The sequence below is a fragment of the Vanellus vanellus genome, assembly GCF_965231255.1.
Source record: "Vanellus vanellus genome assembly, chromosome: 4".
Taxonomy (NCBI): Eukaryota; Metazoa; Chordata; class Aves; order Charadriiformes; family Charadriidae; genus Vanellus; species Vanellus vanellus.
The window spans coordinates 35,813,107-35,885,195 of NC_138909.1; positions in this window are offsets into that span (position 1 = coordinate 35,813,107).

Consider the following 72,089-nt stretch of genomic DNA (forward strand, 5'->3'; position numbering starts at 1 on the left):
TTTTACCTGCGTGACCACGGAGAGGACATGAGGAGGTGGGATAGACAACCTACCTCAACCCTACGGACACGGGTACGTGAGCTGCAAGGAAGAACAATCACAAAAGGGGATCCCTCCAGGAAAAGTGCAGCTCCTGTTTCCAGCAGACAGTTCCCCAGACAGAATGGAAGGCCTGATCTCGCTTCCGATCCTCTTGAAGGGACTTCCAAATCATTTTTGCAACAAGTGAGTAACGTATACTATGATCAGGATTAGAGGGGCCCTGCCTCCAGCCAGGTGGGGGAAAGGGACAACCGGGTTTATTGGACTGTGTGGATTCGATGGCCTGGCACATCTGAGCCACAGGAGTATAAGGCTCTGGTGGACACTGGTGCTCAATGCACCTTAATACCATCAAATTACAGAGGAGCAGAACCCATTTGTATTTCTGGAGTGACAGGGGGATCCCAAGAGTTGACTGTACTGGAAGCTGAAGTAAGCCTAACTGGAAATGAGTGGCAAAAACATCCCATTGTGACTGGCCCAGAGGCTCCATGCATCCTTGGCATAGACTATCTCAGGAGAGGATACTTCAAGGACCCAAAAGGATACCGGTGCGCTTTTGGCATAGCTGCCTTGGAGACAGAAGAAATTGAACAGTTATCCACCTTGCCTGGTCTCTCAGAGGACCCCTCTGTGGTAGGGTTGTTGAGGGTCAAAGAACAACAGGTGCCGATTGCTACCACAACGGTGCATCGACGGCAATATCGTACTAACCGAGACTCTGTGATTCCCATCCATAAGTTGATTCATCAACTAGAGACTCAAGGAGTGATTAGCGAGACTCACTCACCCTTTAATAGTCCCATATGGCTAGTGCGAAAATCTAATGGAGAGTGAAGGCTAACAGTGGATTATCGTGGCCTGAATGAAGTCACACCACTGCTGAGCACTGCCGTGCCAGACATGCTAGAGCTTCAATACAAACTGGAGTCGAAGGCAGCCAAGTGGTATGCAACGATTGATATCGCCAATGCATTCTTCTCAATCCCTTTGGCGGCAGAGTGCAGGCCACAGTTTGCTTTCACTTGGAAGGGCATCCAGTACACCTGGAATCGACTGCCCCAGGGATGGAAACACAGCCCCACCATTTGTCATGGACTGATCCAGACCACACTGGAACAGGGCGAAGCTCCAGAACATTTGCAGTACATTGATGACATCATTGTATGGGGCGACACAGCAGAAGAAGATTTTGAGAAAGGGAATAAAATAGTTCAAATCCTTCTGAAAGCTGGCTTTGCCGTAAAACGAAGTAAGGTTAAGGGACCTGCACAGGAGATCCAATTTTTAGGAATAAAATGGCAAGATGGATGCTGTCAGATCCCAATGGATGTGATCAACAAAATAGCAGCTATGTCCCTACCAACTAGTAAAAAGGAAACACAAGCTTTCTTAGGTGTTGTGAGTTTTTGGAGGATGCATATTCCAAATTACAGTTTGATTGTGAGCCCTCTATATCAAGTGACACGGAAAAAGAATGATTTTAAGTGGGGTCCTGAGCAACGACAAGCTTTCTAACAAATTAAGCAGGAAATAGTGCATGCAGTAGCCCTGGGGCCAGTCAGGGCAGGACAAGAGGTTAAAAATGTGCTCTACACTGCAGGCGCTACCTGGAGCCTCTGGCAAAAAGCACCAGGGGAGACTCGAGGTTGACCCCTGGGGTTCTGGAGTCGGGGATACAGAGGATCCGAAGCCCGCTATACCCCAACGGAAAAGGAGATATTGGCAGCATATGAGGGCGTTCGAGCTGCTTCGGAGGTGGTTGGCACTGAAGCACAGCTCCTCTTAGCACCTCGACTGCCAGTGCTGGGCTGGATGTTCGAAGAAAGGGTCCCTGCCACACATCATGCAACTGATGCTACATGGAGTAAGTGGATTGCACTGATCACACAGCAAACTCGAATGGGAAACCCCAGTCGTCCAGGAATACTGGAAGTGATCGTGGACTGGCCAGAAGGCAAAGATTTCGGAATATCACTAGAGGAACAGGTGACATGTTCAGAAGAAGCCCCACCATATAATGAACTGCCAGAAAATGAGAAGAAACATGCCCTGTTCACTGATGGGTCCTGCCGTATTGTGGGAAAGCATCGAAAGTGGAAGGCTGCTGTGTGGAGTCCAACACGACGAGTTGCAGAAGCCACTGAAGGACAAGGTGAGTCGAGTCAGTTTGCAGAGGTGAAAGCCATTCAGCTGGCTTTGGACATTGCTGAGCGAGAGAAATGGCCGGTACTTTACCTCTATACTGATTCATGGATGGTGGCAAATGCTCTGTGGGGGTGGTTACAGCAGTGGAAGCAGAACAACTGGCAGCGCAGAGGTAAGCCCATCTGGGCTGCTGAACTGTGGCAAGATATTGCTGCCAGGATTGAGAATCTGGTTGTGAAAGTACGTCATGTAGATGCCCACGTCCCCAAGAATTGGGCCACTGAGGAACATCAAAACAACCAGCAGGTAGATAAGGCTGCTAAAATTGAAGTGGCTGAGGTGGATCTGGACTGTCAAGGTAAGGGTGAACTACTCATAACTCGGTGGGCCAACAATGCCTCAGGCCATCAAGGAAGAGATGCGACATATAGGTGGGCTCATGACCGAGGGGTGGACTTGACCATGGACACTATTGCACAGGTTATCCACGAATGTGAAACGTGTGCTGCCATTAAGCAAGCCAAGCGGTTAAAGCCTCTTTGGTACGGAGGACGATGGCTAAAATATAAATATGGGGAGGCCTGGCAGATTGATTATATCACACTCCCACAAACTCGCCAAGGCAAGCGCCACGTGCTCACAATGGTGGAAGCAACCACTGGATGGCTGGAGACATACCCTGTGCCCCATGCCACTGCCCGTAACACTATCCTGGGCCTTGAAAAGCAAATCTTACGGCGACATGGCACCCCAGAAAGAATTGAGTCGGACAACGGGACTCACTTCCGAAACAGCCTCATAGACACCTGGGCCAAAGAGCATGGCATTGAGTGGGTATATCACATTCCTTATCACGCACCAGCCTCGGGTAAGATAGAACAATATAATGGACCGCTAACACCTCATCAATCTCCATGTGTTTGGGAAGCATGAGTAGCTAGTGCCTCCTAAGCCCCCTTTCCTCACTTTATAACTTAATAGTTATCTGTCTTCTGAGTTTTGGATTCTGTTTGGGCACCTGACACAGAGTAGGTGATACAGATACCATTCACTAGATACTAGTAAATGCTTAGGAAAACCAAGATAATCTCTAGCATCTTCCCCCAGAGGTGAGAGAGAGTATGCTTCCAGAGGTAGCCACAAACTAATGAAGTTGGTAGAAGAAAAAGTAAAGTAGGTCTGTATGACGTGGGAGGTGACCATCTGAGGTGATGTGGAATCAAAAGAGCCTTCATGCTGACAGACCTTTGTCAAGCAGGTTTTGGGATTAGAGGACTTGGGAAAGCTGTGGGTTAAGAGCTGACATTTGGTTCTTTCACAAGAGGTCCTTTCAGTCTTAAGAAATGTAGAGAAAAATCAATTAGGGCAGATCTTTAGAGGAAGAAAAAGTAATTGGAGACAATGGGACTAAATCTATCAATGACCAAATGGGGGTGTTTTCCCAAGGCTGTAACTCTGTGTGGAGCTTCAGTTTCCCAGCACCTGTCCAGTATCTTACAGTCTTTTCACGTAATACAACTATTCCTTTCTTTGAATCAAGCATTCAGCCTGTAGCCTGACTGCTGTATAAGAGATCTGTGACAAAATTACAGAACATGTGTAACTAGTTTTATGAATCAAGGTCTAAGCTCTCCTATGGCTCCATGTACACCCTAACAAGCAATAACAGAAAATGTCTTAGACGTGAAAACAATTTGCCAAAAGCTGGGATAACAGAATAAGCAGACATTAACAAAATGGAGTCCTGCTCTGCTAAATACATGGTACATTACATTTTGAAAATGAGACTCTCGGGATCAGATTCTCCTCATCTGATTTAGACCAGCTCAGCCTCATTAACTGACGTGAATTTATACAAATTCTGTAAAAATCTGAATCTAAAGTTATGGATTTCTTCCCTCCTTAGGGATAATAGCAAACCATGTTTCTTTTATTCCGTATGGTATTTTGGGATTATAGCGCAGAGTTCAGGCTTGGCCTTGAGAAAAGCAAGGAATCTGGTCCACAGTCAGGGAAAGCTTTGCTGCAACAATGTGATGAATCGGGAAAAGGTAGCTAGCTGATAAATAGCTAGGAGATCCTCGGGCTGTCTTTTGAACGCTGTTTTTGAATAGATACATCATAAATGCAGGTTTTTCCTGTAGGCAGTGAAGGTTCTTACCTGAAATCAGAGACAATAACATTCTAAATTGTTCTGACTCTGCAGAGATTAAGTATTAGTAAGGCTCATATGATCGCTATTAGATGTAGTTATGGATTATTCTGTAGCTTCTCCAAAAATCTCAAGAATATTCTTTGTATGTTGTGGTTTTTTGCTAGCTGCCAACTATAGAGTACCTGGCAAGGCTCTCGGGACACAAAAGCATCACAGGGAATAAAACTAGTGTACGTGTGAAGGCACCTCTAGTCATCCAGCAGCATCCAGGCTTGCACATGTACTTAATGGAGGTTTGTGCATTAGGCAATATATATCATAGAAACATTCAGATTGGGAGGCACCTCTGGAGGTCAGCCTACTCAGCACAGGGCCAATGCAAAGGCTAGATCAGGTTGTGAAGAGCCTTGTTCAATAAAGTTTTGAGTATCTCCAAGAATAGAGGTTCCTCACATCCCTGTGCAACATGACCTAGGGCTTAAGTACTTTCTGCGACTATCCCTTCTTGAGCTGGGGATAGTAATCGTCTTCCATTTAAACCTAAATATTGTAGGACGTTTTGCTGCTTCTGTCTGCACCGACATTAATTGACCTCTGGCATCAGAGGCTTTGTAGGTCTGCTCTTACAACAATTTATTGTGAGATTCAGTAAGGAATTTGCAAGACTCAAGTTTGTTTGTTTGTTTGTTTGTTTGTTTTTAGTTGGCATGGAGAGATTGAGGAAAAAAATAATTTGGCAGAAATTTCAAACTATACAAATCAGAGGTTACTTCAGGACAGATATCCTTGTTCTGAGTCCTCTTGAACTCAGCTGAGGAGCAAGACTTTGAAACTTAACTTTGCTCAAGCCTACATCTACAAGAAATAAGGGAGGGGAGAGGAAAATCTAGTATGGTATATGTTATTCAGCTTGTCAGTGTTACATCAGCTTGTGGGCGGTTAAACAGTTTTGTGCTGCAAATATGTTGTGCAGTATATTGTGTACTGCAATACACTGAGATCTTAAAAGTAGGTGACATACAGCTGAGAGAAAAGACCCAATTGTGGTCCTCATGCTTTTGTCCTTGCATCCAATTTAGAAGAAACAGACCTATGATTTAATCAGCTGCTGATCTGAACAGTTGGAAAGGATAAATTCATACAGAAATAATGATCTCTTGCTAAAAGAGTGCTTCCCTGTTATAATGTGTTTTACGTGCTATGGATATAACTCAATATCTTGAATATTTCTCTCCAAGAAAAGTGGAGAAGTACTTCTGTTGCACCATTATTTTTTTTTTTTAATTTTTATTTTTTCCCAGGGTTGTTGAGGCTGCCAGTTTCATACTGCAGTGTAATTCAGAGGCTCTTCTTCATTTCATTAACTGACCGCAGGCTCCTGGGCATATTCTGCAGGTTCATCTTGCTTTTGATCCTGGAAATTCCTTTGGGATATTTAAATGGCGATGTGCTCTGAACTGTTCTTGTTTGGAACTTTGTATACTACCAACTGCCACCATACTTTCTTATAGTAGCTAACAGTTGCCTTTTGTGCAAATAAGTCTTCCTTATATTGGCTATAGTTCAGCGCAAATCCAGATTCTGACAGGATTTTCCATGCTTGCTATTTGTCCTGGTTTCAGCTAGGATAGAGTTAATTTTCTTTCTAGTAGCTGCTGTGTTTTGATTCTGGTATGAGAGGAATGTTTAACAAATATTGTTTTAGTTCTTGCTAGGTAATGTTTATAGTGGTCAAGGACTTTTTCAGCTTCCCATGGAAGCTGAGAGGGAGCATAGACAGGACAAGCTGGCCAGGGGAATATTCCATACCATAGACATCATAGTATATAAATGGGGCTGGCGAGAGGGCAGGGATCAACAATCACTGCTTAGGATGGGCTTGGCAACCGATCATCAGGTGCTGAGCACAACTTGTATTGCATTTTTTTATTTTGTATATCCTTTTACTATCATTATTATTATTTTTCTCTTCTGTTACTGTTCTATTAAACTGTCTTTATCTCAGCCCACAAGTTGTTGTTTTGGTTTTTTTTCTACTCCTTTTCTCCTTCTTCTCCTTACCCTGCTGGGGGCGGGGCGGGGAGTGAGCAAGCAGCTGTGTGGCCCTAGTTGCTGGCTGGGGTTAAACCATGACACTGTTGAAGGACATCATTATCTCCTATGCAAAAGTAGAAAATACTTTACTGGTTGTCTTTAGCAGAATTGCATACCAATAGTTACGACACAGAAGCCTTTTACCACTTTCCTCCTTCCTCTAGAAAGATCGAGAAATGTGCTGAGAGTGATCTGAGGTCTATATGAATCTGAGGAATTTAAATGAAAGACGACAACGTTGGAGGAAGTACTACAGTAGCTACGTCTCTTTGTCTGTCCTTCTATCTAGTTCTCTGGACAGTACATCCTATTGAAGCTAAGGTGATAGAAAAACTCAGGTCTCTGTACTGCAGTTGATCTAGTGGAAGCTGGTACGTCCTCAGCTGAATTCTCCTTCCTTCTGGTAATCTTTGGAAATTCCCCAAAATGCAACTTTTGAACATAACACAAGTTGCTGATTTTTGTTTCTAGATCCCTGTTATGAATTCTCTGGTATTTTTAAAGCATTTACAGTTGTTTGTTTGTTTGTTTGTTTAATTTTAGAATCGCATATACTGAATTTGGAGTTCAACTCTAACTTCAAAAGAAAAATCAGCTTAGTTTTTAACAAAGCATAGATTCTCTCACAATTGGTTTAAAAAAAAATTTGTCAACCCAGGCTGAGATTCAAGGTTATTGTAAAATCTGAAACTGTGCAAGTTTTTACAAGGTTTGATGGTTTGATAAGAACATTCTAAGCATTTCTGAAGATACCCACACTTCATATATTTGACACAAAGGATTTTCTCTATAAGCAGTATTTTCCAAGTCTCAGCTATGTGTTGAGAGATTAATGAGAACTTTCACCTTTGTTGCTGGCATATTTGTTTGCCAGAAGCAAATTGATTTTCCTTATTAGCAGAACATTACTGATATCCTTAATACAACCAAACAAAACAAAAAAACCCCACTAGGTGAAAATTCCAAAGAATATTTACTGCTGGTAACAGTATGTTGGTGCTGCCCTTTCAACTTCATCCTAATTGCATATGGAAGGCAGATACCCTGTTATTTAGCTTGACAGAGCTTCCTTTCTCTGCAGTCTTCTCCTGATATCTGTGGGGAAACAAGAGTATTTGTTAATACAGTAGAAGCCACATAGCACATACACATTCTGTGCAGTGGAGATGTTTCGGGGATGCCGCATGTGACCAAAAACCAAGCAACTGTCCCAGCCTCGTCAGTTCTTTCTGTGCCAGCCTTCTGGTTTCCAAGCAGGAGAGACTATGAACAATTTCACTTCTGAGACCCAAACTTCAGTTAAGATTTTAAGTATTAACTTACCAATTCATTGAAGAGTATTGTAGTTTCAAGCCCTCACTCAGCAAACCATCTGTGGGACGCTGCTGGTTCCTGAGCAGGCTTGGATTGTTTGGAAGTCGTGGCGATAACATTAGCCTTTGGCTAACAGTGCTGGATCAAGAGGTCCAGCCTTGAGGGTTGCCATGTGTGAAACCTGGTTATTAGGAGGGTGTGGAACTGGGCACTGTGGCCGGATTATTTGAGTGGCTCGCTTTTGTCACTGTAGAAACGAGGCCAGGCTCTAGCTCCAGTGTAAGGAGTGCATGTAGAACCCACTGGCACTGAATCTGGAGCAGGTTTCTTATGTGATGTGGTGGACTTCCTTGTCCCTTTGTTTCTGGTGTGGCAACATCAGGTCAGCTAAGAGTGTGTATTTGGAGAGGGGTGCCACGTATGAGAGTGGGGGGAAAGTGATGTGCAAGGATAATGGGAAGTGCATGTTAAGGCGTCCCGGTTGATTGAGGATACGTACTGGAGGGTCCTGAGTTTCTTTTTCTCCTCTGCAATGTTCCAACAAGACAACTGTTATGATGCTCTGAGTGAGGTTCAAGGCCAGCACAGCATGGGCAAGCAGCAGATTTGGGCTTTGAAAGACGTACCTGGGCACTGTAACAGGACAGCATAGATGCAACTTGTTAAAATCCTCCAAGGTTCCTGTGTGTGCAGGAGAAAGAGGGAAGGAAGAGTACCTAACAGAAGAGAAATTTGAGTCTGGAAGCTTTTGAGAAATCAACTTAAGCCCCGTAGAGTAGTCATAGTGTAATTTACCTGCCAATAAAACTTCTGAAGTATGTCTTTCCCAGTCTTGCAGTTAGTCCTGATCTCTACAACATTGTTAAATCTTTTAAGAAAACTTTACTTGGAGTTTGACAGAGAGGTCATTTTTGAGATAAGATGACAAATTCTTGTTTGAGCAAACCTTGATAGAAGAAGTTTTTCCTCCCAAGCTTCCTAGTTAAAAAAAAACAAACTCATATCAGAATCATCTACAGTTTGGATAGAAAACAGTCTCCAGGATGGCCATGTTACTGCTGTTATAGCATCCAAACTTATTACAGCAAGTGGAGATAGACTACAGAAAATAGTCTTAGTTTTCCAGTTTGATTGTTCTGTATAGCTTGTTTGACTACTTTTGGTAATTTTTCTATTAGTCCGTTCATGTTTTACTGTCAGGACCTTTCAGACCGATAGCATTACAAGAAGGAAATTATTTTGAGGAAAAACTAAGGTGAGTAGTACCCACTGAGATTGAAAGGGAAAAGATTCTGACTGCAAAAGTCATATAAATTAGCTGAAGGACTCTGAGAGCTGTCATGGTACTTTCAAGGCATGGTTTGACTAGATATGAAATTTGATTGTTTTCCTTTCTAACTCTGGAGGCATTAGAAGTTCCCTGTAATGAGCCCTAAGGGAAGTTTGCCTTGGAGTGTATTTTTCCCCACTGTAACACTTCTGTGGTGTAAATTATGGATGCATGATTGCAATCTCCAGTTGTGACAGGATTCTATGTTTTAGCTTTAATGAAGCTACATGATAGTTATTTGGCAATATTAGGGCTCATTTAAAAGACTGTATTGATGATTAAGTGGCAAATACCACTATATCATTGGGAAATCTGTCAGCAATAGTTACTGTTTCCATTGCCTTTAGCACATTCATCAAAGGGATAACAAACAGATACTTTTTTGAATTTTAATAGAAAATTGTAGTGCAGTCATGTGGCTTTAAAATTCAAAGGTCTATAAATAATGAATTATTTCAGTGATGGGTACTGTTTCCCTATCTTTAGGAAAAATAGCATCTATATGTTGTAGTTTGTTGCTAACAGCATACTTTAATATTTATGAACCGCCAGTTTTCTATAAACATAGAAATCCGGTAGTTGTCACTGTAATGGTTTGTTATTTATATGCTTCTAAATTTTACAGAAGCAGAATAATATTAGTATATTAAATCTGAACTAACCAGAAACATTCTCTTTTACTGTTACATTGAACACAGGAACTTGAGAGCTACAGAAGTGCTGTCATATGGCCTGTCATAAGAAAATGGTCCGTGAGCCTTGGCTCAAGAGGGGTCAGTGGGACTCTGTGTGTGTGCAGGACCTCAGCCTGCAGGCAGGAAACATTAAAGAAGCAAGGCTTTCTGTTTCAGTATGATTTCTTATCTCAGGATGAATGGAGTCATTGTGGCAATAACTAGATTACTTGATTAGCAGATGGATCTTGCTGCAGTTGTATAGACCCATTTTCTAAGAGGAGTTAATGTAATTTGAATTTTATGTATACTGCTGGCGTTTTGAGAGGCCTCTGAACATGTTATAAAAAGACTGTGATTTACTTCCTCTCAAGCTCAGTTTGCTTGGTCATTGCAACTTTGATACGTACAAGCATTTGTGATTTTCTAAATCACTTTAAAACCTTTCAAATCTAAGAATGTCACAGGCACGTGCACTTGTTCTGAAATTTCAGTTCACCTCTGAGTCTTTTTATTTGATTCAACAAAATGGCACGTCGGAGGTGTAAAGTGAACCTTCAGCATTCATTGAGAGAGTATTTTAGCTGTCCTAAGGTGTTCTTGTTTTGTTTTATTGAATTACCAAAGGACTTGTAGAAGTTCATCATTGTTTGACAATGGTAGCTGTGTATGTATTACTACATGCCCTTTTTGGAACTTGTCTGAATCATAATAAATATATATGCTGTCTACATGAACTGTTCCATCACTTTACTCAAGAAGTGTCTAGTTCAACGTTTTAATCATTTTTGTCTCTGGACAAACAGCTAAATTATTGACTGCGTTCTTTTCTTAGATGAAGAAAGATGTAGTGTTGCTTCTAATGTACAAACCATTGAGATGTACTGTTTGTTTTGTTACTGAATAGCTTTCTTCTCTTGCTCTCCATCTTTCTAAATGTAGCTCCTCTGCTGCCGCTTAAAAGGGTGTTCTTACAAAATATGAAATGTTTGAATAAGAGCTTCTGAATTATGTTCTGTAGGCCCTAACTTTTAGACATCTGGCATGAGGAACAGAATCCAGAATTTAGGAGGTGCTTAAGTCACCTAAAAGGGGTGCAGGGAACAGGGAGGAAGAAGGCATCTCTGAAAGGCAATGCAATGAAACTCACATGCTGCCTAAGGAGCCATCTGGAGCAAAGAATAGAAACCACTGCGGTGGCTTCTGTCTTTATCTTCACTCTAGCTTAATCTCCACTCTCCTCGAGAGTCTAGCTGCCTGCTAGCAGCTCTAAGAAAGGTGCTTTGCTGTCTGTTATCTGCAAACTTTCCTGTATCCTGTCAGTCATTTGTTTTTGTTTTATTCCAAAGAGTTGAGAAGAACTGACACCTTTTGGTTTTAAAATAGGAATTGAAAAATCTACACGTAGATGCCTGATTCTATTTTCAGATGCCTAAAAAGCTTTGTAATTCTGGCACTGAGCACTGCATTAAAAAAAAAAAGGCATTTCTGAATATTATGCTATTGGCTTAACTATAGCAGGTAAATAAGGGTTCATAAGGTCTGAAAAGTAGATATTAAAAAAGAAAACCTTTTAAAGCTGATAAGACAATAGGTTTGATTTTTTTTTTTTACTGTATTTACCTGTTTGATAAAAATATATTTACCTTAAAAATCTCTGAAGAACAGTTCACGCTGTGTAAACAGTTTTGTTCTCTTTGAGAATGAACGAAATGTCCATTCGTCTCTATTTTCTCCATAGTTGCATGACCTTTATCTGTTCTCTAAATTAGTTTTCATACTAGTTCACAATGCATTAGAATATGAATAATTTGGATTATGATTCACAAAGTCCACTCCAATGTACTTGAGTATTCTCTAATTCATGCCAAAATTTGATTTCCAGGGCTTTGGCCATAAAGAGAATGTCTGGCTCCATTGCAGATCTTGCAGAGCACAGGTTTTTTTAAATGTAGGTTCCCATACATGTTCAGTGATTCTGCTTCAGAATCGCTACTACCTAGACTAGAGGTAAAAATAAAACCAAGAATGGGGCAGATGGGGGGGAAAAAAAAAAGCCACCACAAAACAGAAACAAGGAAATCCAGGCAAATGCAGAGCCTCTCCATAAGAAATATATATGCAGTGAAAATTCAGATCAGCACTAGCTGAACCAGTGAAGATTGCATCTGTATAAAGCATAATGTTGGTGTGTAGTTTGTACTGCTACTTGATTTTGCTGCAGTTCCGCTCTTTATTTGTATGCAGGCTCCTACTCAGATGTGGGTACCTAATCCACAGTTCTCCATGCATTCAGTCTGAAACTGTCAATCAGTGGCTTTTAGGAAATTTTGAATGAGCTTCAATGAATCAAAGGCAGAGACAATAGTTGTTCAGAAGTTTCTTGCAGTATATAGCCATTCCTATGATACATTTCCAAAAAACAAACTTTGGTGAATGACAAGCATTCAGTGTATTAGAGAGACAATTCCTACTAGAGATGCTAAAACAGAGGGAAGCGAGAGGCAGTGGTAGACTTTTTGGTAATATTAGCAGTAAACACTACAATCAGATTTAATGTAACTCATTAATGGAATTAAATTTTCTCCCCCATAATTCCTAGCATGGAATAACCAGGTTTGTGCACTGCGTTGCTGTGCTGAGGACCGCTGCTGGTCACGACTTTGATACAGGCTAGTTAACTGAGTGATTCTTAATTCTTTTGTTAAGCAACAATGACTATAATGCTTTCAAATGAAGGTGACTTTCATGTATTGGGATGAAGAATTGTCCAAATGTAGTTATGTGGAGATCTTCTGTATTTGGCTCTGTATAAAGAAGTTAGGTCTGGCTGAAATTGCACTCCAGATTTTTCAGTAAAGTAAAAATGAAGTAAGATATCTCACAAAAATGTCTGGATACTGATGGATATTTTTTTTTTTTCCACTTAAAAATGTGCACTGAAGTATTGGAATCTTAGATCTAAGGTGCATTCTTTGGGGTCTTGTCAGGATTGGAAGTTCTCGTGCTTCCACCCTCTTCAGTGGATCACAGCTACGTCTCTTAAGAGGCAGCGAATCCTGGAGTTCCCACAAGCATCTCCTAAGAGATGAGGAACAGGCAAGGATACTGCGTTAGTTTATGGGAGATGTAATCACATGGGAAGAAATGAGGTTTTTCCTCATAATCAAAACATGTTTTTTATATCCTGTAAAGGAATTTTTTAAAAAATTAAACATCTTTCTGGTGAATGCAATTCTTAAATGACCTTTTAGAGTTCATAAAAATGTTTTATTCTTAAATATTTCAGGTATTAATCTCGTTTTCTATGTTAAAACAAAGCCTGAAACTAGTTTTCCCTGCTTGCTGTTTGTTGTTTTTTTTTTTTTTCTTAGACAATTACAACCGATTTCACTTTTCACTAATCATATTTTCTGACAGCAAAATGCTCAGCTGGATAACTTCTAATCAGTCTGGCATTGTCATCTGTTAAAACATCCCAGACTATAATGGAGAGTCCCCAGACTGCAGTCTCTAGAGATGTTTCTGTAGTGTTTCTTTTCTGGTGTAATCCAAATGTTCAGTAAAATTTAAGTGGATGGGCTTGTTTGTTTGTTTGTTTCCTTGTGATCAAGTCCTTTCTTTATGATCAGCTTTTACTTATCCATATCCTAGAGCTGGATTCCTACATCAGGTCTTAAACATCTTCAAACTATGAATCTGAGTTTTGATCAGGCTGCAAACATAAGCAGGCAGAAGTATAAACTATTTCATTCAGTTGTTTTTGGCTTTTTGTTGTTTTGTGGTTTTTTGTTTTTTGTTTTTTTTTTTTTAATAACAGGAACACAACATTTCAGAGAAGCAGTATTGATATTAATGTCAGCTAATAGCTTAGTACTTGACAGCCATTACAGACGTTTTAATTCAAATATTACAGAAGATCAGAGAAAGGAAATAACAGAAGTTACCATAGGCAGGAAGAACAAGTACTGAACTTCATGGATCTTAAATTCAAACTTTCAAAAAATTCTGCTTTGTAATAGCAGTAAGGGCCTCTGTATCAATCCTTTTTAAAGCTGGATAGGGACAGACTGCACCATCACCTCTGCCAGAGGCCCTTAACTATCCTTGATCTTTATTTGCCAGAGAATCTTAATCATCCTTGATCTTTATTTGACAGATAAATGGCTCATACCTTGGTTCTTAATGCTTTGATCTGGTGAAAATATATAGTGTCAAACAAATCTCTGGAAGGACCTTAATAAAGAGAGCTGACACAACTATATGCATTGTCCTAAATTTCAGAGCTCCAATAAAAAAGGCCTCTGTAATGGCACCGAGCAACGCTGTCAGCTGGGCTGAGCCCAGCCTCCCTGCAGCGGCAGCACTCTGAACCTGTGGAAAATGGCTCTTCTCTATTTATTTCTGCATCTGCAGGATGCCTGAATTTTGGCTAGATCTAATCAGCTGACTTTTTATGTGATTTACGTCAAGCAAGTAGTTAGAATTACTGGTTGTCTTATCTCTACTTGGGCGATGGGACTGAAGATGGGCGCTTTTCTTTTCTAGGCAGGTTCTTAAAGTGCCTTTCCCTGTTCAGCTTCTGCTGGGAAAGGTGTAGCTGGCATGCATCCTGACACCTGCTCCTTTCTGCATATGTGTAATCTGTTCTTTTGTACATGTGTGTTTGTTGTTTAAAGGGCAAATAAATACTATAGCTCATTTTGCATGCTTAGGTCTTTTAAAATAGGGAAATCCCTTTCAGCTCACTATGAGGGATCTGGCAGTGCCTTGCTGAGAAGGCTGGAGCTGGCTGTGAGGCTCCCACAATGAACAATGACTTCTGTGAGTTTACTGGAACTGTAATTCTTGCAGGTTCCTTGTTACTCTCCTTTGTATAGCTGTAACAGTTTAAATATTAGTCACAGAAACAATGCTGTCGAGCTTGTGGTTTGTTTTCTGCCAGCTCCTGTTTCTTTTTCTTCCCCTCTTTTTTTTTTTTTTTTTTCCTTACTGTGTGTTTCAGTTGATCTTTTCCTTAAAGGCCCAGCTCCATCTGAAAGGTGCTGCTGTGGCTGATAGGAGAACATTATATTATTTTTCCACTTTAAAGCACAGGGAAATGCAGGGGGTAGGGGAAAGAAAACTTACTGCTTGATGACTGCAGGGCTTCCAAATGCCAAAGCTTAAGATCTGTTTGGAGGAAGCAAGTCTTAGTCACGGCTGGCATTCTTCAGTAGACCATCTATTAGCGTTAGTAAAAGACTGCAGCATTTGCTTTGAGTGGGAGACAGTTTTCTTCCTTTAGGTTGGTACCTAACCTAGTAAATTCTGTATTTAATGATCACTTTTGACCAAAAGTTAGACATTGCACTATTCTAATGCACAATGTCATTGTTGCCTTAGAAGAGATGATGCCTTACTTAAGGGTATTGTGAAGAAACCTTGTCACTGTTCATGAAGTAGCATCTGTTTCTGTAAAGTTAGTTTGTTGTAAAAATTCCATTGAATAAGTTTTGTTTTAATTGTGGGATAGCAGTGCAGAAGGGGTATTGTATTTTAGGGATTTGTGTATTTTTAACGTTACTTTAAGGAGCCATATAGTGTGAGCTTCTGCTAATGTAGTGGTAGAGCATGAAAATACCTGAGTTTGTGTATTTTGCACAGTGTTAAGAGGCTACTCTTCTCAGTGTGCTGGAGTCAGCCATGGACCAGGAATACCAAGATGTGTAAGATTCAGACTATCCAAAATCCTTCCTCAGGACTTGGTTAGAACATTTCACTTGCCTCCCTTTACACTGTTGAGTAATTGTCCTTTTCATTTTAAGTCTTCGCTCTGTTGGCATCTCCTTATCTGAGCAACATTGTCATTATTTCTGTTTGGGAGAGACAGACCCTTTTTTTTTTTTTTTTTTTTTTTTTTTTTTTTCCTGAGAAAGAAACTATGAAATCTCTGATCTGAAGACCAAGGATTTTGTTTTCAAATAAGTGTTCTTGTAGATGGTATCTAGGAACTGAATAAGAAAGTCAAAGTTCCATGTCATGTCTTCAACATATACGTAGCAGCTGTGTGTAGGTGAGAGTGGTTGCAGGTCTGCTGTGATTTATGGCAAGAGCTGCACAAAGCCTGGATGGATCTGGGAACTTTATCCCACACATTTGGAAGGAGATTTCTGGAACTGCTTGTGCAAACTGAGTTAAACGTTATTAGTTTTTTGCCTACCATTATGACACATTGATCAGATAAGGAAACACTTTTTCTGGAGAGACGTGTTATGGGAGATTCTTGTGTGTGCTCTCAGTATTTCTTGCTGCAAATCCCAATGGCAAAGCCTTCAGTTCCTCTGTGGTAAGTTAGAGCAGAGTTCATCTGTGGCTTTTGGAACAAGTTTATATAAACTGAAATCTGCCACTTATGACCGGTCTATCTGATATTCTCCATGATACAGTGGAAAATATAAAAGCATTTACGAACTCTTTGGGGTTTTAGTCTGCTGTGCCAATTTTATTTTTTGTGAGTGTTTTTTTGTACACTATATGGTTAAGTTATGTGAAATATAGGACTAGGTTATATATTAAAATTTCTTTGTCTTTGCTGAGAAGATGCTTAGCCTCTGGTTTGATTATGTAACCAAACTTGTATTTTTTGAAATTGTAAATGTAGTGGTATTAAAAAGTATTCCTGAATGAGTGTGTTATGCTTGAAGTGAAATCTGAATCTCTAGGAAAATACAAATGAATTTCCAAGAACTGGTTCTCTCCTCTGAAGTCCGTTCACCTTTTCCCTGTAAAACTAAGTGTCAAACCTTTGCAAATCAGGTCTTAAAAGATCCCTAGATGCGATATAAGTAGGAATGCCTCAAAAGCCTTTGATTAACAGAGAAAACATATTTCAGTTGAAGTTTAGGTGTACATCTTGAACATCACTTTACTTGGGCTTTGGTGTTTGGTATAGTTGTACTAATACAAAGCCATCGGCAATAGCTATGCTAATGCAAACCTTTAAGGTAGGCAGGGAGAGCTTCTGATTGCTCTAGTTATGATTATTTCAGCCTTACAGTGGAGTAGATTCAACTAATTTCATCCAAAGTTATCAACAATGAATTTATGCAAACTTGCTATTGCTATCTTCTCGCTAATTCACACACAACAAAGGCTTTTAGAATGAAGAGGTAATTGCAGACTAAGCAGTTGAATATTTTGTTCAAGCATCACTGCTCCAAACCTCTTTAATCTGCAGGTTTCAAATGTCTTGAGAATAATTCTGTTTTGTTTTTGTTTTGTTTTTTAAAGTGGGTGGGTTTTGGTGGTGGTGGTTTGTGGTGTTTTTTTGTGGTTTTTTTTTTTTTTGTTTGTTTGTTTTGTGTGTGTTTGTGTGTGGTTTTTTTTTTTATTTTAAAGGATCCTGCAGTTAGGGCAATTCTTGATTCTTGGCTCCTCATACCCTAAAAGTTGACATAAACTGGCACTGCTTTTGAAGGAGCCATATACAGCCCCTTCTCTGTACATAAACAAATATTTGTGGGGCCATGCAACAGGCGAGATCTGGGAGTTGATCTGGACTTTAAAAACTAACCTGAAAAATATCCAAAGTTGTTTACATTACTTCAGGACAGCTCCCAGATCCTGCTCACTGAATACATGCGCCAAAGAGAGGCAATTGTACAGGGAAGGGAAGCAAAAGTTTGTGGGTGGTCCTTTTGCTGATGGTGTTGACTTAGGCTCATGTAAGCTTTAACGTGCCTGAAGGATGCATCTAACTGGACATTACCTTCCTGGAAGAAAGTGGAAGAATTATAGTTATTCTAAAATCAGAAGGGTCTAGAATCAGGGAAGATCAAATCATTCAGACTAAAGGTTTTCTCCAGCCAAGAAAGCTGAAAACGTCATAAGGGAGAGGCAAGTTGAGATTTAAAAGCCCGCTTTTTGTAAATCTTGGCTGTTTAGAAAGTTATAGTTACCTTTAGATCAGTCTCTGGGTTTTTCTGAGTGCTTATCCTAGTAGAAAATGTTTCCTTTTGAGATGGATTTGGTGTCAACATTTTGAGAACAGCACTGTCTGTGACAGGCCTGCTGCTAAGCATATAATCGGCAATCCATTTCCTCTCCCTCATCATAAGTAGCTCTCTTTTTATGGAATGTAGAAACAATATTCTTAGAAATCTTATAAAAAAAGCTTTCCGAAACTTCCTGTGTAACAATGCTTATAAGGCTTCATGCACAGAGAATTATAAAAAGACTTGTGTATGTAGAGTAGTTAATTTTTTTAACTTTTGTTGAATACTGTTTCTAAAAATATGGTTTGAAATTATTGCAACATAGTGAATTTGACCTAGATTTGTCAAATTTTGCAAGTATTTTCTGTAAGAGAGCAAAAGGTGAGATGTTTCCATGCTGATGTTAGGTAGAGTGCTCCAAGTATTCCCTCACTGATGCTGGGGAAATATGCTGTTTGCTTGTGAGTGCAAGTAAGTCAGAGGCAGGCATGAAGGAAGCAGCGATTTTTATTGACCTGTGCAAACTGTGGTGATCAAGCACATGACTGCTTGACAGGTACTCTGGTCAATTCTGACTGAATGATTTTCTTATCTTTTATAGCATTTTTTCCCCCTTTCTCCCCTGCAAATTCTTTCTCTCTACCACTTTCATCCCCTCCAAAATAAACATTTATTCTTGCCTCATTGGTTCCCATTTTGCTAATTTTTACACCTTTGTTTGGTATTTGGGATATGATTGTCCAGGTAATTTCTGCCATGGTTAACAATTCCATTAAGCTGGTACCCCTGTTCTGTTATTTTATCATGTTGCTCATTTCTGCCATTTCTCATGTTGTTATCATGTTAGTGTATCCTCAGGTCAGGGTTACCTTTGTATGCACATGACTTTGTCTTTGATATGAGGAAGCTATGTCAGTTTCTCATGTTTCTAACTTGTTAGTGTAGCCGTGCATTCAGGGTGGACTATTTATTCGCATCCCTCAACAGTTTCAGTGGACAGTCTTTGGAGAAAGTGCCCGATGACAATGCTGCCCTTTGCGCATGCAGTCGATAAAACATGCAGCAAGAAAACAAGTTCAGTTCTTTCATCCATCTTGAGGGAGTTTTTATTTGTATGTCTTACTGCTGTGGAAAATGCCCTATCCTGATGCAGTATGTTATTTGGAGTCAGTGGAAGCACCCACATTGTTCTGCTTTGCAGAAACAAATGCTCAGTGGGATCCAGCTGAAATCTAGAAGAATGAAATACGTAGTTATCTTCTACATGTATTTTTCCACACTGGCAGTGAAAAGGAAGATCTGTTATATGCGCAATCCTAGGTGTCTCCTGCCAATATTAATTTTCTACCACTGAAAGATTCTCGCAACAAAAGAGGAAATTCCAGGGGGCCAGATACCAGGAGTTGCGTTACAAAAATGCAGAGCAGCTGGAATGTGTCCAGGAATCTGGACCCAAAGTATTCGGTGGTTATGTAGTATTTAGTAATTCATGTATTCCTAACTGCCAAGATTTGAAAATGGGTACAGCAAAGAGATTTGAAACTCATAGTGTGCATTTCAGAACAGTGCAGAAGTGGCAAAAAACTGCAAAGAAACAAAAAGATGAACATGCATTTATCTTCATCTTGAGTGATAAAAGAAAGAGTGTCAACAAAAGTGTAAATTAATCTCTCTGTGTTTAGTTCTGCCTTATTATGTGTGTTTGAAGATAATCAGTTCCAGCATAGATAGAAGGTGAATTTAGACTTTCTCATTAAATCCAAATTATTTTATTCATAGAAGCGTATCATCAGTATAGAAATAGGGAAAAGTGAATGTCAATCTCAAAATGCCTATGGCTCAGGAATTACATATGTAAGAATAGGTACAGTTGGGATAATTCACCTATCCCACTCTATAAGCACCCATAATAAGTATTAAGGGAAGGAGGCTGTTCCAGAGGGTGGCTTAGTACTATCTCTGTTGATTGGGATTATTCCCTAAACTTTTAACTAGCTATGGACCCTGGAGGATAAATACCTTCCAAGACTCATTTCTCCCTTTTGGTCTTTTCACTTCCTAGTGTCCTAGTTATGCTGTTAAAATGGTTAGTGATTTAGCACAGCAAAACCCTGAATAGACATTTGTTTTGTGGGTTAATAATTGCACATTTGCTTGAACCTATATTTTCCAAAGTTTCAAAATGTTGTTGGTGGGGTTTTCAGTTTTTTTGATCCTCTTCTGAAGTTTGGAGTAAAATGAAGCATCATGAAAGTAAAATGAAAATAATAATAAAAAAAAAAATCCACACCAAACCGTAAAGATGTTCAAGAGTTTGGAACTCCAGTAAAGAGAGGTTACGTTTAGAATTAATTGTAAAATGAAATGAGACCCTTTTTTATTCAGCAGTAATGATGATTCATCAGTCATGTCTTGTCCAGCCCGTCTGTGCCAAAGAAATTCTGGCAAAACTTTAGGAACATTAAGCTTCCAGATCTTTTGTCAGCTTTGAAGCAAGGCAATTAAGACTCCAGCATAGGTACTTTCACATCGGTTATATAAAGAAACGGTGGAAACTAGAAGCTATCAATACATAAGAAAAAGGTTATTGCTGTGGGTGCTTCCTTGAGAGTTGATAAACAAGAGAGAATATTGCGACAGTTGGTTTTCACCAGGCTGGCAGTACTGAAACTCTTGGTACCTCTTAACTTCCTCTGTATACTTAAGGGATAATTAATTCCTTGTAAATATATTTTGTGCTGAAATCTTCTGGCATTAATATAAGATGTGTATTAATTAGTGTTATTCCCAACTTGAGGCATGGCTGCTAGACCATTTTCTAAGGTTAGTAGTGTAAAATATGGTTGTTAAGGAAAAATAAGACCAGGACAAAATAGATTATCTCTACCAATCCTTTGAAAGTTCTGAAGTAATTTGTGTCCATAATTTCTTGGCAGGAAAACCCGGAGGTAATGTCAGCAATGCATATCTTTGCAGCTGTGTGATGTGGCGGGGTTTTTAGCTTTTAAATGTTCTTCCTCAGACATTAATTTCTTGGGAAGTAGGCACAAACTGCCATGTCCCGTGATGTGTTTGCAGATGTATTCCATGCCCTTTGCCCTTTTGTATGGATAAGGATTGCGTCTGCTGTTGTTAACTCCAGTATTTCTTGAATCAGTTCCACTGATCTCAGGGAAAACAAAATATAAGAATAGTAATATAAACTAATTAAAATAGTATTTTCAATTAATTTAAATGATTTAAAGAAAAAAACCCAACAACAACAACAAACACCTCCCACCCCCCTATCCCCTGAAAAAATCCCCAGAACAACAACAACAAAAAAAGTCCCAAACTTTCCTAAAGACCTAAATAAGCTAATTGATTACTTAAGTGTAATTACTTGGTGTATTGGAAGGTTTGGAGTGCTAGATACTATCCCACTGTAGGCTTAGCCTGTAACTTAGTTGGAATGTGGGTAAGATATTAATGGCTAAGGTCTCATCTTACAGCATTTCTTTTGTAAGGAGGTCTTTGCCACATGTGTTTACCTTAGGTGCCTTATTCATGTAGATCACACTGCAACTCAACACATTTTGTGCTGTAATATGTTGTTCTTGTTGCAACAGAAGTGCTACAAGTGTGAAAGCAATGGCTACTGCTGTTGTCTTGGCTTTCAGCCACTACAGAACTTTAGAGGATTTAATGTCTCACTAAGTTTTCTCACTTTAAAAAAAAAAAAAAAAAAACAAAAACAAAAAAAAACACAAAACACAACAATTTTTTTTACTTTTTTTTTTTTCTTTTAAAAAAAAGTACCCTCTCAAGCCAGAAGAGTGTGGAAGTGCATTTTGGAGGCTGCAGCACCTTGAACTGTTCAAGGGTCCTAACTGCTGTCGTCAGAGGCAGGAAGAGAATTCTTTACTTTCTGCCTTCCTCCACTTATCTCTCTTTCAGATCATAAAGATTTGAGCCCAATAAAGAAAGTGAGTGACTCATGACTATCTCCTTTTTCTAAGCCTCTTAAAGAGAGAGATGTGTGGAGGGAAAAAACTACATGACACTGTTATGGAATTTTGTACAGCTGAAATAGTAATTCCTTGAAAAGTGATACTTTATTTTCTTGGTAGAACCAACTTCTCAAATCCTTTTCCTGATTCCCTCCCCCAACTAAATTCCATTACATACAAGTTAGTTGTCGCTTTCAAGAGCTTCAGGGCTATCCACTTCCGTATCCACAGTATTTAATTTGGTTTTGAGGCATCTGTTGGCTGATGCTGCTTGTCTGTCTTGTTGCTTGTTCAGTTCTATGCAAGCATCTTCCTGCTTTCTTCCAGAGCGTCTCTTATGCTTGAAAGATACTTCCTGTAATTATCCACAAAGCTACCTTATCATCACACTTCAAATCCTGTCTTAAGTTCTCTGTCAGGATGCCTACAATGTTACTTGCTCTGGCTTGTGTGCCAAATGCACAAGTCCATTGGAAGCTTGGATGTATTGTGATTCCAAACTCCTCCCATAGCAAGTGCCAAGCCATATAGCTAGCTAGTTACGAAAGGGACTTGGTTCACTATAGATCTTTGTTCTTTATGAAAGCATCAGACTAAAAGTAATTTATTATATCATTTGTAGAATAACTAAGGTTTGAATTCAATAGGTGTTGCATTCACAGTTGCTTTGTGGGCAACAGTATGGATGCTGTGTCTTTACATCCCTGACTATTTCTGATTTTCTTGCCATTTCTGATTTGAGTGCGTATATTGCAAATTCTTTATACTGATGAATTCTGACCTCTTGCTCAGACCTGCTTTTAGAAATTATGATTAAAAATATGCCATTGTTAGTTTTCAAAACCAATGTATAAGGTATATTCACAGCTAAGACTTGTTTCCTTCTATGTAGGACTTCTTATTTTAGAATTAGGTAACTATGTATGAAATTATAGAACATAGGCAATTTAAATTTATTTAAACTGCTGTTTTGCTGACTCTGCACATTGTAGATTGGCTTGACACGCAGGGTGAAGTATGCATCCAGTTTGCATTTCTTTGTTGCTGGCCTCAATATTAATACCCACATAGTTCCTTAAAAAAGTGAGGTATGCCACATGTGTGAAATACTTCTGAAAGATCACAGACCACAGCTGATACATAATAAAAGCATGTGAGGCAGAAAAATGTTATAGAAGTGCTATCTTCTTCCATTCCTGCTAATCTGATTAATACTAATCTGTCTGAAGTGTCTCAACATGCTTTTATCTCTGCCTCTAATGTGTAACTTTCAGCACAGCACCTAATATCTTTGTGTATGAGTTTGTGAGAACTTGGAGAAAAACATATCTGGCAAGTAGAAGAACGCAAATCTTTGGTCTCAATTACATTAATTTGCTGAGGATAGCTGATGTAAATTACCTAAGTGTGAGGGTGGTGTTGTTATATTATACTTCTAATACATTAGTGTGCCCCCTTTCCTCAGAATTTGGCTGAAATTTGGACATGAATTAAAGCAATTTTATTTCTGAATGATAGAGTCCACTGGGTAGTTTAAAACCATTTTGAAAAAAGGCGCTTTGCATTCACTTCTTATTAATTTTCTGCAAACTCTGCCTCCCTGCACAGTGCAAATTCTGCATTAAACTACTGACTGCATCCCGGTGTGGAGGGCCATTAACAACTGTTCTTAAATAACATGATTGGAGATGCAGACAGCCAACTAAATACTCAGCAAGTAAGTGAAGAACTTGAATTTTCTCAAATTCAAATGTGTGGTTTCGATTCTTGCATTTCCCTTCAATTTTCATCTTTGCAGTGATAGTGTGGAGATACTTTAACCTCTTGTGCCAAAGTCTTAGAAATGAAGTGCGGAGTAATGTACGGCTAACTTGCTAAAGACGGTCTTTAAAACATCTCTGTATTATAAACAGCTATGGGAAAATTCCTGACCACAGAAACTCCAGATAACTGAAATACCAGGACCAGTAATTTTGTCTCTGTGCCGTAGTAAACAGGGTATATGATATGATTCTGTGCTACAGTATCCTTAGCTATTTAGCCAAAACATCCACCAAAGCAGTATTTGATGTTTGGATAATATTTCATCAGCTTACAAATGAATAGGACAGCTAAATATATGGTAAAGTGAAAGACAAATTACAACAGATCAATTCAATTTTCATATATTACCAAATAGCATAGTAAATTAATCTTGTATGTGTTTATCTGTCACCATAGAAAATGCTCCAGTCCATATAAAATGCCACTATTTTGATAGTTACTATTTTTTTTTAATTTGGTAAAAAAATTCCTTACTTAAACTGAAAAAAAAAAATAAAAAGGAAATCTTTCTGCTTGACTTTTTAGACCGTGTTGCTTGAAATAGGACTCCCATTTTTTGTTAATTAAAGTTTATTAACGGCTTTAGAATCTGTTAGTTGATATGGTCAAATGAAGTAATTATTACAATGCTGGAATGTTGTGGCATGACATATGTTAAATGCTGATTGACATGATCATGTGTCTGCGTAGATACTATTCCCTATAGTACTGTAAATTCTTCAGGTGCGGAGTTCATTAAGTGATAGGGTAACTGAGTCTCAACAATATTTAGAGAGTATGTAGAAGTGAAGGAACTATAAAATTTACATGGCTGTCCACTAGTACTTTTCTGGGGTGTGTTCAGTGTCGTCTCTCCTGATGATCAGCTGAATATTTATGAGGCTCACCAGGGTTGCTACTGAATGCAGTCAGATTTCCAGGTGACAGCTAGCCCCTACTTAAAGCACCTTATTATTGCAATTCTTATTTAAAGCACCTGGTTTATTGCAATTAACATGCCTTGACTTTCAAATCCTAGGCTGAATGTGTAGTATATTTTGAGAAACAATGCACGTAGAAACCCATGAAAATATAGTGAGAATGGGGTATTTATTTTATATATCAGCAGAGGGTTTTTATGACCTGAGCCACTGCTAGGACTGTCAGTGCAAAGGCTGCAGAGTGCCATGCCTCATGCTTGACACTGTAGTTGATTCATGAGGGCTGGGGTATAAGACCTACTAGCAGTATATGTGCAGTGGAGTTTGTGCTCAACAGCAACTTTCTGGGATTAGACTGAAGAGCTGCCCATTAGATGCAACTCTGGACTGTTTAAGTCTTTGCCTGAGCTGTCTTGGGCTGTAAACAGTCATGTAATTTCCTACCTTTTCTGTGACAGCTGTTGCATTGTCTGGCACAGTCTCTCTCAGAGCTCCTATGCTCCTGTGGTGCAGAAGGAGCACAATAGTGGGAAAAGTTTGTAAGGGGGTAGCTGCAAGGAACACCTGCATTAAGTACATAGTGAATTCTTGCAGTAGAATCAACGTTCTCTTTAAGTTTTCTTAGGTACCCCCATGTGCATTTTTCATCCAGAGTTTAGCAGAACTGCTGGCTGATGTAACTGGCAGGAGTTCTAATGAGGAGCACTGATGAAGGCAGTGGATACATACCCACCTGCAGGTAACCTTGTACGGGTCTATGTCCCTACCAATTCTGCTTCCTGCTAGGCCAGGAGGTGAGACTGCATCGTGTCTTACCTCTGGCTGAAAATTGGAAGTGCTCCTTCAGTGTTCTTCAGGAGGGACTCGCGTGTCTGCATAAAAACAATTAGAAGGGAAAAACACAATGAAGGAGAAATGCGTGTTAAACCTGGTACTAAAAGTACAGTGAAGAACCATTAGTTGAAGTTAAAAGATATCGAATTCACCTTAGCAATTAGGAAATATGTTTTGATGTTATGTGCGATCAGACAGTAGCAGAGTTTATCTAATGAGGTGCAATGGCAATAGCTCAGCAGACAGGAAAAAATAGCAGTATGGGAAGTACTATGTGGACTCCCTGGTGTCTGGCTCAGACTGTATTAGATAACCCAAAAGATCCCTTCCTTAGGATAGTTGGCTTTTTTTATGAACCAATGGCAGTTTCAGAATTGTTATTTCTTAATTTAACAGAATTTTCTGTGCAGAGTCATGCCTTAAGCTCCTGTTAGAAGAGCCAGTCTTGGTAACATTTTTCACATTCTGTTGTGAAAAGTATGTATTTTTTTTTTAAAGCATAGTAGCACCTTTATTTTAGTAATGAAGTGACTAAGTTCAGTCAGAAGGCAGTCAATACTAAATTGGTGTCACTGCTTGAATTGCATTCTGTCTAAAAAAATATCTAACCCTCCCAATATTTGCTTCACCTATGCCTGGAGAATGTTAAAACACTGTGTAAAGGCATGAATTCTGTCAACGAATAATGAAAGTGTGTTATAGAAGGAGCCTGTATTCTTTCCACAGCATAGCGCTAATAACTTTTTAAAGCTGCTTGATAAAAGTGGAGTGGATTTGATACACATCAGCTAATGTTGCTTTTCATCTCTTTTACATCCTGCTGGATCTAAGGTTTCCTAGTAGTCAAATAAATTTAACAGGAAAGACAGTGTCGTGGTTTGGAGAGATTTAATTCTGTCTTCCTCAAAGGAATGAAGTCAGGAGGGTAATACTTAACGGTATTTCCCAACTTTATTTTTTCTTTAAAGAAATGTTCATCTTTAAAAAAAAGGCATTCTAGCCCAGAACCACTCATAACCATAAGCAAGCAGGATAAGTAGTGCAGGTCAGTATGAAAACCCCAGGCATTTTCTTTTAGTGTAATGGCCTACTACTGTTATTGAAACCAATAATACAAAAATGCTACTCATTTGGAAATTGAACAGGGCTAGGATTTACAAAGAAAAATATTTATGTGCCAGTGTGTTCTTGGTTGTTTGGTTTTGTTTTTTAAATATATCATACTTTTAGAAGAGTAATTTTTGGAATAATTTTCTCACATCAAAGAAATACAAGTTTCAAGACAAAATGTTGTAGCTTGAAAACTGGCTTTGTTGTAAAATTCATCCTGTAGCACATTCATTCTAACTTTTAGAGCCTTTTGGAGCAACTCATCCAGTTTCAGTCATTCATTATATTATTTTTTCTGTCTTCATGATCTCTGAATGGTGAAGTATAGATGCTAACATCTTTATATTCCCAAATGGAAATGCACACATTTTTTTATTTCATATTAGAGAAGAGCAAAGCCAAGACTGAAATACCTTGTATTTCCAAATATGACGTAATGTTGGAAAATTGTGTGTCAAACATTAAGTAGATCAGAGGTGCGCTGAATATTACATCAACAGTATTCCATTACTGCAAAGGTAGCATGAAAATTGCTATGTAAGGAGAGAATAATTTTTTAAAAAAATAATTATACACGTATATATAAGAACGTTGGTTGGGAGGAAGGATAGCATAACTTGCATCTTATTTCCTTTCTGTTTTTGAAGGTCAGTATTTCTACAGTATCTATGTGAACTGTGTAGGATTGTGCTGCTTTCTGTAATATAGTTTAAGTATTCTGCTTATCGTGTTGGAGGCTTGCTAATCAGATTGTGGCTGCGCGCAGTGCATACTATTGTAGCAGGTACTTTTGGCTGGCGTTACTGCTCTGAATTCTGAAAACTACTGACTCTGGCCCAATTTAATACACTGGTGTCTAATTATGCAGGTAATGTTCTGGCTTTTAATAATCTTTCTTAGAATGAAACATGAGTAAAGAAACTGAAAAGTTGTATACCTTGCCTAGATTAGGAACAGTAATATGCAACTTTAAATAAACAAAGGTGTTTGATTGCTTCTGTTTAAGATAACTAGCTGTTTGTTAGTGCTCCTTTTCTTTTTGAAAACAGCTTAAGGCCTTTAGACAAGGAGAATAACAAAACAAAAAACAACTAAACTAAGCTGTGTGCTAGGGTGCAAACACACCCATTTGCTTGGTGGCACTACGTGAAACAAAATAGGCATGAAATACTTCTCGGTTAAGAGTGTTCCTTGGCATTAAAAGTTTAACATACTGAAAATTAAAAGCACATCCCTACACAGATTGAGAGATGATTGTTTGCTGGGGCTGATTATAATAATCCTCTTTCATAATAAATGCCAGTGTGGGATTCTCATCCCACCTACCTTTTAGTTTTGAATCATGATGAATTTTCCCATCTGATTTTTCTGTACTGGGTGATAGCTTTGGGGGCAGATTTAATTAGACTTGCACAGGCTGTTTGAACTGTTCTAAAATGTCTGGTGGTTAATGTTGCAATACCTTTTGATATTTTGACTGGTGACTAGGGTCACAGGTTGGATTAATATCTGAAGATTTTAATACTTGTTCTTTTTAAGGGTTGCGCTGCACATAACCTTTGACCCTCTTAGCAGCTTCTTCATTCTCATTAGATCTCTTCAATAAATTCTGCTCTTTCCTATTATTGGACTTCTTTCTTATTCACAACCTTCAGGAAACAGAGGGAATGAATGGATGATCTTGTGTGTGTGAGAGGAAGAAAAGGAACCGCCCTTCTTTTCCCTACATTTTAACATCTGTAAAAGGTAGATCTTCCAGGGTAGGAGTATACCATGAAAAAAACATTTTCTGCTCAAGAGAAGGAGATCACTTATAAGATCTGAATGGCTTTATTTTTGCATCCTCTTTTGCATCCACAGAATGCTATGCTGCAAAATACTGAGTGAACCTCAAAGATTTTTCTAAGCATAAGATTGAGCTCTCTTCTCTGAAAGGCCATTTTGTGTCAGTTGGTGTCCCAACTTGTGAATTCACAATGTGAAAAGAAATCCTGACATAATCCCTCTTGAAATCAAGGCTGATGCAACACAAAACGAATAACTACATTAGATTTAAAGGGAGCAATAGTACAACTGTCAAATACACTTCATCCGCTTAAAAAGGACATGGGGAGGAGGTAGTAATGTTAGAGTTTTTTGATAATTTTTTAATTTCGGGTTGTGGTTTTGGTTTGGTGGTTCAGTTTTTTGTGTGTGTGTGTCTCGTTTTCCTCTTGAAATTCAAACGGAATAAATAATAGGTAAATTGGGGACTGGCAAGCTTGGAATATTTCATTCTGGAATACGCAGGAAAGGGTTTTCCTCATATAGTACAGCTGGCAGAATTGCTTCCTATAGAATAACGGAGCTTCGGTATCTTCCATTGTGTATGTCAAAAAACTCTAATGAACTCTGTATTAGCAAAACTGGCTAATACAATTTGTGTAGTAAGATTTCTGCTAGCTGACATAAAAATTATCATCTCTTAATCTTATTCAGTGCAGGAAGGACAGAATTGGCATTGAGTCATATGATACTGTTTGGCCATCTTGCTGCATTTCTTTTTGGTCTTCCCCCGTGTTCCTATTATAGCAGTATATGCCAGGAAACATTGCTGGTCAGTTGGTTTAGTCTGGTTTTAATGCAGCGTAACTAAGATAAGAATAGATATTTATTACGTAACAGCCAAGGCTCATGTGTTTTGTTTTCTTTACACTTGCAGCAGAGGCTTTTGGATATAATTTTTCTTTAATATAAATTCTTCACTGCAAAAGTTTTCATGCCTTAGAGTAGGTCTTAGTCATGTTGGTGACTTTTAAGCTTTTGGCTTCTTTGACTAGAAGAGAAGTGAACCTTAAGATTTTTCCAGGAATAGATTTCCTTTAAGTGAGAATTTTCAAAATTGCTTTCCACTGAGATGCGGTTCATGAGGCTATCCAAACAAATATTCCCACTAAGAGCAAGCTCTGAATTCTGCTGTATGAAATAGTAGATCTGCAGCACAGGTGCAATGAAAAATGTTGTTTATGTTCCTTAATAGCTTTAAATGCATATAGTCAAGGTTAAGCTCTGTGGGAAATATTGCGTTTTTTTGGGGGTATGAATTACAAATTCTGTTATCTTCATCATCATGTTTTCCATGCCAATCTTGGTTCAGTGGCAGGTTGGCCTTGGCCAGCTGCCCACCCAGATGCTTTCTGTCCCCCTTCTCAGCAGGACAGGGGGAGAAAACAGAGTGGAAATACTCATGGGTCCAGATAAAGACAGGGAGATCACTTACCAGTTGCCATCAAAGGCAAAGCAGACTCGACTTGGGAAGTATTGATTTAATTTATTGCCAATGAAAATATATTTTGATAGTGGGAAACAAAGACAAAAATTAAAAGAATAGCTTGTCGTTTGTGTCTCCCCCCGCCCCATGCAAGGGATGGAGAACATGAGGTTGCAGCCAGTCCTTAACAGTTCCTCACTGCCACTCCTTCCTCCTCATGCTTTTCCCTTGCTCTGGTGTGGGTCCTTCATGAAGCATAGTTCCTGCCAGGAGTCTGCTCCAGCATGGGCTCTCCACATGCTGCAGTTTCTTCCAGGCTATGTACCTGCTAGAAAAGTGTTTTGTCATCTTATCTTGCAGATGACAAGGATGAATTCACGAAGAAGGTATACTGGTGCTAGTGAGACTGCAGTTAGACATGATGCTCTTGCTGAATTCAGGGCAGGTTAAGAAGATTCAGCCCTATCTGATCGGCTTCCATGACTGAACAGGTAAATGTTCTCTAATGTTATTCTGTCAAGATGATTCAGAAGAGAAAACTTTTACAGTATGTCTGAGCTAACCCAAATAATTCTGGAACAACCATGTTAGGAAGTGACTCAAAGTACAATTGTTCCAGCAGATCTGAGGAAGATATACCTTCCATCAAGGTAGACGGTGGGAAGGAAGTAGAGATGGTGATGAACAGCCTGAGGTTGATCAGCATTCAGCAACACACCTTGATAGAAAGTGTTAAGCATTCACTTGTTTGTCATTTCTGGTAATAGATTAGAGGTGGATGTACTTCTGTGATGGAAGATAGTACTCCTGACTACTGGCTGAATTGGCAATAACAGTAGTAAAACTATGGGCTAGTTTAACCTTGATTACAGTACTGATACAAACATACAAATTAGACATAACGGTTGTAGTACACTGTAGCTGATGGTCAGTGGAATAATGTATGCTCTGTGCAGTCAGGAACAAGACCCCAGAAAAAACACTTTATTGATGGGATTCATGCTATGAAACTCTGAGCATCTCTAATGGTAAAAACAGAAGGGAAAAATGAGGAAAGAATGAGGAATGTTTAGGCTGCAGGCAGGCAATGCTCCATTTAAAAAGGTGTGTGCTGTAGTCATCTACTAGGGGGAAAATCTCTCAGACTGCATTTCTCAAAAAAAGACCCCAAACAAACAAACAAACAAAAAAACCTACAACAGAAAGCCTGCAACTGTCATCATTGAGTTATAGAAGAAAAGGAAGTAACTGTAACAAAGATATTTTGGAAGGTAAGTGAGGTGTAAGACCTGGGCAGACCACATCCACAGAAGACAGTCTTTGCTTGTGCTGCTGCTAAGTTGTTCTTGCTGCTTTCCCATGCTGGTCATGTGCTCCATTCCTCTGTCTCCCACCAGAGTTTTTTCTTGTTTTGGTTCCCCATTTCCCTCTCTTAATACTGTTTCTCCTCAGTACATCTATCCCCTTTTCCTAAATAGAGCTGTTTGCTGACCAGTGATTCAGTGTTGTATAATCCCATAATTGTTTCTTTTGCTGTGTCTTTCCTTTCCTTCTGTTGTACTGATACGCATAAAGCTTTTGCAAAGATTCAGTTAAATGTTATGAAACAAGCAGATTGCTTTTCTTAGAATATTTCCTGAGACCTGTGAAGGGAAATAAAGTTAACCTGTATGTCTATGTATTCTCTATAGATTGTTTCTCAATGCCTTTTATGATACAGCTTTTTAAAGTACATAGGCTTGCCATCAAGCTTCTGACAATTATCTGTACAATTCATGTCTGCACCAGAAGAAACAGAGATGCATCACCAGTATCCTGTACGTGGATATTCAGAAGTATGGGAAAGTGGGTTGCAGTTCCAAGTATTCTCATTTGCTGCACCAGTGAACAAGCGCAACTCCTAAAAGAAACATTTGAACGGATGTTGACATCACCCAAAACAGTTGGTTTCACTACTGCAGAAAGAGTTTAGTAATGATAACTGCAGCGTTAGGCTCAGACTGAGGCTCTCTTTCATGCATTCCTGGAGCTGGTGGAATCACTTGTACAAATGTTGCCATTAGTGTGCCACAGTGATGTGGTAGCATCATCCATTTGCTTGCACAGTATGTAATTCATGCACTGTAAAATGTTGGTTACTCATCTCTCTTCTTAACTCCATAGGCACAACTGGTTGTCCCTTCAATATTTATGTCCATGAAACTACCCAACATGCTTTATGTACCATCAAATCCTAGATATGATGGGATAAGGGAGAGATTTGTAAGCAAACAAGTGAGGAAGTTGTGGATGGGGTAGGCAAGCCAAGGGCCTGGGGTGATGGGAACAGAAGAGACACAGCAAGAAAACAAAACAAGCTGAAATGCGATCACCTCAAGCATTGGCATGTAAAGAAGAGAATGCCTGTGGAACAGCCTTCTTGGGTAAGCTCTCTTGCTCGTTCTGGAGAATTGGCATGCTTGGGTGCCTCTCTGAAATGCCTCTACACTAAAAAAAACACAACATGAGGAACAAACAAGAGGAATTAGAAGTCTGTGTGGTTATAGCGCTGTGACCTCATTGGGACACACTGGATTAGCTCACACAACTGGAGTGCTGCAACACACAGATACAGGCTTCTTAGGAAAGACAGTCTAAGAAGGAGGAGTTGCCCCTAATGAGAGAGAGCAGCTGGAATGCATGGAGTACTGCCTTGGGATGGGTCAGGAATCAGTTGAGAGTTTATGGGTCAAGATTAGCAGGCAGACCAACATGGGCATTGTCATAGCAGATATGTGCTATAGCCCTCCTGATCAGGAAGAAGTAGTTGAGGCCTTCTTCAAAAACATGGAAGAATCCTCACATTCACAGGCCCTAGTCCTCATGGGGGACTTTAAATCCCCTAATATCTGCTGGAGGGACAACACAGTAGGGCACAGACAACCCAGGAGATTTGTGGTGTGCATTGATGACAGTTTCCTGACACAGTTCACTGAGAAGCCAACAAGGAAGCATGCTGTGCTGGACCTGATAGGTACAAACAGCGAAGAGCTGGTTGGGGCTGTGAAAGTCAGGGACTGCCTTGGCTGCAGTGACCTGTGAGATGGAGTTCAGGATCCTAGGAGGGAGCAGGGCAAAAACCAGAACCGCAACCCTGGATTTCAGGAAAGCAGATTTTAAACTCCTTCAGAGATCTGCTTGGAAAAAACCCCATGGGATACGAACCTGGAGAGATGGGTCCAGGAGAGCTGGTAGATAGTCAACGATCACCTCCACTGAGTTTGAGAAGGGTCCGTCCTGACAAGTAGGAAAACAAGCAAAGGCAGCAGGAGGCCTGTGTGGCTGAGCAAGAAAGTCCTAAGTTAATTCAGACATAAAATGATAGTGTACAAGAGATGAAAGCAGGGGCACGTGACGCAGGAGGAGTATATAGTTGCTGTCTGATTGTGCAGGGATAGGGTTAGAAAGGCAAGGTTGACCTGGTGTTGAGTCCTGCAAGGAATATGAAGGACAACAGGAAGGGATTCTGCAAGCACATAAACAGCAAAAAGAAGATGAGGGAAAACTTGGGCCCCCTGCTGAATGGGGCGGGAGACCTGGTGACGTGACAGGGAGAAGGCTGAGGTATTTGATTCCTTCTTTGCCTCAGTCTTTGCTGGTAGGACTGGCCTTCAGTAATTCTAGTTCCCTGAGACCAGAGGGAAAGTCTGGAACAAGGAGGACTTGCTAGAGAAGGACCTGCTTATGGAGCAACAAACCAGGTATCTGTAAGTCCACGTGGCCTGATGGGTTGCGCTCATGAGTTTGGAGAGATTTGACTGATGTCACTGCAAGGCTGCTCTCCATTGTCTTTGAAAGATCATGGTGACTGCGAGAGGTTCCTGAAGACAGGAGTGGCATTCAGCATCTTCCAGTCTTCAAGGAGGAAAATCTGGGGAATTACAGGCCAGTCAGCCTCACCTCAATCCCTGGTAAGGTGATGGGGCAACTAATCCTGGAAACCATTTCCGAACACATGAATGACAAGGTAATCATCATGGATTTATGATGGAGGAATTATGCTTAGCCAACCTGATAGCTTTCAACAATGAAGTGACTAGCTTGGTTGACAAGGGGAGAGCAGTGGTTGTTTTTTACTTTGACTTTAGTAAAGCTTTTGACTCTGTCTCCCATAATGTCCTCATAGACAAGCTGGCAAAGTGCACGTTAGATAAATGGGCAGTGAGGTGGAAAACAGGCTGAACAGATGATTGCAATCAACAGCATAAAGTCCAGTTTGAGGTAAGTCACTAGTGTTGTACCCGAGGAGATATATGGGGGCCAATGCTGTTTAACATCTTTGTTAATGACCTGGATGATGGGACAAATTGCACCCTTTCCAAATTAGCAGATCATACAAAACTGGGAGGAGTAGTTGATATACCAGGTGGTTGTGCTGTCATTCAGATGAACCTCAATAGGCTGGTGAGATGGGCTGAGGGGAATTTTGTGAAGTTCAGCAAAGGGAAATGCTAAGTCCTGCATCTGAGAAGCAACCCCAGGCACCAGTACATGATAGGGTCTGAGTGGCTGGAAAGCAGCTCTGCAGAGAAGGACCTTGGGAGTCCTGATAGATAACGGGCTGATAGCCAGCAATACACCCTTGAGGCAAAGAAGGCCAACAGCATCATGGGCTGTGTTAAGAAGAGTCTTGTCAGCAGGTCAAGGGAGGTGATCCTTCCCCTCTACTCAACACTGGTGAGGCCATATCTGGAGTGCTGTGTCCAGTTCTAGGCTCCCCAATACAAGAAAGATACAGACTTACTAGAGCAAGTCCAGCAAGAACTGTGAAGATAATTAAGGGACTGGAGCATCTCTACTATGACGAAAGCCTAAGAAAGTTGGGACTGTTTAGTCTGGAGAACAGAAGGCTTGGGGGGATCTCATCAAGGTATGTAAATACCTAATGGGAATACAGATGATGGAGCCAGACTCTTCAGTGGTGCTCACTGACAGGACAAGTGGCGATGGGCACAAGAAAACACTTTTCTACTGTATGGGTGACCAAACACTAGAACAGGTTGCCCAGAGGGATTATGGAGTCTTCAGCCTTGTTGATACTCAAAATTCAGCTGGACATCTCCCTGAGCAACCTGCTGTACCTGACCCTGCTTGAGCAGTGGGGTAGGACTAGATGCTCTCAAGAGGTCCCTTCCAACCTAAATTATTCTATGATTCTGTGAACACAAATAGAGGCAATAATTACCCTGAGCTCTGGGAGAGAATCTTTGGGTTAAAATGATGTAGAGACTCATTGCAGGATAGGTCAGAATATATCTCTGAACAACCAGTTTTGTCTCCCTTTCACTCTGTATACAGTTAATTTAGTAGTCAGTCTTATTTCTTTTATCCTTCGTCCCTTATGTCTTTGCTGCATTCTCATTTTTGTGCCAGGAGGGAAAAAACCTAGTATGAAAAAATAGTGCTAGAACTGAACTCCTGCAGTTCAAGAAGGGAAAAAATAGTGAATGGGGGAAGGGAGAATGTCTGGCACAGCTGTTCCCAAGAGCTTTTGCTCACCTTGAGCAGAGCTAATAAATATGACAGGAGCATTAAAGTATTATTCATCTTTTGGTTTTAATGTAAGGTTAAATGTATCTAAATGCAAATGTTTTTATCCAAAGACTTTTATGTTTCAGGATAATTCACTGAACTGTGAATTACAAAAGGGTTTAAGACTCTGGATCTTAGGCAAAATGCAGAAAATCTTCTAATATCTGTTACAGAGTTTTTCATCTGTACATCTTGAATAGTTTCCTCAAGGATCATCTTTTTTTTATAAAACGGGGGAAAATGGAAGCAAACAGAAAGTCAAATGAATGTGCCCAAATTCCCAGGGTACGTGAACGGTAGAGCCCAAACCAGAAAACTGATTTCCAGTGTGGCTCGTTCTATTTGATGAAAAGGTTTTCCTATCCTCTTAGTACTTTACATGCTTTGTTCTGAAGTAAACATGAATAGTCTCTGGCCTCACATGCTATGTGCTCTCAGAGCTAATGTTTCTCCTAGGATTCAGCCTCTCAAATGTAAAGGACAAATTTGTTTCGATACTTTCAGTGTTGGGGACTAACCACCTTCTTGCTAACATGACTGAGAGATTAATGTTCCTAGCTGTTCTGCAGTAGAAAGGTAGAAAAAAGTTATGTCAGCCTGTCAGTGCTGGAGCTGAGATAATGATGCATGTTTAATCTCTTTGGCAATTTTGAAATCAGTCTCACTTATTTGGGGGGTTAAATGAGCCCTTTACTAAATTGTTTTACTTATCCTTTGACCAAATTTTAATATTTGAAGGTTGTCTTTTAGAAAAGTGAAGAAAAATTCAAAATAAGTCAATCAAAATATTAATAAAGAACGCATTTAGAAAAAGTTGTCAAAACTGTTAGGCTTTTATGTTTGTTTTTTTTAAGGTGCTTTTTCCCCCTAAGCGATTTGACGAAATTGAAAAATGCCTCAGTGTTGCTAAATATCACCTGGGTGTGTTTTTTTTTTCCTTTTCTTTTTTTATTTTAAGCTTATGGAAAACAAATTCACACAATTCTATTTAACTTACTGGCAAGATTGCTGGAGAACTGGGTACTTCAGGGAATGTCAATCCTGCTGCTTTGCCTATTCCCTCACTGTAGATTTTTGTCTTCTGCACAGTGATCGTGACACCAAGAACAAGCACTTTTAGTTTATCTGTGAAGGTGGAAAGAATTGGTGACTCTTTTTTTCATTCCCTTTTTGACTTTTGGAGTGAGACGTGCTTGGCTTTTGCTTTGCCCCTGCAGTGGTCTACTTCTTTCTACAACCTGTCTTTTTCGTTGAAGAACAAGAATGTTGGTGCCAGTGCTGTGACAGTTATACACCACAAACACAATCCGTTTCTGTGGAGAGGGGAAGTGTCAGTAGCACTTATTTTATTATCTTTTTTTCCTGCTGAGTGAAGAAACTTGCAGGGATTCGAGTCTAGCATTTGGGAGTCCTGTTTAGAGCAGGCTGGCAGGTTTCCCCTTTTGCTGGGTGGGTTTTGTAAGCCTCCTGTTCCTTTTGCAGAAGATGGGAACAGTATTGATTTACTGCTCCAAGTGCTGGGTGTGATTTATGACAAGGAACGTACCACACAGTGGTCAGGATGGGTTTCTGATATCCTAAGCCAGACAAAATAAGTGGAACCCATGCAGGGGTAGAACATTTCCTTGAACGCTATACATATTCATCCAAAATCTGATCCTAGTACTCATTTAGAACTGGAAGAGTGCAAACAGATATGAAAATCCGGCTTAATAGTTGAGTGCTGCCTTTATTAAAAAAAAAAAAAAAAAAAACCACACAGAAAAGGAAATTTTATACCCTTTTTTGCTTGATCCTTCACATGCTGACTCTCTCCTTGGTGCAATTTTGTGTATGTTCCTGTGGCAGGTTGTGGTCCCACTTTTGCTTTCACCTTGGCTGCGTGTTCCCAGCTTTTTCCCTTCATTGGTACAACTCTGAGTGAAAGGTGCCGAATACCCTTGTTTGTCCTTAGAAGTCTTGCCCCCCCGTTTCAGCTCAGATCCTGAAAGGCTGGGCATAAGGGAAGGGGCAGAATGGAGGCTGGAACAACAAGGTGAGGCTGGAGAAGAGGGAAGGAAATATTTCTTCCTTTGCTTTCTGGCAGTAATCCAGTAATGCTGCATAGTTATGTAGAACTACAGCCCGAGAGCCTAGTTCTTTACCAGGGAAAGCTACACTATGGAAGAGCGGTAACTTATTACTATTGTAGAATAAGATTGAGGCGTACAAAGCCCGATTCTGGGAATCACATGTCATGATCTAATATGGAGCTGAGGAATCTGGGACTTTTTGTGGTTGATACACATGGACTATCTCTCTCTAATTGACTCAAAGATGAAATCATGGTCAAGGAACTGTCCTGCACATTGAGTTAAAAACTCAAGTTTTTAACACAGAAATAGGAAGGGGGGGATAAATGTATCAATCTGGCTTTAACTGATCTATCTAGGAAGGCAAATCCTACTAAAGCTGATACCTGAACTTTCTTGTTTCATCTCTGTCTCCCATATTTCCACACTCCTAGTATTGAATTAGTATTCAAAACCTTATTAATCATTAATCTCCATGTGCCAAGACAGTAAATTAAAATCTGTGGGATAATGTTTTATCTCATTTTTAAGGCCAATGCTGACAGGGTGTAGGTATTGGATTAGAAGGGTGAAAAAGGGGAATACAGGATGTGTATGTGCAGACTAAACATATGTTATGCACTATATTGTATTGTCTTGGAGCATCTCCAAACTCTCCTATTGGTTTAGGTAGAGCATGAGGGAAATTTCCAACTACTCCTTCCAAAACTGTGGAGGGAGAAGTTTGCATAGCTCCCTCAAAAATACTTGTGTATCTTGTTCCTTTTTTTCATTTAAGCTCACTGAAGCATTACAACTTCTTTTTTCTCTGTAACGATTTGTGAGAGGTAGTTGGAAAGTAAGAAATTGGGGAGTTTTGGGGTTTTTTTACAGATTTTCCAGCTAGTTTTACTATTTACTCAGTTACTGTCTTCCTCCTGACGATATTTCTTTTCCCTAGCTGCCTTTCCAAGCCAGGGCTCTTTCCTTGACACACCTTTTGGTTTATCCGATACCTATCACTAGCTCCTAAAGATATTATCAATGTTTTCTAATTGTACACACAACTTCATCTAGAATAGTAATACTGAAATTGTTTCACATGTAACTGGAATCATAAAGTGAAACGTATTATGGTCTAATGAGAAAATGTCAGTTAAAAGACTTCTGAAAGGCTGTATTGACAACTTTATAAACGAATCACAGAATCACGGAGTTTCAGAGTTGGAAGGGACCTCTAGAGATCATCTAGTCCAACTCCCCAGCTAAAGCAGGATTGCCCAGAGCACATTACTCAGGACTGCATCCAGGCGGGTCTTGAAAATCTCCAGAGAAGGGGACTCCACAACCTCCCTGGGCAGCCTGTGCCAGTGCTTTGTCACCCTCACCATAAAGAAGTTTTTCCGTGTATTTGAACGGAACTTCCTGTGTTCTAACTTGTGCCCATTGCCCCTTGTCCTGTCACTTGGAACCATTGAAAAGAGCCTGGCTCCATCCTCCTTCAACCCACCCTTTAGATACTTGTATGCCATAATAAGGTCTCCCCTCAGCCTTCTCTTCTCCAGGCTAAAGAGTCCCAGCTCTCTCAGCCTTTCCTCATAAGGGAGATGCTCCAAGCCCTTAATCATCTTAGTTGCTCTTCGCTGGACTCGCTCCAGCAGTTCCCTGTCCCTCTTGAACTGGGGAGCCCAAAACTGGACACAGTATTTCAGTTGTGGCCTCACCAGTGCAGAGTAGAGGGGGAGAATGACCTCCCTCGACCTACTGGCCACACTCTTCCCTATGCAGCCCAGGATTCCATTGGCCTTTTTGGCGACAAGGGCACATTGCTGGGCCATGGATAATTTACTGTCTACCACAATCCCCAGATCCTTCTCCTCCGAGCTACTTCCCAGCAGATCCGCCCCTAACCTGTACTGGTGCCTAGCATTCTTCCTCCCCAGGTGCAAGACCTTCCTCCCCAGGTGCAGGACCTATGTGATCTTACATCCATACAGTAAATGTCAGTTTTGTTTATGTTACCAATTCAGGATGATAGGTCCTAGGACATATAAAAAATGAGGTTCCTAAAGAAATATCACATCATGGCAGCACGATCGAAATCGAATATTAAAGAGTGCAGTGTATCTGAATTTAGGGGTAACATGATGTACCCCATAAGCTCATACCTTAAAAAAAAAAAAAAAATCACAAGATTAAAACTTTCCAGATGGCATGAGAAGTGTTTGTTATATCCATGGCTATGCACTTAAAAAAAAAAAAAAAAGTAATTTATTTAACCACAGCCATTCATTTAACTACAGTATTGAATTGATACAGACAAGTAAAGTAGAAATCACACTATGGAGACAGAAAATGAAAAAATAAAAAGAATGTCACATGGACCAAGGATGACTATTTATTATTGCTGATCACCAAAGAGGTGATCTTTATGATGTGGAAGCTAAGCAGAGAGAGGCAAACGGAGGGAGTAGTTATGTAAGACTACTTAGTAGCACTTTCAGTTTCCAGAGACAAAATAAGAAGTGCCAGACAGTTCAAAATTTACCTCTGCTTGTCATCTTTCTATGAGGACCACATTTCAGAGGGTCATTTTGATCAAAATGAAAGACACATCCTATTAGGACAGCTTTGCTGACAAATAATTAAGATGAATTACTGGCATACTCTGGTCCCAGATGCCTTGTTGATGTCAGTTTGTAGGAGGCATGGGAGGGCTTACAGTATATGCTTTGCTCTTTAAAAGTAATTTAAAATTGAAGTTAGCCAGTCTAACTAACTGAGAAGAACTTAATCCTAGAGCTGTCACTAGGCATTATTTTCAGATTCCTGACACTTCTACATTGAAGCAGTTTATATGTAAAAGTTAATGGGGTCTAGAAATTAAGAATATTTCATTATGTAAAACGATCAACTATTTTTGTTAGAACCACCACATTTTCTCTGTTTGGAAGAGGCAGTGGCATAAAAATACAGAACTTCTAAGTTCGCTTCATTGATAAGCTTTTATAATATTTATCAAAAATAGTTCTGGGTGACAATTTTTTTGGACAACAACTGGCGGACCTTAGTCTTGCCTGCATAATGTGTAGGTGTTGATGTTTAGTGGCTGCACCTACTGTTTTGCTCCTTCTAACCCCCCAATTCAAATTCTTGTTGACATTTTTTCCTCTGAAGGCAGTGAATATTATATTGTAATTAACTGTGGAAGCTGGGATATTTGACAGGTATTAAATGACAAGTTTGCTACTTTCAAATATGATCAGTATGCTGCCATGCCTGAGAAAAGATCTCATTTCATCTCCATTTAGACACAAGAAAAAAAGGTCATTGGGGCTGCCTTGCAAAAGTCTCAGGTGTTTTAACCATTTCACTCTTTACCCAAACACATGCCTTCAGACTGATTCAGTAGATTAGCTGTGAGTCAGTATTAGGAACCCCTACTTTAGAGAAGGACTTCAGATTGCTATGTATGTCTCTTCTTGCACTGTAAATAATACAGAACAAGAGTAAATATTCAGAACACAGCAGTTCTCTTCTGTTTTAAAACTGGCTATGTGAAACTTTTCTTTTTGGAGAACTCTACAATCCAAATAGAATTGCCAAAAGTATATGTGATGATAAAAGAGTAAGCACATTTTTAAAAAATATGATGCAGGTGAGTTTCTAGGAGTATGTGAAGGAAAGAGATCCTGTATGGGAGGTACGCTATACAGTACCATCATCTTTATCCTTTGTTTTGCATCTGTTAAGATGTCTTTTTGCAGTGGCATCCCAAGGTTTGTCTGTTAACTTGTTGGAAATACTGCTGTATCCCTTGGTATTAATACCAGTTGATTCTTGTTCTTTCTCTTCAAAGCAGGGTATGAAGGCAGGCTGTGAGAGCACAGCTCCTAGGGAAATTGTGGTGCTGCTTGCTGGAACAGGGGGCTTTAGGGCTCACTAGTTCTGTAGAGATGTGTCTGCAGATCAGGAATCAAGGGAAATGTTTGACAGATAGGACAAACCCTTGGAGTAATCTGCTTGCATCTTTCATCTTGCAGTCAACAGCTCCATGTCCAAGTGTCAAGCAGTGACAAGTGGTGTTCCTCAGTGGTCAGTACTCGGACCGGTGCTGTTCAGCATCTTTGTTGGCAACACGGATATTGGGATGGAGTGCGCCCTCAGCAGGTTTGCTGATGGCACCAAGCTGTGTGGTGCAGTCGACATGCTGGAGGGGAGGGATGCCATCCCAGGGGACCTGGACAGGCTTGAGAGGTGGGCCCATGCCAACCTCATGAAGTTCAACAAGGTCAAGTGCAAGGTCCTGCACATGGGCTGGGGTAATCCCAAGTGCAAATGCAGGCTGGGTGGAGAATGGATTGAGAGCAGCCCTGAGGAGAAGGATTTAGGAGTGTTGGTTGATGAGAAGCTCAACATGAGCCGGTAATGTGTGCTTGCAGCCCAGAAAGCCAACCATATCCTGAACTGCATCAAAAGCAGTGTGGCCAGCAGGTCGAGTGATGTGATTCTGCCCCTCTACTCTGTGTTTGTGATACCCCGCCTGGAATATTGTGTCCAGCTCTGGAGCCACCCAACATAAGAAGGATATGGACCTGTTGGAGTGAGTCCAGAGGAGGGCCACGCAGATGATCAGAGGGCTGGAGCACCTCTCCTATGAGGACAGGCTCATAGGAGAGGTGCTCCTCTCCTATGGGGTTGCTTAGCCTGGAGAACAGATGACTCCCGTGAGACCTTATAGCAGCCTTCCAGTATCTGAAGGGTGCCTACAAGGAAGCTGGAGAGGGACTTTTTACAAGGGCATGTAGTGATGGGACGAGGGGTAATGGCTTCAAAGTGGAAGAAGGGAGATTTAGAATAGCTATAAGGAAGGAATTCTTTACTGTGAGGGTGGTGAGGCACTGGAACAGGTTGTCCAGGGAAGTTGTGGCTGGAAGTGTTCAAGGCCAGGTTTGACGAGGCTTTGAGCAACCTGATCTAGTGGAACATGTCCCTGCCCATGGCAGGGGGGTTGCAACTAGATGATCTTTAAGGTCCCTTCCAACGTAAACTATTGTATGATCCATTTGCAATGAAGTTGCAGTACCTATCTTTCTGATTTCCCTTCTAAATAAGAAAAGGAAAGTGGTCTGTCAGGAACTGCTCAGTTGTTTCTGATAACTCCAACACTATGTGAATCATAACTCTGGCATGGTGTTCCTCCATGTGTATGGAAGAAAAGAGAATGGGAGGGGGTGACAGTGGTGACAACGATAACACTAATGCTACAGCATTCACCATAAGCAAGATTTCATTGACATACCATAGCACGTTGTTGTTGTGATTAATTAGTCCCCTCAGTGGTACAGTGTGGTTAGTGTATCCTGATGCAAGACAAAATAAATGACAGGCAGTGTTCACCCTGCCTTTCCCTACTACGGTACCTGAGAATTCTGTGGCCCTGTTATGGCTGTGCTGTCTTTATCTTTGCTAGACTTGTTCATAGCAAGTTTATTTTCTACAGGGGGCAAACTTTTGTCTTCCCTAGAGATGTACTGGGGATCATGCTTCTTCATAAAGAAGCTTTTAGCTTCTGTTTTGTTGCCTGTTTCCTTCACAGTGGGGGCTCCTAATTTTTTTTGCTGCGTTGATGATTGCCTTTGGAAAAACTGAAGTTCAATAGCATGTAGGAGAAGGGAACAAAAATGGTAATAAATTCTGTTACGTTGTCTTATTTCATGGCAAACACAACTTGACTGTTTGATGCCCCCTTCCTCACCGAGGCTCAACAGAGGACCTTTCTTAAGTTACAGGGAAAGGAAAGCATACCTTGGACAAAGGAAATTGTGGAGGAAGCATTCAGCGTGTTGAGAGAGTGATGCTTATACTGCAGTTGAGATGGAATGGAACACAAAGACCAAACATTTCATGATGTGAAAGGCTATGTATGAAGTGTTATTACTGTCACAATGATGACTGAATGCATGTTGAAATTACCTTTACAGGAATAGCAACAGATGGTCTCTGTATCTACCCCTCCTACTCATCCAAAGCTCTCAAGGCTGCATTCCTAATCAACCAAAAGCAGGCATCCCACACCCATGCCGAGAGGAATAACCTGAGCATGCAAGCTCTGCTTTGAATTAGATGTTAAAGGCATGTGCATTGTCAGGTAACAAGAACTGAAAATGTAATGATTAATTCAGTTATAATTCTGTCCATCTACCCTTATGTACTGTTACTCAAATTCCAGTGCTGCAAACAAAATTCTCATTAAGTGCTAATGATTATAATCATACAACTCTTTATAGCATATTGTTGTCATTAATTACATACACACATTCTTAAGTTGGAATCTTTCTTTATTAAAAATACATTCCCTTTTAGGGACTCCAGTTACTTGAATGTGGAGTGAAAGTAAATTAGGCTGTAGCAGGCGTTGCAGCTATAGTTACTACTTCTTCCATTATTGCAAGTTATTATAAGCTTGTATGATTGAAACTGCTATAGATAAGCATGCAATAATATTTTCACTGTCACCATGATCACTGACTGAGATAAGAGCTTGATGGTTCTATTTTTGTTCAGGATAGAGAAAAACAAGGAGGGGAAAACAGGGGGGAAAGGGCTTCATGTCTTGCAATGATATGCAAGAAAAAAAAAATTCCAAGCCTAAAGCAGGCCCACACATACGTCAATGATGACACATAGTGCTGAGAGGATTTAGTGTTAAAGGGACGTCTGTTAATTTTATTTGCAAGAGAGAAGAGAAAGCATGCACATTCAAGATACTTGTTGTATCATTTTTAAATCAAGGCCATCTTTTTCTCGGTGGTAAACGTGAAATGTTTTTAAAGGCCAGACTTAGCATAAAATCTATTGGTTGCTATGGAGACCACTTACCACACAGGACTGCACTCTGTGTTCGACTCTGTGATTTTTCTCTATTCAAAGGTTCGGCATTGTCAAAAAACAAATTAGTTTTTCAGTTGTTTATCGCAAAGTTCATTATGAGAAAGGTAATAAATAATAAGGTATTTTATTCATGTGTGGATAGGTGCCATATGTGAATTAACGAGGGCACTATTCCTTAAATTTGCTATTTTAAAATAATTATAGCAAAATTGGCTATTGTTAGGAAATAAAACAGATTTTGATCGTTCTATGTATATGAATATGAAGCAAAGCAGGTAGTTGGAAGTCTGATCCCAACAAAATTACATGGTAATAAGGCTTTTCACACCTACACAGCACTTAGTAACAAAGCATTGAAAGAGAAAGAAAGATTAAGCCCCGCTAGAGTAAAACTTTATACATGAGGTGCATTACTTCTCCCTTTATGAAAGGAGAGGTGGGTTCAGGACCCAGCGCTCACTGAATTATTTGTGCTGTCTTTTGCATCTCAGATCTTTAGAGTTGAAGCTGGTAGGGGTTGTTATTAGCAGAAGCACAAATCTAACTGGGTACTGCAGTTCAGTGAAAACCTGTTCAGCTGCTTCTCCTGAAGTGTTTGTCTAATTACAGCAAACACTTTCTGCCAAACTGCGTAGCACACCCACCCCAAAAAGAACTCATCCAGGGAGGAGGTGCAAAGCGTTTCCTCTGGAGTTTATTTGAAGCTGAGGCTAGTCAACACCTCCTGAGATCTGGGTGAGAGCGATGATTTATAGAAGTATCAAGGGAAGCCTTTTATATTACCTAAAGGTATTTCAAAGACAAATTGGTGTCAGCAAGTTCTTCCTCACTTTTTTTTTTTCATAACATTTTAGTCTAATTTCTAATTACTTGAGCAATATAGAAGTACATTATTTTCAGCACTTAAGATTTGCTCCTGTCACCTCCTTGGTGCTTTCTGGAACCTAGTGAGCCAAACTCACTCAGAGCTGCTGTAAGTGGTGCAGCTTCACTGGCTTCAGAGAAATCCTGGTGCTGCTTTCAGTGTGTGGCGTCACTCCCATTATAAGCCAACAGTAGGACTCTAACACAGCATGGTGACATGCTCAGCTCAGGTCTGAAACAAGGTCTCAGCTCAGTTCTGAGGTTTCTGTGTGGATTTTGTGTGTTAAACTATGTGTTTGGCTTTTCTGTAATGGGCAGGTTTTGCATAGTGTAGGTTTTCTTTAGTGATTTTGTAGGACCACCAGATAAATGAAAGGATATCTGAGACATGCTGATTTCCGGTGGTCATTTTTAGAAATTCTGTGTCTGTGGGTAATGCAGTAAAGTTTGCTTATTTGCAAATCTAGTTTGTTGCCAAACATTTGTGTACATATAAGTTATTTAGAAGACTTCACTTTCCTAGTCAAATCACTCTTCTACTAGATACCAACTGTACTGTGTCATGCCCTGATAATTAACATGTTGCAAACATGCAATTAAGACAAATCAGATTGAAACACATAAGAAAAATGAAAGTATAATTTAATTCCAGCTATTGTCAGTCTCCAAGAATTATTATGCAGTTGGCCTCCTCCTGTGCAGCTCTATGTTTTAGCAGAGTGTGCAATGTTTCGCACTGCATGCAAAGTAACTAAAAAGAAATGAGTCTTTAAAAAGGAATGCTCCAGTTTAAACAAGCCAGTGGGGGCTACTGAGGCAAAACTACCTGGTGACACTGTTTAAAATAATAGATAATAGTATCCAACTCATAAATGGTGCAGAAAAAATGTGCTTGATAAGCCTACACTGAAAGTGTGCTATTATTATTAATAATAGAAAACTTCTCCCCCTCAGAATAAGCTTTTCATTTTTCTTTGTAGTCGGGTTCTTGCCTGAGCTCTCCTGTTAACATCTTGCCTGTGTTTTTTCTTTGGTTCCCTCTGGCTCCTCCAGACAACTCAGTAGGGACCTGCTTTTCCTTCTGTGTTCTGCCAGAGTTCATTAGGGTGCCGTAGACTGTTAATAAAGCAGAATTTTTCCCCTACCACATAGAATGGAATAATATTGTCCTTAATCAAAAGTAGATGTACTAGGAAGCTATCCCTATCTGCTTCAGCTCTCCTCCTCTACTTCTAAAGCAATGTGACAAGGGGCAGAATACTAGACAAGATGTTGTTTCTAGAGCTACTTTTTCAAGTGAATGAAGCATTCCTCAAAGGCACCATACGTACAGCATGAAAGAAGTAATCCCTCTGCTCACAGAATAGGGAGAGACCATTCAAGATTCCCATACAGAATTACTAACCTACTAACATGACCCGAATCGGATATAAAGCAGATTTTTTTTCCCCATATATACCTGGAACGCTATCAAAACTTTTTACAGGAATATTCATGGGTAGAAATCTGCTTCTTGCTGCATTCAGCAGTTTTCAATCGCTCTGCTTAAACTGAGATCTCTCTGAAAAATGTAGGCTTGGTTTCATACCACTAACTGTACTTTGGATTTTGCAGAGCATCAATGTTGTTAACAACACAGTGACAGACATCTTGTAGAGATGCAAGTTTGATGTTTTCAGTACTTTTCAAAATGCAAATCAATGTGTAGTTCAATTTGGAAGTTTCACTTGGGTTTTACTGTGTCCGTACTTGATCATAAATCTTACTGAAGATTTTTCCTCAATAGAAACTAAGCAAGCATTTTGTGATTTGCCATCATGTTTATAGTGAATTCTGTTTATAATTAATTCTCTTCTTCTGGAAAACTGTTAATGAAAAATGTGATACCATTTTTAGACTGGAACTTACCTGTTTCTAGCAGTTAGTTCCCTGCAGGACTCAATCACAGAATTTGTACTGGATTCTGTTTGCAATAGATATTAATAACAAAGTAACTCTTTATATTCAGGAAGCCGTGTCAGCATTCAAAAAGAAGCGATGTTTTTTCAGTTAAAAGCTAGACCACCCCAGATCACATTCCTTATTTAAAGTTCAGTAACCTGAATGAATTAAAATCACAGGAGATGCTATGTGCATGAGTTCAAGGTATTTGTAGAAAACAGCCTCCGAATGATGACCTAAAATGCAATCAGAAAGAATGAGTCTACAAAGCTTTGTTCTGTTATTATGGACTTTGCTACTTTCATATAGGAAAAATTACAATGATAGAGAGGAAAAGGTTGAGAAATGGGAGCTGGAAATTTAATGATGGAAAAAATTCCTTAAAGATTTATTTGATGATGTCCTGGCTTCAGATGGGACAGAGTTAATTTTCTTTCTAGTGGTTGCTGTGTTTCAGATTTGGTAAAGTCAATAATGCATATTGTTTTGGTTGTTGCCAGGTGATGTTTATATTTTTTCAAGGACTTTTTTTAAACTTCCCATAGAAGCTGAGAAGAAGCCTAGACACAGCAATGGAATGGCCAGTGGAATATCCCGTACCATAGATGTCATGCTCATATATAAATGGGGGTGGGCAGAGGGGCAGGTACTCGCGATCACTGCTCAGGAAGGTACCAATTCACCACGTGGTGAGAGAGACTTGTGTTGTTATTATTATTGTTATTTTCTGTTATTGTTCTATTAAACTGTCTTTATCTCAACCCACAAGGTTTTCCTTCCTTTCCCTTTCCCCTCCTTTTCTCCCTCTCCTCCCTGCCCTTCTAGGGGAAGGGGGAGAACTGTGCGAGTTGCTGCATGGTCCTAGCTGCTGTCTGGGGTTAAACCATGACAGACGGGAAAGTAATATACTAACCCAAATAGTTGAATTGTCCAGCCCAGGCTCAAAATGGCAAATAAAAGAAACTATTCTTCAGTCCTTTACCAATTACTAAGTAATCAACTTATTTGATCCAATTGACCTTTTCTATCCTGTTTTTTCTAATTGTTGGATATTTCAAAAGTAAGCTGTTCTATCAAGACAAATTAGGTAATTTTCTGAGTCTGTAAGAGCATAGCACTTGTTAAACTATTTGTTTAATAATTTTGAAACATAGCTTTGGACAGTTACACTCTTAATAGAGAGTAACATAGTCTTATATGACAGTCTTTCCCTAATCTACTCGTTGTGATCGGTTAGTAAGGCAGAAAAAACTGTAGTATCTGTGAGACTCTGTGGTCTGCCTTGTATCTTTGTGCTGCCATGCAAACATTTTAATTGCATGGAGTTTTTATTGAAAATGTCACATAGGCATGTATGTTTGGGTAAACAAAACGTTGGCATTGCTTGTATAGTGTATCATCCACCTAGAAAAGGTGAATCAAAGAACATGTACGTGTAACAAAAATGCCCAAAGCTACTGCAGGAAAATCCTTACTGGTTTCCTGCGTGGGGTGGATCTTTCTTAAAAGAAGTGATTCTGTTTCCCTTTCTCAGCCCCATGTGACAGTCCCTTCTGTTTCCCTTTCTCAGCCCCTACTATCCTTGTGTACACCAGATTTGGAAAACAACAGTATTTGTGGTCAGATTCTTAAGGACCATGAGAACTCCATGTTTTAGAATACAAGCCTAGGTTGCAAGGTTGCAACTTTACTAACTGAATAATAAGCACAAATCCTGGCCTGTTTTTCCCCTGTCTGCGGCATTTCTGAATACTCTTCCCTTCAGGATCTTCCTGTCTCTAAGATTTTCAACAGTGTTTATTCTACTTACAACCCAAAGGTTATATGGAAAATGCTGACTGATACTCTTCTATGAGGAACCTGGATTGCATGGGACTTCTGCAAAAGATGGTGTTAATAGTGGAGTAATGGTAAACATAAATAAATTTGCAAGAAGATGAGAAGAATGGTGTTAGAAAGAAGAGAGATTGAAATAATGACAGTTATTTCTGTGAGACTTTTACTATTTTGGGGCTTGATTTTGGATCTGAATTTATATCCAGACTGCCCTTGGGAACTGCAATTCAGCTATCAGATATTACTGGCATTTAGCATTAGTTTGAGGAGTAGGTAGGAAAAGAGCCAAAGCTGCATGGCAGTAAGAGAGGACAGAAATGGAGCTGAGCAAAGCAGCCAGAATTTATTAAGAACACAAACCTGATTGTACGTATTTGTGGTGCTTCTTGCAATGTTCAGTGTTTTCTGTTAAGTCACAATTTTGCTACCTTTTTCCTTGTTTCCTTTTGGATTTGCGGGAGGAATTATTTCCCCAAAGTACAGCCCAGTGGTGAGTTCTGGGATACAGAAGTCTCTGCAAGCATTGCACCAAAACTCACAATTTAAGTAAAAAACAGGTAACCTCACTTTTTGGAGACTGAGTGGGATTTTTGTCTTGTCCAGGTTAAAAGTGGGAAACTCCTTTTCCTGCCTTTACTGTTGCATATACTTCTCATCTACAATACTTTAAGGATAAATGTATATATCTATAAAAAGTTAGTTTTCATCCCAGACCTCCTGGGCAAGGAGATCCTTTGAAATGCTTTAGGAGTCAAACAAGCTGCATATGCAAAAAGTCTCCCTCTGTCCAGTGGCCTCTCTTCCTCTGGAACAAAGTGCTAATTTAATTTATTGAACATCCAAATCAAAACAGAAGTAATTTTTTATTGTTCTGAAGAGAAATGGAATACTGAGGTAAGGATTCACTGTCTTGTATTTTTCTAGTTTCAAGGTGCAATGATTTCTAGATAGCTACAATTCACTTAATAAAGGGGAAAAAAAGCAAATGTATGTAATCAAAACAATTTCTTTTAAAGAGAAAACAGAAGTAAAACTTTATCAAGTACATTCAAAAGGGACAGGGTGAATTTACCAGCTTCTGTGAGCTGTAATTATTGAAACTGATTTGCTTCACTTCAAGAACAATTGCTTATCATTGATCTGAATTCATACAGTCTTTCATAGAGACCTCACAACGCCAAAAGACTGATGGTGGGTTTAGTTAATTTGCCTGTACCATCAGGGACATGTAAAGTACAGAAGAGGGAAGTATTGAATGTATATTAAAAGATTTACATTAAAAAATTTACATAAATCTGCATTTAAACCATGGCTACTCAAGAAAGGGACTGTTGTGACCAGCTGCTATTCAGATGCACTGTACTGAACTTTGTGCAGTAGACCTTCTAACACAAAGGGGAGGGGGGGTTACTGTCCAGATCTGAGAACACTGTACAGTACAAGCACGCCTTCTCTCTATTCAGGGTTGAAGATTTTTTTCATTTGTATTCCTTGGATTCCTTTTTCTGTCAAATGACAGCACTTATTTAGTTGTTACCAGATTTCTAAGCAACTCACTGATGAGAATAATTTTTCCCTAACTGAGAAATGTGTAGGTTTATAAGCTCTTTTCTTTTTTTTTTTTTTTTTTTGTTATGATGCGTTGAGAAATCATTTGGATTTGAATTTGCTAATGAATACGTGATAATAAATTAAAAGCTGGATTATTTGAGGTAGATGTGTCACTATTGTCAAAAACATCTATCACCTTCTTTGTGCCAATCCATTTTTAAGTTTAATACCATGTGACCTTGAAACTTGCAGGCTGAAGAGTACTGCTGTCTGCAGTAGAGAAGAGCTGACACTAGCAAGCACTGGTTGGCACCAAAGTGAACAGGATTTAATTGCTTGAAATACTTTTAAAAGAATAGAAATAACATTACCTTCTCCCCTTCTCAACCCCCCCCCCCGCCAATTGACAAGACAGACACTAGGCTACAGAGGCTCTCCATTCCCTGCTACTTATGTCCTCCTTTTGTTTTGGGACAGATATCTGTTCACTGAAGTAAATGCTACTTTCCAGAAATCACAACACACTGAATAATTCCTCAGTTGAGGCACAGCCAGCTGTTTTGTAATGCGGTCTGTTCATACTAATTTCGAATGACTGTTAAAACAGAGCACTGCACACCCACATCTCTACTGTATTCCTTCAGCAGTACTTAACAAATCAGCTCCCCAGAAATCATTGTTCTCTTCACTGACAAGTTGCTGCTCCAGTGCGCACAGAGAAAGTCGGTCCTGTGCCACAGAAATAGCTAAAATACTGGCATTCACTCCTGCGAAGTCTGTTTATAACTGAGAGTATTATAGTGTCCAGAGCTCAGATCTCAACTAGCCATCTCTGCTTGTAAAAGTTGTCATCACTTCTTTCTACAACAGAGAGCAACACAGTGCAAGGCTCTGCATATGTACATGCATATGTACATGGTGTCGCACTTGTCTCCATTTAAAAATGAGTTTGAAGGTGGAGGAGTACTTCCTCCCAATGATACTGTTGCTCTCTTAGTAACTGTATCTAAACTAGTGTGCCAAAAAACCTCAATAATTTTGTACAAATGAAGCCTAGCAGATACTGTACGTTCCTGTAATGTGTATGCCTAAAAGAAGACTAAATGATGATGATTTCACTGTGTCAGTAGACGTATTCGTACAACTTAGACCTTAAAATAGCAGCAAAGCTACCTCTGGAAGGAGATTTTAAGAGTAACTGTAATCAAGGTACTGCTTTATAAAAATGCATATTTGAGTTATGAGAAGTTGGAACTAATTCGTGTTTGTAAGCATAGGTGCAATTTGTAGCCCATAGTCATTCTGTTTATAGTCCAGAGCGTGTATTTGGATGTAGGTTCCGTATTCTGCAACAGAATAACCACTGTCTCTGAAAGCTGATGGGGTTGGGGAAGGGGAAAGCAAGCTCAATATGCGACAAGAAAGATTTAGCCTCGGCAGAAATACTGGATTCTACTAGACAGTGTAATCAATGAAAGGATTTAGGAGAAAGAGCCTATGGAGCTCTTTAAAGCACAAAAAAGGGACATTTATCTGCATTATGTCCCTTGCTGCAGTTCACATTTTCAGCTGGCTCAGTGTCAATGGCAGCTTATGATTCTGTTAGCTTTACGCAGGGAGAAATCATACCTAGATGATAGATGTCACTTGTGGATTTTTGTTTGTCTTTTTTTCCCATGCACTCAGTCTGCAGTGTATTAGCAGGTTATTCTCATGTAATACTCAAAGATGCATGGCAAATGTAACAAAGGTAGTTGGTAAATAGGTCTATATTCAATTTACAAGCAGTTCTGAGTAGTTTAGCGTTCCCATAGCTTCTGCTTATGGCATTAAATTGAGGTGAACAAATGGATGGCATGAACTTGATGAAAGAAAAAATTGCCTGATTTTAATGACTGATGTATAGTGGGATATGTAAGACTGGTAACTCCTAGAATAGCAGATCATACTCTCCTGTCATGGAATGGTGTGATTTCAAGAAATGGTTTTAAAGGGGAGGTATTTGGCATTTTGCACGTTAGCAGGTTGGTCTTTCCTATATATACCTGAAATAAATAGAAAAGCTTTGTATACATTTGATACAAATTATGTTTTCTCAGTTCACCTTTCCACATCATGCCCCTCTGTCTGAATTTTTTTTGCACAGAGGAACCTGAAGTTAAATTATGCCAAAGCACACACTTGCTGTGTCAATCACATTTCTGTAATGTAAATACAGACAGACAACTTCTGAAAGATCAGAGGGGAAGGGTTTGTCTACTGTAGGTACTGCAGCAAGCAACATAACAGCATGGTGTTCACCTAGTCTAGGCCTGCTTGAGGTAACTGTTTGTTAATTGCCCATGACTGAATTTAATTGTATGGTGATCTTTCCAGGTACCGTCTGAAATTAGTACTATTTACTATTTTGACTTAATTCGGGGAAGCATATAGATGGATGGTAATTTTAAAAGTTAGCGGTGACAATATAGCCTTGTGATCTGATTTGAAATGTCAAATTTGTTAAACTTCATTAGAGAAATTAAGGAGAAGAGTTTGAGAGTGTGATATAGGACTGCGCACATGCCAAATATCACTGGTGCTGTGCTTTGTACCTGAAGAGCAAGTTTCCACTCCTTTTCTCTTTTCCTTACCCTCAACAAAAAGAAATACATTATGAGGGTGACCAAAGGTGAGATCAGACTGCAACAGTACTATTCTCCATCCTGTTCAGTGGAGGGGAGTTGCTGTGTCCTCTGTGCCCTACCAAGGTTTACTCCCCATTCCATGATGAACAGTCATCTCAATTCTACAACCTTATCCCAAGTCTGTTGTGGAGAAAGGGAGTAGAAAGTGAGCTTATGGACTTCTTCCCTGTGTCTTGAGAACCACTGAATACTTCAAGGAAGGGTTCAGTCCTTCTATCAACAGCAACTGAATTTCTTCAGACGTTCAATAATATGTGGGATATCATTAATATAAAAATCATTGTCAATAATACATAAGAAATACCTGTTCTTGGGCTGATAGAACTATGGAGTCTTCAGTTGCTGATCATCATAGCAACAAGAATGTTGGTAGAATAGTGGCATCAGAAGGAGTGTGCTTGTTTGTAAAGTGCTTGGAAAATACCTCAAGAGTTAAGTCTGCAGTGCTCATTACATGTACTTCCTCAGTGTGATTTTTAGCAATCTCTGTTTTCACGCGTTTCAGCAACAGTGAGAATATTCTAGTTGCAGGAACTTCTGCAAAGGATTTAAAAACAAAAAATCTTCAGTATGTCTTAGGGGCTTGTTTCAAAATATAAATCACTTTTTGTCCTTTTGTGGGCATGCCCATCATGTTACTTATCTGAATTCTGGGGACTTGAACTTATTCCTGTAAGCAGTAACCTGTGCTGTTTTCTACTCAATTTGCTTCTCTTGGAGTGAGCTGATCAACTTAAGAAAGGCCTTTGTATAATTTTGGTTTTGTCTTTATGTACACAACCTGTAAAGAACACAGCTGGGCAACTACTGTGTACTTTGCCAGCGTGCACTGAAAACGTTGGAGCCTCTCTTTGTTTGGTTTTCATGCTATTTCTCAGACTTTAGCTTCTTGCAGCAATGACTGGCTTCATTGCTGATTCATATGGAGATGTAGCAGTCTGTTTTGTAATGATGACTTGAAATTTGAACTATAATACAGACCAGACACAGTTTCCCGTAAGAAAAATAAATAAAACATCTTTCTTCCTTTCCAGGCACTATTAAAAAAAAATAAATCAATGTAACTCTCTGTAAAGTTATTCTAAGATCCATTAAAGACAGCAGCTTTGTTTGAAAAGGCTAGAGTGCATCTTCATTACCTCTGCTATGTGTTGTTCTCAGGTATGACTTTGTTTTCCAGCTGATAGAAGTCCTAAGTTTAAACACAAGTTGGAAAAGGATTTGCATCCCAATTATGTTTTTTTTTAGTATTCCAGGTGTTTATAATCATATCACAGAACTCAAAATCAAAAGTGGCACACATCTACTGAGTGGCTGCAGAGATCTGCTCCAAGTCAAGGTGTTTCTTTAAGCTCAGTGAGCTGGAAGCTTCTTTTTCCCTCCATGTTTTCTCTTGATGTTCTTTTCGCTCTATATCCAAGCACCACATCTGAGCCAACACTATTCCAGAGAATTTCAGAAGAGCAGCTTTTCCATCTCTGGAGCTCTGAACTCAGTTATTGCTTGTGGACTGCTGTTGTGCCCTTATTGGCCTTTTTGATTCTACCTTAAGGTGGGAGCAAGCACAGGAGCACTGGACCACTATGACAATGGGTTTTGAGGTGGTGTTGCATCACTGCTATGGAGTCTGGAGCCATGACACGACACACAAACATGCTGAAGTGTGCTCATCTCCATTTCTGCAAACCCATGCAGATCTTTACATCTTAAGTAGCCATGTCAGCAGGAGCTGGTCTCTGTTCAATGTCTTAATGAAAATATTAACATGGTGATTCATAGTCCATTTTATCAGTCACTTCTCAGGTGTGGAGTGTGTCTGTGTTGGGGAATACTTAATAAAACAGGTTTTCCTCTTAGTAGACTATGTTTAAGTAGACTATGAAATGGCTTTTCTGATTAATCTTCTTGAATAATACTTTCAAAACCCTACTTTTAAAGGTACCCATAATATTAATGCCTCCTGAAAACTGTATTGGCCAGGGGAGCTGGTAAAGAAGCAAGAAACTTCATCGATGCGGTGTTGTATTTGGCTTTTCCCCAAAATGTAAGTTTTGTGCTCCCGGAGTTGTCTTACCATGAGCTGCGAGTGACTGCAGGATGGACAGCTCTTCCAAGTGAGCCTTCTAGACTTCCCTGTAAATTTTTTAAATTGTCTTAAGTATAGAGCAACATACGCAATCTGAGGATAAAGGTGTCTTAAAAGTGGTTCAAGCTTCATGTAGCTCAGATGACTTCCTATTTAACTTGCTCAGGCCTTGAGAATGGTAAAATCGGTCTAATTCCTCGAGTCCATGAATCAGTTAAATCAGTCTGTCAATTCACGTGATAAAATCTGGTTTATTTGTGTATTGAACATTCCCTGGGCCCTTTTCAAAATGTGGCATGGGAGGAGGAACTGAACTGTCACCTGGTGTGCATATACCTTAAATGGAATGCAGAATCACATTGTCCTCTCAGTTCAGTATGAGGGGGCTTCAATGTTTTCCAAGTATGTCTTCTTATTAACATTGTTTTCCCTCTTTTTCGATGATAGTCCTCATCTTTTAATGTACCCATTGCATAGATTCCTGGGTAAGTTTGTGAATTTAGTTTAGTTTCCGTGCTGAATTAGATGGATCATCCTGGCCTGTAGTCAGAAGACACCTGCAAAGACTTTCACCATCTGAACTTCTTAGTCCCTCTGTTGTTGTGACAGTTTGTCTGCCATGGTATCCACATTTTTTCACTTCTGATGATAAAGAGCTGCAGTTCAAGGCTCCAGCTGGTTCCTCTTGTTAGGTTCATAGCATAGGCAATGTACTTAATCCAGCTATTCAACTATTACATTTGAAAACAGTTTTGCTGAATGAAATAACACCAATGCTTCAACCCTCGATTAGGCCACTATGTTGCAATGTTTCTGCTAATCAGGTTGGTTCCTAGCAGGCTGTCTTGGGCCAGCCTCACTGTGTCTTTTATCTTTTATATTAAATCTGGGGCATAGTGTGGTGTTGAGGACAGCTCGTTATAGTCAGGTTTTATCAGGCTTAAGATGTCTCTGTCTTGGTGGTTACAGAGAAATGTGACCAGGGAGAAACATGTGGAGATTGGTGGCAATTCCCATAGTTAAATAAGGCAGACAGCAGCTGCTGGTCGAGGGTTTTGTGTCATGGCTGATGTGTTTTTTCAGCATCTGCTATCGAGTCTGATTTAATCATTGTAACAGATCATGTGTTTGAAATGGTAAACTGGAGCTTTCAGCAACTTGATCCACATAAACTATAAAGTTCATGCCTGGGTTTTGTTGTGAAACTAGCACCATCATCGTCTGGCCGCCTTCTTGGATGTTACTAACTGGAAAAATTGTTTCTGTCGGCTATTACCATGGCATTAATGAGATGTAACAATCAGGCCTCAGTGTAATGGGAGATGCTGTTTATTGTTGTACAGAGAGTCTGATATTCTGCTAAGTTCTTCTTGAACAGACTAATTGTATCCACACTCGGTTTTTTTCGAGGGGAATGAGAATGATAAGTGGGATTAGAGGGATTCAGGGAACTTTTCTAAAGCCAGTCATTGGCAGCTGAGGCTATACAAGGAGAAACTCTATATATCCTTGTAAAACACTATAGTGTTGATGTAGATGGGGCTTGTTTCATCTCCCGGCCTCAGCGGTGTCAATGTTGTACTTTTTCATGTGTTCTTGTGATTTCTGGGATTTGAGAAGCACTGTCTTTTGGATCCTTTTTGACTGTGAGCAAGAAGTAAGAGCTAAGGACTTGCCTGTTCATCTTTACTGTTCTGGAATTTCCCCTGCAAGGTCCTAGTGGATCAATACTCTGTGATAGGGCTTCCTTTTCTTTATTCTACCTGAGACCTTATCTCTGCTATGAACAGGTTTAGGATCTTGTCCCTGGCAACTATATCACTGGCTTCTGTCCCTATTATGACTGTGCGGAGATTTCTTTCCCTTGTGTTATAAGTATCCGTGGGATTTGTGTCACAAAGGATCAGTGGAAAAAATTGTATTGGGAGGGACCTCTGAAAGTCTCTAGTCATGGGACCACTCTGCAAATAACTTTATATATAATATAATATAATATACAAGCCTGAGAAGGACACGTGAGCACAACTTACAACAGCAAATGTTCAAGACAAAATAAAATAACCCCTGTGTATATACATACACATCTGCATGTGTAATCATCTAAACTTGTCATCTCCAAGATGAGAAATCTTAACGAGCAAATAGATTGTCCCTTACCCAGATCTTTGTTGCTAGTACAGCCCTGACTATAAATAGTCCCTTCTGCAAATGGCATCTGAAGCCCGAGGAGGAGGAGGAAGGTCTTGAAAAGGGGAAGGAAGTTCCTTTAGAAAATAGCAAGAGACAAAGATAGGTGTCCAGATACTTGGACACAACGGATATTTACACTGCTTGCTGAACTTACAGACCTACTGTCATGCATACCCATTTGCTGATATGTGTGCCTACATCTGTAACACACACACGTTTCATTCAGAGAACGTGTGCTGGGGAGCACAAGCGTTCAGAGGTTTCCCTGTCAAAAAAAAAAAAAAATGTATTTGCTCACCCTCTGATAAGCAAACAAACCAACCCAACACAGACTCAGAGAGGAATGCAGATTGATGGGGACCTCTGGAAGTTTCTAGCCAACCCCCTGCTCAAAGCACGGCTACCTTGAAAGCTTGATCAAGTGGCACTGGACCTCTTTCTGTCGAGTCTTGAGTGTCTCCAGAGATGGAGATTCTGCAGCCTTTGTTGGGACAGCCTGACCCAGGGATTAACCACCCTCTTTGGGAAACATTTTTCTCCTTATGCCCAGAGAACTCAGCCCCTGCTCCAACTTGTTGGCTCCTGTCCTTTTGCTGTATACACCTCTGAGAAGAGTCTGCTATGGTCCTCTCTGTGGCCCCTGGAGGGTATTTGAAGAGAAAAATTCCACCCCCTCAGGCTGCTCTTTTTCACACTGACCCACCTTTGCAGCCCTGCTCTGGACTTCCTCCAGGGTGTCAATATTGCTGTTGTTCCAGGGGGTCTCCAAAACTGAACACGTGGTGTTCCAGATGAAGCCTCCCAAGCTGCTGAGCAGAGGACAACAGTCCTTTCTCTGTACTTGGCAGCTATGCTTTTGCTCAGGATGTGGTCAGCCTTCAGCACTGCAAGGGCATGCTCCTGACTCGTGCTTTCCTTCTTGCACACTGGGACCCAGCCCCTTCTCAGAGGGGCTGCCACTGGCCTGCCAGCACGTCATCAACTCCCTCCAAGTTGGTGTCAACTGAGAACCTCCTGAGGTTGCACTTTATCCCATTGATTATGTTGTTGCTGAAGATGTTAAGTAGTGCTAGCCCCAGAAGTAACTTATGAGGAATGCCACTTATTTGCCAGTCAGTAGGACTTTGAACCATTGTCCAATAGCCTTTGAAACCACTGGTCCAGACAGCTTTTCAGCCACCTTGGGTAGTTCCCTGGCTGTTATAGAATCATCTAGGTTAGAAGGGACCTTTAAGATCATTGAGTCCAACCATTAACCTAACGCTGCCAAAACCACCAGTAAACCATGTCCCTAAGTACCATGTCTACCCCTTTTTTTAAATAATCTCCAGGGATGGTGATTTAAACACTTCCTTGGGCAGCCTGTTCCAATGTTTGATAACCCTTTCAGTGAAGAAATTTTTCCCAATATCCATCCCAAACCTCCCCTGGTGCAACTTGAGGCTTGTTACTTGGGAGAAGAGACCGACCTCCACCTTGCTACAATCTCCTTTTGTAGAGAGCCATAAGGTCTCCTCTCAGCCTTCTTTTTTCCAGACTAAACAACCCCAGTTCCCTCAGCTGCTCCTCACAAGACTTGTGCTCTAGAACCCTCACCAGCTTCGTTGCCCTTCTTTGGGCATGCTCCAGCAGCTCAATGTCTTTCTTGTAGTGAAGGGCCCAAAACTGAACACAGTATTTGAGATAGGACCTCACCAGTGCCGTGTACGGAGGTGCGATCACTTCCCTAGTCCTGCTCACCACACCATCCCTGACACAGGCCTGGATGCTATTGGTCTTCTTGGCTACCTGGGCACACTGCTGGCTTGTATTCAGCCAGCTGTCAACCAGCACCCCGAGGTTGTTTTCCACCAGGCAACTTTCCAGCCACTCTTCCCCAAGCCTGTAGCACTGCATGGGGTTGTTGTGACCCAAGTGCAGGATCCGGCACTTGGCCTGGTTGAACCTCAGACCAGTGGAACTCCTGGCACTGTTTCCTCTAAGATCTGCAGTGGGTATGACCTTTTTCTCTGAAGCTTTTAGATTTAGTACTATGGTAATAAGGAATTTCTGGGAGGAACTTTCTGATGTCCTGGACTCTACCTAGACCAGATGCCTGATCATGGGTTCACCTTGCCAATAAGATGATTATGATCAATTGTTGTCTTTTACTGTGAACCCACTCTCACACATCTGATGGTAAGTGAAATCAAATCAAAGTGTTTATTTAGGAAACTCAAAATAGCACTATTGTAAACCTGGGAGACATGACTGAACAGAAAAGAAATGAAAATTACACCTATATTTGACTCACATTTAGCACCAAAATTTTCTTTCATAGTACAGAGCTGTTTATGAAGGCCATTTGGACTTACTGGTTCTTATCATAATCAAAGAGCAGGTTTTACCGTTCTGCTTGGTTATGTTCTCAAGTTTTGGAAATGCATATGTCCCTTTGGCATGACCAGATACAGTTGTTACTTCTCTACAGGTAAACAGGATCAGTTTACTCTTATTCCAGCACAAGGCTAAACCCTTGTGCAGGAGTGAGGTATAATGCCTTGTACCATTTTTCTGGCCTCAGGTCCAGTCATGAATTGGTGCAGATCTCTGAGTGGGAGTTTATCTTATGAGAACCTGCTTGAGCAGGATCCAGTTGTTCTGAGGAGCAGCTGCGACTCTGTACTTGGCCTTTGCTAATGCCTCCCTCTGATCTGACCCTGCTCAGTCTCCTGTGTGGGCGAAGCTGGCTGGGCCAGTGTCCATGGACCTTTAATGGGACCTTTGCTTTTCCTGGATAGATTTGGGGATGTGCCCCGCCACCAGCACTCCTGTTGGTATTTTGTAGTTTGACAGGCTTTGAGTTTGCCCAATGACAGCTCCCAGTGCAATCCATGGAATTAATTCATCTTTTTGTGTAAAGCATTTCAGCTGAGGAAAATTGTTTCATCCTTGGAGCTGTTGCAGAGTTCTGCATTTGTTTTTTTTTTTTTGTGGGTGTTTGACCTGTTTTAAAAAGAAAATCTGCAGGGAGAATCTTGCTTGATGGCTAATTATTTGTTTGCTAATAATCTTTTAATTTATTTCATCAGTTAATTCCCTCCCGGTTAAATTTTCAAAGCCTCATCTACTAGGATCTTCTAGAAACCCCACTATCTCTTAATTACAATTTATCTTCTAATCCCTACAAAACAGCTGTAAAACTAACTTCTATTGAATGTCCTGCTGTTTTGGGGTGTTTTTTGAGTTTGTGTGTATACATTGATAGTTATTCATAGATTTACGTATGATTTGAAAAGTTAACTTCAGATCTTTTGTGAAATTTACCATCATAGTTATCTGAAGATATAAGGTAACCTTACTGTAACTTCAGTAAGATACTACTGTAACTTCAGTAAGATACCATTTAAGATCTTGAGGGGCCATACTGTCAATTTCCCTTGCACTCTTTTTAGAGTCACTAACAAAGCTGCTTATTTCTGTTAGATTTGATGTTTTATTGGGAATGGAACCTTTCATACTGGTATGGCTTTGCTAACATTGTGATGTTCTCGCTCTTTTCCTCATTTACATATTTATTAAATGTCCTGTGAATTCAGTTAAGTACACGCCATGAATTTCAGTAGTTGTGCACAGTTGTGCATATCGTGCACAGTCATCACTTGTAGGCAGAGCTTTTCTCTAGCGAAGTCTAAAGATGCTTTCAAAGAAACCTAACCAAAAATGTTTTTTTTTTTTGTTGTGCTAGGTTACTTTAGGTTGATGTTTGCTGTCTCAAGATAACATACCTAGGTACACGTTCATGTTGTGGAAAGCTTCCTTGGTCCTAGTCAGTGTTTTGCTGTATGTGGAATTAATTTCCTGCAAAAAATCACTGTCTCATCATTCCTATGCAAAGGGTTGAGAGTAATGCATCTCTTTTGGGAGCTTAGGGATTAATACAGACAATTCTGTCAGAAATTGCTCTTTACTAGAGAGTGGCCTGGCAAACTCCAGGGAATTCAGAAAAAGCAGCTCACCCTCCTAGGAAATGCAAGTTTGATTTCAATCTGATTTGGTTTTATCATTTATTATTTCTGTGCCGATTTAAAACTTTCTGGGAATATACCACACAAAAAACTCCAAAACCAACCTCCATGCAAGGTTTTGCTACTAATTTCTTAGCATTTTCTTAAAAGGTTTGTATAGGTTTTTATACCATACTCATCACCATAGTTTCTCTGAATGCTTTCCAGATGATGCTAAGTGACGTGCATAACATCTGACACATGCGGTTTGTTGTTTTTCTGATTGTCTTCCCAGTGGGAAAATTGTGACTGCAGTAGTGTGTTTACTTTTAAAGGAGTTTGGGGATAAGAGACAAGTTTGTTTAGCCTCTGATTGAAATTCCTGGTACCTTACTGACCCTTAAGTGATTCTTCCTGAATAACTAGGCAGTTGGTGGCTGCTACCATTTGTTGTTAATCCTAGAAACATGCAGAAGGCAATAGCATTTCAGAATTTATTCATGTTCCTTTGAGGAGCCTTAAATGATGACTGACTTCCTATGTTAATTGAGGAGCAATAAACAAAACAGTGAGATGACAAAATCCAGCTTTCTGATATTAAATAGTTCACCCTAAGGTACTTAGTGTGTATATAGTTTCTGCTATATTTATTGTCACATTGTACGACTGATGCCATACCTAACTTGTTTCCATTGTATGTGGAGAGTATATAGTCCAGGGTAAGGAGAATCGTGGCTCAGGCAAGCCATTGGCAGGACAAACTCCACATGCAGACATGTGGAGTCTTAACACAACTAGTGAAAGAACCAACTAGGGAAGGTGCCCTGCTGGATCTGTTGTTTGTAAACAGGGAAGGTCTTGTGGGGGATGTGATGGTCGGAGGCTGTCTTGGCAACAGTGACCATGAAATGATAGAGTTCTCAATTCTGGGAGAAGCAAGGAAGGGGGTCAGCAGAACTGCCACCTTGGACTTCCGGAAAGCGGACTTTGGGCTCTTCAGGAGCCTGGTTGACAAAGTCCCCTGGGAGGCAGTCCTCCAGGGCAAAGGAGCCCAGGAAGCCTGGATGTCTTTCAAGACGGAAGTCCTAAAGGCGCAGGAGCAGGCTGTCCCCGTGTGCCGTAAGACAAGCCGTCGGGGAAAAAGACCGGCCTGGCTAAGCAGGGAGCTAGTGTTGCAGCTTAGGGAAAAAAAGAGGATATACGGCCTTTGGAAGGAAGGGCAGGCCACCCAGGAGGATTACAAAGAGGTAGTAAAGCGATGTAGGGAAAAAATCAGAAGGGCCAAAGCTCAGCTAGAGCTAAACCTGGCTTCTGTTGTCAAGGACAACAAAAAAAGTTTCTATAAATATATTAGCGATAAAAAGAGGACCAAGGATAACATCTGTCCTCTAGTAGATGGGGCTGGTAACGTAGTAACCAAGGATGAGGAAAAGGCTGAGGTACTTAATGCCGTCTTTGCCTCAGTCTTCAGCAGTAGGACCAGTTGTTCCTTGAATTCCCCGACCTCTGACCTAGAATACAGGGATGGGGAGCAGAGTGAAGCCCCTGTAGTCCAAAGGGAAATGGTGAGGGACCTGCTTCAGCACCTGGAGGTGCACAAATCTATGGGGCCGGATGGGATCCATCCAAGGGTGCTGAGGGAGCTGGCGGAAGTGCTCACCAGCCCACTGTGCATCATTTATGAACAGTCCTGGATAACTGGGGAGGTCCCAGCTGACTGGAGGTTGGCAAATGTGACGCCCATCCATAAGAAGGGCCGGAAGGAGGATCCAGGGAACTACAGGCCAGTCAGTCTGACATCGGTGCCTGGGAAGGTCATGGAGCAGATCATCCTCAGTGCCATCACACGGCACATGCAAGAAAACAGGGTGATCAGGCCCAGTCAGCATGGCTTTGTGAAAGGCAGGTCATGCCTGTCAAACCTGATCTCCTTCTATGACAAGGTGACCCACTTGCTGGACAAGGGAAAAGCTGTGGATGTTATCTACCTGGATTTTTGCAAGGCTTTTGACACCGTTTCCCATAGCATTCTCCTGGAGAAACTGGCTGCTCATGGCCTGGACAGGTATACTCTTCGTTGGGTAAAAAACTGGCTGGATGGCCGTGTCCAGAGAGTGGTGGTAAATGGAGTTAAATCCAGTTGGTGTCCAGTGACGAGTGGTGTCCCCCAGGGATCGGTGCTGGGGCCCGTTCTCTTTAATATCTTTATCAACGATCTGGATGAGGGGATCGAGTGCACCCTCAGTAAGTTCGCAGACGACACTAAACTGGGGGGGCGTGTTGATCTGCTTGAGGGTAGATTGGCTCTGCAGAGGGATCTGGACAGGCTGGACAGATGGGCTGAGGCCAATGGTATGAGGTTCAACAAGGCCAAGTGTCGGGTCCTGCACTTGGGTCACAACAACCCCATGCAGCGCTACAGACTGGGGGCGGAGTGGCTCGAAAGCTGCCTGGCAGAAAAGGACCTGGGGGTGTTGGTGGACAGCCGGCTGAGCATGAGCCAGCAGTGTGCCCAGGCAGCCAAGAAGGCCAACACCATCCTGGCCTGCATCAGGAATAGTGTGGTGAGCCGGACTAGGGAAGTAATCATCCCCCTGTACTCGGCACTGGTGAGGCCTCACCTCGAGTACTGTGTTCAGTTTTGGGCCCCTCACTACAAGAAGGACATTGAGGTGTTGGAGCGTGTCCAGAGAAGGGCTACAAAGCTGGTGAAGGGTCTGGAGGACAAACCTTATGAGGAACGACTGAGGGATCTGGGGTTGTTTAGCCTGGAGAAGAGGAGGCTGAGGGGAGACCTTATCACCCTCTACAACTACCTGAAAGGAGGTTTTAGAGAGATGGGAGCTGACCTCTTCTCCCTGGTGGCAAGTGATAGGACAAGAGAAAATGGGTTCAAGTTATGTCAGGGCAGGTTTAGATTGGATATTAGGAAGCATTTTTTCACTGAAAGGGTTATTAAACATTGGAATAAGCTGCCCAGAGAGGTGGTGGATTCACCATCCCTGGAGGTGTTTAAGAAAAGGGTAGATGAGCTGCTTAGGGACATGGTTTAGGAGTGGTGGTGTTTTTATCAGGGTAGGTTAATGGTTGGACTTGATGATCTTAAAGGTCCCTTCCAACCTCACTGATTCTATGATTCTATGTTTCACTTGCTTTGCTCTCACTTTTTGGTAGCAAAGATAGTTTAACTTGCCAGTATTGAGCCCACACATCCTAAATGTTTTCTTGCCTTTTAAAGATTGAGTCATTGTTTTCAGTAATGGTCTGTCTAGATGCAGGGAGCTGTATCTTTTGGTATGATGAATACTTAGCTGTACCTGTTCTGCCATTGCAATGGCATTTCTTGTTGATGACAATAACCTGTCTCTCCCTTCCCACACAAACTCTGACCTCATTATGGACCTCTAGCATGGACTCCATCTTTCAGAAACGTAGGAACAAAAACAAGACCCAGACAGAGTAAAGGTTAGCAAGTAATTTCTTATTCTGTTTGTAGGTTTTGTTTGGTGTCTGTGTACATGTTAACTTGTACTTAGCCTGGAAAAGGATCACAGGTCAACAGGAGAGCACCTGGAGGTGTAGCACGAAGGAATTTCAGCCAGTAAGTCAGCTTCTTCGGGGGCCCAACTTAAATGCCTCTATGCAAATGTACACGGCGTGGGGAATAAAGAGGAGTTAGAGATGTGGGCATGCATGCAGGGCTATGATCTTATTGGCATCATGGAGATGTGGTAGGATGGCTTCTATGACTGGAGTGTTGGAATGGAAGGATACAGGCTCTTTAGGAAGGACAGGTAGGGGAGACAAAGAGGGGGGGTCGCCCTCTATGTCAATGACCAGCTGGAGTGCACGGAGCTCCACCTGGGGATAGATGAGAACTTATGGGTCAAGATTAAAGGGAGGACAGGGACAGGTGACATTACAGTGGGGATCTGCTACAGGCCACCCGACCAGGAAGACTGAGCAGGTGAGGCCTTCTGTAGACAGATAGGAGCAGCCTCACATTCACAAGCCGTGGTCCTCACTGGGGACTTCAACCACACCAATATTTGTTGGAGTGACAGTAGAGTGGGGCATGAGCAATCCAGGGAGTTCCTGGAATGTGTTGATGACAACTTCCTTCTCCAAGTGACAGAGGAGCCAACGAGAAGAGGTGCTATGCTGGATCTTGTTCTCACCATCAAGGTGGGGCTGGTGGGGAATGTGAAGCTCAAGGGCAGCCTTGGCTGCAGTGACCATGAAATGGTGGAGTTCAAGATCCTTAGGGTAGCAAGGAGGGCACAGAACAAGCTCACTACCCTGGACTACAGGAGAGCAGACTTTGGCCTTTTCAGGGATGAGCTTGGTAGGGTACCAAGGGATAAAGCCCTGGAGGGCAGAGGGGCCCAAGAAAGTTGGTTCATGTTCAAGGATCACCTCCTCCAACTTCAGAAGCTATGCATCTCAACAAAGAGGAAGTCAGGCAAAAACACCAGGAGGCCTGTGTGGATGGACAAGGAGCTCCTGGACAAACTCAAACTCAGAAAGGAAGCCTACAGAGGGTGGAAGCAAGGACAGGTAGCCTGGGAGAAATACAGAGAAATTGTCCAAGCAGCCAGGGATTAGGCTAGGAAAGCTAAAGCCCTGATAGAAGTAAATCTGGCCAGGGATGTCAGTGATAAAAGGAAGACTAGGGAAAATGTGGGCCCTCTCTGGAAGGAAACAAGAGACCTGCTTACCTGGGATATGGAGAAGGCTGAGGTACTCAATGACTTTTTTTGCCTCAGTCTTCACTGGCAAGGGCTCTCGCCACACCACCCAAGTCACCAAAGGCAAAGGCACGTACTGGGAGAATGAGGTATTGCCCACTGTAGGAGAAGATTGGGTCTGAGACCAGTTGAGGAACCTGAAGGTGCATAAATTCATGGGACCTGATGAGGTTCATCCACAGGTCCTGAAGGAACTGGCAGATGAAGTTGCTAAGACACTATCTGTCATGTTTGACAAGTTGTGGCAGGCCAGTGAAGTTCCCCCTGACTGGAAAATGGGAAACATAACCCCCATTTTTAGAAAGAGAAAAAGGAAGACTTGGGGTACTTCAGGCAAGTCAGTTTCACCTCTGTGCCCATTAGGATTATGGAGTAGACCCTCCTGGAAACAACGCTAAGGCAAATGAAAAATAAGGAGGTGATTGGTGACAGCCAACATGGCTTTACTAAGGGCAAATTGTGCTGACAAATTTGGTGGCCTTCTACACCGGGATTACAGCATTGGTGGATAAGGGAAAAGCAACTGACATCTACCTAGATTTGTGTAAAGCACTTGACACTGCCCCACACAACATCCTTGTCTCTAAATGAGAGAGACATGAATTTGGCAGATGGACCACTTGGTGGATAAGGATGGTGACAGTCAGAGTTGTGGTCAATGGCTCGATGTCCAAGTGGAGACCAGTGAGGAGTGGCATTCCTCAGGGGTTGAATTTGGGACCGGCGCTGTTTAACATCATTGTCAGTGACATGGACAGTGGGATTGAGTGCACCATCAGCAAGTTTGCCGACAACAACAAGCAGTGTGGCACAGTTGTTGTGCTGGAGGGGAGGGACTTGAGAGGTGGGCCCATGCCAACCTCATGAAGTTCAACAAGGCCAAGTGCAAGGACCTGAACATGGGCTAGGGCAATCTGAAGCACAAATACAAGCTGGGTGGAGAATGGATTGAGAGCAGCCCTGAGGAGAAGGGTTTAGGAGTGTTGGTTGATGAGAAGCTCAACATGAGCTGGCAATGTGTGCTTGCAGCCCAGAAAGCCAACCATATCCTGAACTACATCAAAAGCAGCGTGGCCAGCAGGTCGAGTGAGGTGATTCTACTCTTGTGAGACCCCACCTGAAGTACTGTATCCAGCTCTGGAGCCCCCAACATAAGAAGGACATGGACCTGTTGGAGTGAGTCCAGAGGAGGGCCACACAGATGATCAGACAGCTGGAGCACCTCTTCTAAGAAGACAGGCTGAGAGGTTGGGGTTGTTCAGCCTGGAGAAGAGAAGGCTCTGGGGAGACCTTATAGCAGCCTTCCAGTATCTGAAAGGTGCCTACAAGGAAGCTGGAGAGGGACTTTTTTACAAGGGCATGTAGTGATGGGACGAGGGGTAATGGCTTCAAAGTGGAAGAAGGGAGATTTAGAATAGCTATAAGGAAGGAATTCTTTACTGTGAGGGTGGTGAGGCACTGGAACAGGTTGTCCAGGGAAGTTGTGGCTGCCCCATCCCTGGAAGTGTTCAAGACCAAGTTGGACGAGGCTTTGAGCAACCTGATCTAGTGGAACATGTCCCTGCCCATGGCAGGGGGGTTGGGAATAGATGATCTTTAAGGTTCCTTCCAATCCAAAACATTCTGTGATTTTGACTTTCAAACCTGTTAATATTGTTACATAGGGCTTGAATCCCTTTGTCTTTCTCAGTTTTACTTTTTTACTGTAAGCCTCTGGTATTCATTACTGTATGGTTTGGTGCAGAGCCAGGCTTTGGAGTCCAAGAAAGCCATATGGCAAACTATTAAGGTAAGAATTAATCTAGCTTTTTAAAAAAACAAATGCATTTTTCCCCCTTTTCATTTTGTTTCCTAAATTAGCCTTGCAAGTTGAGCATTGGGACTGTAATTGCCAATTTTTCCTCCTCCACACCTACTCTAAAGGTCAAAGATGAATCATGGTCCTTCCTAGAGTGTCTTGGGGCCTGGAAAGCCTGACGATTTGAAAGGAAGCCTTGATAGACCTTATCAGTATTTTTTAAGCCCTGCTATCTGACATGACTCTGGGTTGTTTTCTAGAAGGTTGTTGCTTCTTGAGCTTCTTAACTTGTCTCTGAGTTGTGATAGCTGACCAGGAGTTATGGCCTAACTAGAAGTACCTAGCATGGGGCAGAGTTTGATACTGAAAAGGAGAGGAAGAGGGAAGATGAAGCTGATGAACAAGAAGAGATTGCACTTTCTGTAGGTGGAGATGCTGAGAGGTGCTGCATGGGAGTCAAGGATTAGAGACCATATTGGAGGCATAGAGTTTTTAAAGGCAGATGAAAGAAGGCATTTACGGGGAGTAAGAGGTTGGTCATAGGATGGCAGTATTAGTCAGAAAAGGGAAGAAGAAATAGTTTGCCCAATAAGGAGAAGGAAAACAGAGATGACAATCTCAGGTATAGGCAGCATGGCATGCTGAACTATGGAAATAGGTCAAATGCAAAATCTGACTTCCAATTATTAATTCATTAGGGAAAGCATATTGCAATTAATTCCTGGTATAAGCATTAAAATGTATTTGCAATTGTAGAAGTATATATGGGTCTGAATTTATTTTATTACTTTATTTTATTTCATTAATATTCTAGGAAGGACATTCTGGTGACATACTGCTTATGTATGAAACTCCCTTCAGTCTTTACAGGTGTCTTCTATCATGAGATGCTCTGGAAGACTTGTGGTGCTGGGTAGATAATCTTTATTACTTCAGGTAAACATTTATTACGTCTTTCTTTTCAAAGAATGAGAGAGTACTTTTGGCCCCAACACATCCTTGCTGGATTTATTCCACACACACTGTATTGTGAAAGGTCCTAATTTATTCATCTCATGATTGAATTTTATATCCTTTCTATTAAAGTTATTCTGCAAGTGATGCAGTCCACTAGATTATGATTATGGGATTAAGAGTGCTGAATAGCATTTGTTACAGTATATTGTCAAAAAGGGAGAATTTTTGATTTAAAGCTGATAATCAGATAAACTCCAACAAAATAGTTTTAGGTGCCTCTTTTTAATACTGCATGCTTGTCGCTTACATGGCCACATGCACGTAGAGCTCTTCTCAAAACAGAGAAGGGTTTCTTGAAGGGTTTCATCTGACACTCTGATTTGTACCAAGTAATACCTTACTGACAATTGATACCATACAGAAGGTTGGCAGACTGGGTTTTAAATTAAGATGAGAACAAGGAGGGATTGCAGAAAAGAAAGAAGAATGATTTTAAAAAGAAAAATGGGGGAAAAAAAAAAAAAGAAAAAGGCAAGAACCAGAACTTAAGATCACACAGTCACTTGGGATTTCAGTCACTTTGAGTTACAAAATGTTCTTTTATTCATACTGTTTTAATTTGAGTGCTAAACAGATTAACAAGAACAGTTCATACATGTCTTTTTAAAGAAATGAATTTTGAAATGAGGTGTAATGAAAGAGACTGTTGTCAGAATGTAAAATAAACTTTATGAACATGGCACTATGGGAACCATTGTGAGACATAAGTTGCCATCTAACTGTCTAGGCAGTGGATTTTTTTTTTTCCTTTTATTTTTGTTTTAAATATTCTTGTATTATGACTTCTTGCTTAGTCATCACCATTCAGCTTCCTACATGCAATTTCAGACCTTGGTTCCAGGATCCAACTGTGCTGGGTTCCTACCATCAAAAAGTGTTTTCAAATCAGTTAATTCATTCTGGTATTTGTATCCTAATGGATATGAGTATGCGACTCTTATACGTTGCTGTCACTTAGCATTGAAAGGACTTAACACATCAGCCCTGAGGCTAGGAATTCTTCTATATGCCAGCAGTTGTGGGAAGCGCTGCTCGTTTTGTCACTCCACTATGTGCCAGCAATACTAACATAATCCACTTGGGTGGTTTTTACAGGAATGCTTTTTCTTGCATGTCAATACAAATTACAAGTTAAAATCTGTATTACAAACAAACAAACAAAAAAATCTTGCACATTAATTGCACTCTTTAATACTTTATCCTTCTTTTCTGGATTCTGTTTCATGTTTATGAATTGCAGGTATTCTTAATGCTTCTGTAGACAGATCTCCACCTGAAAAGCTCTGTTCTCCATCTGTCCCTTGTGTTTCACAGTTGGTGTACTTGGATCATTGCTTGTTTCTTGTTTGTTTAATTATTTAAAGTTCTGAAATATTTCTGATTGTTTATCTTGGAGGAATTGATGCCAACCCGTTGTATGTCACTGCAGAAAAGCTTTTGCAAAGGGAAGGCCTTGTGTTTCCCTTGATGAATGAGCTCCGATTTCTGTAGCCAAGGGAGTTCTGCAGTTGAAGACTAGCTGTACCTTACATTTAGACGGTTCCAGTAGTACACCTAAATGTACATACTGTTTTACCTAAAAATAAAAAAAACCCCAACCAAAAACAACCCTGCAAAAGTTTATCTGTGCAGACCAGAGAACTCTGTTCAGAACATGGTCAGACACATTTAGGCAAATTAACCCCTGGTGTAATTTCACTGACTCAGCTGGAGTTGCAACAGCAGGTATATTTTGCTTCCTTTAAAAAGCAATAAGAGGAGAGAAGAGAAAAGAGCCCACAAATAGCTCGACAAATACTTATTTTCAAAAATTGGCCAAGATTTATACAGTTAAAGGAGCAGGGCGATGAGGGAATGGGGCACTAGGTAAGAATATTAACTCTGCACCTTTTCTTTGCACTGGGTTTATTTTACAAGTGTGGCATTCAAAAATCTGACTCTTATTAACATTTTTATAATTTTCCTTCCTTTTGGCCAAAACATAGGGTCTTCGACCATTTGTAATTTTACACTATCATGTACAGTTAACATTTAAAACTACGTAGCTGTTTAATGGTGTCTAGTGTGTATTCTCAGCTACCATGCTTTAAGCAAGGAAGAGATATCTAAGAACAAAACAATATAGACCATTTTACAAGAGCTTGGATCAATGGACATGATTTCATAGAGGAAGTAAGAATTTTTTTTTGTTTTTGTAAACGGTACTTTACTGCAATAATCTGAAAATAAGAGTGTAAGTGCAGCTTCTACTATTCCAAGTGGCCAAAAAAGCACGCTTTTCTTAACAAGATGCTGACCCTGGTACTAGTGAAGAAAGGAACTTAAGTAAGGCCAGAAAGATCTCCCTGTGTTTTCATGAGCTGACTTGTGGAGACTGGGAATCTGGTGGAATCACCTTATGGGACGTAGAAAGTATCATATTACTTCAGGTCTTGGATCCCTTTAGTTTTGCATCTTTGACCTTGACAGTAACTGGATCAGCTGCTTCCAAGAAGGTGCAAGGAGCTTCTGGTAGCTGTAGTTTCCCCCGTTAGCCAGATTTTTGATATGAGTACTGATAGGATCTAGTGAACAAGGGCATGAAAATAACAAGGCAGAGAAATAGAGTATGAATGAAATAAGCTGGCCGCTCACCGGCACAATCCTGTATGGCTTACGAGTTCCCATCTCTGAAGTCACCTTTTTACCTGAGTTTCCTACCTTATTTCCTCAAAGGACGTCTGATGATCACTGGGGTTGGCAGAAGTGAAAAAGTCCAGTGAGCCTGTTAGGATGTATTTTATATTGAAACTTGGGCAATAGTTAAAGAATGGACAACACAGGTGTTCCTGGAGTACAAAGGTAAGGGAAAGGGCTGGATGTGGTATGTGGTGTAATTGGTTAAAAGAGGCCAGGACTGGGAGAGCAAGGAGAACATGTTTATTTAGTCTGTCCAGTTTTGCTCAAAAGAGAATACTGTCTGTGTTAAATAAGTTGTTGAAAAGAAATACTCTGTGGTAGATGAGCGATAATTATAATTAGAGAAATGTTTACCAGTAGTATGTAAAGACAGATATCTAAGGCTCTTAATAAGAACTTCTTTGGCCATAATATTCTAAAATTTTTTCAGTTTGTTTGTAGATGCCATCATGCCCAGAATTACCTTCAAAGTGAGCAAGCTAGCATTCTATTTCAGCAACGAATATGGTCAGAGCAACCCTTCTAAGTAT